This window comes from Barbus barbus, assembly GCF_936440315.1.
Source record: "Barbus barbus genome assembly, chromosome: 7".
Lineage (NCBI taxonomy): Eukaryota > Metazoa > Chordata > Actinopteri > Cypriniformes > Cyprinidae > Barbus > Barbus barbus.
Window position 1 is genome coordinate 36,805,290 of NC_136735.1, and position 60,948 is coordinate 36,866,237.

Genomic DNA, 60,948 nt, shown 5'->3' on the forward strand with positions numbered 1-60,948 from the left:
CAAATGCCTTAGACAAAATCTCAGTTTACCACATGACTGGACCCCATTATTGCTCACCCCTATTGCTCGTTTCTATTATTAATTTTTACCACCAAGAACAAGCTATGGAGCAATATTCACAGCATGAATGGGATTAATAATCTTTCAAAATATTTAGGGAAACAAGTTAATGTTTTGTCTTAGTTGTGTGTCTTGAGCAGCCTTCGCAGGCCGTATCATCTCATCATCTCCCACGCAACAGGAAAACAGCAAACAATACAAGAAAAAGCTGACATGTCAGTGGGTGAAATGAGATGCAGTTAACCACATCCCTGAGACCATCACACTCGCTAGTTAGATGTTGATTTTAGTGAGAAAACGTCACCACAGAGCACAAGAAAATGAAACGTGTTTTGCATTAAAGAAGCATGCTTTGCATTTGCATGATTCTGTGCAATTGAGTGTATTGTCAAAATGAAAGAACACATTCACACTTACTCTATTGTCTCTTTTATAGTCTAAAATATGTTCTGAGAAGACCTTAATGGGGAAGTAATGCAAACGAATGAACTGAAAACTTTGAACTGAAAAATGTTTTAAACGAATAATAGGTGCACAAACATTCAAATATATAAATGTCTTTATTTTTTTATTTTTATGGCATCATAAAACACACACACACACAAGGAACAAATTATAATTTTGTTTTGTACTTAAAGGTGCACTAAGTTAATTGTACCTCTAAAAAGCGACAACCCAAATATATTTACATCAATGTATTAATGCAGACAAACATAAGCAAAATTCTAAACGTCATGTTAATAAATAAAAAACACAATGCATTCATATCTACAGGTGTGCCAGTATAATGATCAAGATATCTTTAGATGTTAAAAGACACAAATAAGACCTGGGAGAAAGTAGGCTATTAGTGCACCTGAAGAATAATTCATCTGAAAATGAAAACTCTTAATATAGTCAAGTTCACCTCACAAACAGACTTAAATTTAAATCGTTATTCTCTGTATTCTATTATTTGGAAGCTAGACAACTCTAGAGGCTGACGTTGACTCGTAGAGTGACATTGTTTTGATCATTTGAGTTGTGCTTCGGCTGATTCTGTCATTCAGAATTACGAGAAAAACGTCAGAATCGTGAGATAAAAAGTCGCAATTTCCTTTCTTATTTTTTTTTTTTATTCAGTGGTGGAAATGGGCTTCCATAACACACAGATCAATGTAGTAACTGCTTTAGAGATTGGTATTGTTACCAACATAAACACTGTTTTGTGATCCTAGCCACTGCACAGCAAATGTGATTCTATGCAAAATATATTGATTCGTGTTTTATTACGGATACTTTAGCTTTCCCTTTTTGCTTTTTGGTTCAATATTCAGTTGTTACTTCTTCAAGCTACATTCACTTATTAATATAGTACTATTCTGACTTCTGCTTGCTTTCCTTTATTTACGAATATGACATACAGTAAACAGACACAGCATAATGAAAGGATCAAAAGTATGCAGTTTCCTTGGAAATCCGCCCCGACAACTTTAAAATAGAAATAATTATTAGAGGCGTACACTGATTTAGACTAAGGCAGAACACAGTTTGGAAGATGTACTCACTCAATATGTACGTTTTCTTGATTTCAAACAAAAAAAAGTGTATCTTTTGATTGTCAATATTTGCGGTGTTAATCATTACATAAATCGTCCTCAGAATACTTTGAGTATAGCGCACAAGTCTTAAGGACTATGTTTATGGAGCTTAAGTATAAATCATCTCTTTTCCCTCTATGGACAAGAACCACTTTGACTTTCTGCCTAAGACCTCCTTTGCTGTTTGAAGAGAATGAAGAAAACTATACAAGATGGAAAAACATGAGGGTCAGTACATGATCAAATTCATTCATTCATTCATTCATGAAAATGATTCTGTTAAGACCCCATATTTCTGTCTTTCGGTGAAAATACAAGTGTCTCATTCCATTGGTCGGTACGGCTCTTCATGTCTCTTGCGCTGTTGTTTATTCCTCGGCTGAGGTAAGGGAGGAGGATTTTCCTCGTCATCCTCAGGCGGTGGTGGAGGTCGACCGCGGATCTGGGCTTTGGGCTGAGTCTGGGTTTGAGTCTGGGTTTGTGGAGATGGGTCTTCTTGCGGGACGGGGGGCGCTGGTTGCCCCCTAGCAGTGTGCTTGGATCTGGATGTACCGTTTAGGTTTTGATCTTGTAAAACCCTCAGCCTGAGCTCATCTTCATCTGGAAAAAGATGTTCATAAAATTTTATTTTTGTAAGTAAATGTGCAATTTTATTCTATTTTTTGATGCCAGTAACTGATGACTGATATATATATATATATATATATATATATATATATATGATATCACATACTGCAATATGTATATTGACTGCATCCTGAAAAAAACAACTTTCCTCTCTCTTTCTTTAATACCTCCCTTTCATACTAATCTGAACAATGTCGAGCATCTGCTCAATAAATAAATCTAAATGTAAATATGTGTTATGTATATGCAGTAACACATACATAAATAGCACATACCGCAATTCAATTTATATTAATTTCCATAATATTTATCCACTAAATTCTAAATCATTCTAAATTCAAAATAAAAATGATTTGAAAAGGAATGTATCTGAATAAATTGATGTAATGAGGAAAAAGTAATTTTGCCAGATTTATTAAAAACAAGAAACCAAGTAAACACTGTTAGCAGCAGTGCACTTATTGATCTTTTAAGACTGTGTGCTGCAATCATATTTTCTCAAATAAAGACCAATAATGCAAACACAATTTATACAATCAGTATCAGCCTTGGTGATATATTCAGTGCTTGAAGTGGAAAAAAAGAAGTGCCAGTAACCCCCCCTCCTTATTTATTTATTTATTTAAATAAATAAATAAGTACTTTTTAATAATTCACAGTGTATGTATAGTGCCACAATCAATCAATCAATAATTAAATAAAGGTTTTCAATACAAATTAGCACAAGTCAAGCTGCAATACCAAACAAGACTAACTAAAGCGCCTGCCTTTAATAAACGGATCCATTCAGAATCACTAAATCTCAGACCACCGCATAATCAGCGTTCATTATAAAACACTCTTGCTTTTAAGCCAAATACACGCTGAAAAGAATGATTTTACTGACATCTGGACGTAAGTCACTATTCTCTCCGTAATCGCTGATGTTTTCTCTGCATTAGCGCTGTTTTGAGCTTACTGGACTTTCCAGGAGTTTACGGTTTAGAATGATGTGATTGCAAAAGTCTGCTTCTTTTGATTTTAAGATGATTTTCGTTATAAAGTACTGATTCAATTAGTAATCAATAATTCATTATTATTCTACTACTCCCCTGACATGCTCTCGCGCACCACACAATGAAGTAGACCGACTCTGCTTGTGTTCATTCACGTGATTGGTCGAGATGAGAGGTGATCCCGCCTGGGTAGTGTGATTTACATAGTTTCTACACTGTAAAAATAAAAAAATTTAAGGCAACCAGCTTCAGCAGATTTTTGAGTTCTCTAAACTTATTTTTGTAGGAGATTCTAAACTTTTTGTTGTATAAACTTAAAACAACAAGCTGGTTGCCTTAAAATTTTAAGTTGGCTCAACTTTTGTTTTTTTTACAGTGTATATAATTTCTAATCATATATGGGATCATATAGCCTAATCACCCAGACCCTGACGATTTCACTCTGAGTACCGGCAACATGTCAGAAGTGCCAGTATGCACAAAAAGTGCAGGTACTCTAAAGACTAACATATAGAAGTGTGTACCGGCCCACTTCAAGCACCGGATATATTGGATAACCACTTATAAACTATTCTACTTATTTTTGAAGGTGACTCTTATAGAACCTGTAAAGTGCTGATTGTGTGGATTCTTAGAAAACCTTTAGTGCTGATTGTTCTTTATAATGCTTCAGAAAACCACATAAAACATCTGTATACAGGATATTTAGCAGAGTTTGTTAGATCTTGTTTCTAGATCTGTCTGGTGCCACCTAAACAAAGAGATTCGGCAAATGGATTATCTAACTGTGGCTTAACATAGTCAAATAAAAAAAAAAAAAGATTTTTTTTTTATATATATATATTACAGTATATTCAGTGTATTATCATATAATAGAGCCTCTAACCTGAATCAAATGCATATGACACTACATGAATCTGCGGTAAAAGGCATTGTGTTCCTGTTTTAAACTGGTTAAGTACAATGAATAACCGTTTTTGAGAAGATATCTTCATAAATTAATTCAGTAATCTATATTTTTATTTCTATGACTATATTTACAATTTGGCATTTAAAACACTGACTAAAGCTTAACAAGAACATTTACAGCATCATAATTCGATCATTTTCAGTTATTTCCTTTTTGAGGCGATGAAGAAGTCTCTTACCTTTTTCGTGCTTCTTTTTGTTACAGCTTCGACATGCACAGATGATAAGAACACATATCAGCAGCAGCAGAAGGGCTCCTCCGCCTGCTAAAATGCTCACCATGATCCAGAAATCAAAGCCAAAGAGTGTACGAGGAACTGAGCCATCCCCTTTAGCACCTGTACCTGCAAGCAAATGTCATGAAATCAGTAACAAACAAGTGGATCATTAAAAAAACCCTCTATTTTAAGCGGTTTAAAATCCTAAGAACTGCATCATGCATAATACTGTATGGGCCAAAGTTCAATGTTCAATCACGAGACAGTCCTTAAAATGCACAGCATAAGTCAATGCTTTGGACACACTCCTAATCATCTTAATCATCTTTTGATTTAAAAGCTTCTATTTAAATGCTTGGAATTAATTTAGGCAAATATAACTGTGTAAATCATGTATACATTTAATTTTATTGACTACTGTGAATGGCATAAAATCATCAATAAGTTTGCAGCATCTGTGTTCCTCATTCAATAAATGTTTAAAATACATCCCAAGATGCTCCTCATGGAGTTGATTGAGGGCAGGAATTTACAGTATGACTCAATACAGTACCAAACAATACCCTTTTAATCTATTCTGGGATGAATCTTAATTTACTTTGCAATTTTTGTGTCCCTTGCAAAGACAAGGGAAAGTCATGCATGTTGGCAAACCCAGATACATTGACAAATACATTGATTCAAGTAAATGGACACTTGATCTTTGACATGAACAAGAAAGCGATTTCTTCTTCCTTTCGAAAGGTCTTAATTTTTTTCGTCACTAAATAACTTCCAGACAAACATTTGTGTTAGTTTTGATGGCTTTGATGTGAAATAAAGCAAAAAACACTGTTAAAAATATTGCCTCAACGTAAAGTACATTTTAATTTTATTCAACTTGAAATCTGAAGCCGTATTAAGCAACAAGTCGTATCTTTGAGTTATCTCAACAAATCCAGGTGAGTTCTAATGCAAAATTAAGTTGTGACAGCTAATAGCAATAATTATTTTATTTATATATTTTTTTTTTTACAGAGAAAAAGAGTGTACAAAGTTTTTGACTGGCAAAAATGATTGAGATATCTTCAGTAAGTACAGTTTATCAAGTATCAGCGTGTTGTTGGAAAATACTGTTGATTTTTTTTTTGGTTATTGTTTCGTGATTGTATTTCAACAGTAAAAACAGGAAACGACCAGATGAAAAAAAAACAAAAAAAAAAAAAACAAGTGTGTATTTCATACAATCATTGGATATGCCATTAATTCTGCTAGAGTAGGACCTCTTAATTTTTAACATCAGTATTTAAGTTCAGGCCTGCCTGAAAAATCATGATTTAAATATTGTCTTTAAGACAGAATAAAACACAAGCATTTAAAAATATATAATAATAATAATTAATGCGAAGCATGTGAGATAACATGAGAACTTGGTGAAATTAAAAAGACTTACATGATACTGTAACGCTGTCACTTTGCTCACTGCTGGCAGGATTGCTTACACTGCATGAGTACGGTTTACCCTCCTGTACTTGAGCAGATGTCAAGAGCAGCTTTGTTTTTTTTTCATTCTGGATGATTTTGCCTTCTTTATACCAGGATACAGTCAGATCTGTACGGTCTCCAGTGTCACAGGTGAGTGTAGCAACACCATCTTTGCAGTCGATTGTCACAGTAGGTTTAGGAGCCTTTGCTGAGACAGAAACATGGTGGTTATTTCCTGCTACTGAAACTACAAAAGAAATTTACACTCTTATTTTGTAATTATGGTGGTATGAATATTTGTGATCTTACCATAAACTTTAATTTCCCTTTCTCCATCATCAATCTGTGTTCCTTCAGCATTAAAAACAGTGTATGTATATTTGCCGGTGTTCTTCAGACTAACACTTTCAAATGTTAATGATCCATCTTCTTCCATTTTTAGACCTGGAGGGATTTTCTTCATCTTCCCATTTTTCCTGTGAATGTAGTCACCACTAGAGAGATGGACCCATTTGATCTCATTAGATTTATCAATGTTTTTTGTTTTCAGCTCCATGATGCAGGACGTTCCCTCTAGTAGCTCTGTTTTACATTTCTCTGAAACTATAACAAATAAAATCATATTAGCATTGAATAAAACTCAACAGGATTCATGCACTCCTGTGGTTTAATATGAGCAATAAACATAAACATTATAAAGAATAAATATCTTTCAGGATGGGTTTCTTTTTCAAAGTCAAGAGACACTAACCTTAGACTAATCTTAGTTCAAAATTATATTCTGCCATAATTGTCCATTTATGGGATATCGTCATTTATAAATGACACTAAGAAAATTGCATTTAAAATACAATATTAATGTTCAGCCAACAAAAAAAATATTTTAGTGATGTCAAATGACATCCCCTTCATCCAGTAAAATTTAAATTTATTTACCATGGGCTTCATATTTTTGGTAACAAAGTAGTAAAGAAGGAAATTGGGACTTGAAAACGAAAAACATGTTTCCGTTCATGCGCTCCTCTGTATTATTACCGTCCCGAAACCGGTTCCAGCTGAAAAAATAATGCTTAATACCGTTAATACCATTGTTTTTAAAAATGTATTTGCCTATAATAATAATAATAATAATAATAAAGTACAGTATTTTCATTACACAAAAAGAAAAAGAAAGAAAAAAATACAGAATGAGATGGTAGGGTATCTTAACCCGCCGCGCTAGTCAAATCTTTACATTTCTAAATGTAGGCTACTAAACAAAAGAAAAAAAAATCTATTAATTCTTTAAAGACATTAAAGTATTTTTTAAAGATATTTGAAAATGTTTGCTGCATTGTTAAAAAAACAAAAAAAACAAACAAAAAAAAAACCAAACAAAGGCTAAGCCTTTTTTATTCGGCTATTATTCAGAAATGATGAAGGCTAAAATGCCGGTAAATCAAAAATGTTAACAAACATTATAAACATAGTTATTAGTTTCTCTTCACAACAAATCCTCTAAACTTAAGGATATAGCTATACAAACGTCATTCCTAAAACAAATTAAAGGTGAAATTCACTCGGCACGAATCCCAATGTTTCCATATTCTCGACTTATACTAAAATATTATTTATTGGCTTTTACTTTCATCGACATAAAACATCATCCTTCACATCGGCTATATATCAGCACAGTGAGGCGGTGATCACGCTGAACGCATGGAGCACTGTAACGTAATGAACTGGCTGCAATGTGGCAAAAATATGTGTCTTTGTGCGCGCGAGGCGCCTGCTCCATATGGCCATACCAACGCTGGTTGGTTATACAGATGCTAGACATCATTCAAAACTGTCAAGCTATTGCAAAACAAATAAAACAGTAAAATAAAACTGTAAGGCTTTTGCAAAATAAAGAAAACTACTTTTTGAGTCTCGTTTTCCTTCCCGAGAACATTGGAATGCGTCACATTGAACCGTAGGCCCAACTCAGCATTTTTTTTGTTAATCTGTCAATGATTTACGTGAAATATATTTAGTGTATAGGCATATATATATTCATTTTGATGTAAGCCTGTAGTTTTATTGTGTTTTCTCCGTTCACAGAAGCGCTGCAGGTGCGTAAGATCTGTTGATCTACTGTCGTTGGATAAACTCTAACGCCGGTGTTCTGATGATTTGTGCACCCTGTCAGATTTTGCTACCTCCCATTAATACAGATGGTAGCAGAATGCATTGCCATTGCGACTAGAGCGCGCATCAGCATCACATTTGCATAGTCTGCACTACTTGAATTCCTGATTGGCTGACAGCAAATTTCAAATATTAAATGGAACGATAAAATAAATTCACATGTAGCCTACATCCAAATGTGTTTTCTACATTTTTTTTTTTTTTTGTAATTTTTAATGCACTTTTTTGAGCGTCATGCATAACCAACAAAGTCCTATTATGGGATGCATATTTGGTGTAACTGGCACTATTGACCAGCACTGCAGTATAATAGCCTTTATACGTGTGTTTTAGGTTAATTTTTGTAAGATTTTTGGAAGATGGTGAGACAAACCTGTACTTATTTCAGAAAGCATTGATGATAGAGATATGAGTGCATCAGAAAATCAGGTTGTAGTCATAAAAGAAGTTGTTGAGGACCGATGAGGATAGAAGCAATGAGGGTGAGGGCAGTGATGAAGAATAGGTTGTTGTGGAAGTCAGGTATTTGGGTACATTATAGTATGCCAGTTTGAAAGATGTGATCCATACAACAACCTGAGCTCAGTAAAGATGCCAATGTCTATTGGCAATACTATACTGACAGGCAGCGATGCTCCTATGATGACTGCACAAGTTAGCATCTACTTACGTGTGAGATGTGTGGAGTACACTGAAAAAGAAGAGTCTTGTTGACTTTCACTTGTGCTACGATAATTGATTCAAAATTCCAAGATGAAACATAATGTTAAATTTGTTTTAATGCTTTTAAGACATGGTTTTCAGGCAGTGAAATTGCATCTGAATTTGTGTCAAGTTATAGACATTTTCATGCACGAGTTCCAAATCAAATATAGCAGCACAAGAAAAAAAAAAGAATGTTCATAAAGATTTTCAATGTTTTTTGAAACAGTAAGACCTTTTCACTTCTTTTCAGATAGTGAAGAAGCATGTGGGAAGTTTCAAACAATTTGGCAAAAATAATTTACCCTAATGGGACAAAGTCAGTTATAAATGACGCAACCCAAAAAAAAAGGTCTAAAGTCGGATGTAAAAAAAAAAAAAAAAGGAAAATGATTTTACTCCTAAATATATGTAAAATAAAAAGTCAAATATTATTTTCAAGCTGTGAGTTCAAAATTAGTCCTATAAAATGGTTACGGTTCATTTAACACACTGATTCCTATAACAATAGGGCGCGTTATCAAACTGAATGGGGTATGTTGTCACTAATTACAGAGCATATTACAGTCTTTTCATTAGAATATAAACAGTAAGACAATTGAGGAAACGGCAAAAAGGCAACACAAAACTCAAAGCAAACTGCCCAATAGAAATTTAAAAAGTATAAAAATAAAACTGTGTAAAATTGCAAAATATATGTCCTGATTTGACATTTATATGAAAAAAGACCCTATCCTGAGAATACAGTATAGGATTAGTTCAAATCTGCCTTTGCTAGATAGTGACTCGTGTCTTATGTCAGTCTTTATGGCGTTCACCTATTTATTCAACAGATAATATGATGATAGGAATTTAATAAAAATTGTTCCATTTTAAAAAAGTTTTGAACCTGATGTTTGAAACCAACAAATTGATGCCTAATAAAATTAGCATTTGTTAAATTTTGACTCGAACCTTTTAGTAACTGAAATCTTAGTTACTCTTTAATAATTTAGCTACTCTACGCTGACCTCTCCATGAGACAAAAATAAAGGTTTCAACTAACCCCCCCCAAAAAAAGGTTTCAAAGGGGGGTCTTGCAGCGATGCAATAGACCATTTTTACATCTTCAAAGAGCCTTTCAGTCAAAAGTTCTTAAAAGAACCTCTTTTTTCCCTTAGTTTGATCTAAAGAGGCATTTTATTACTATAAAGAACCTTTTGTGGAATGCAGAAGTTCCATGGGTGGTAAATGTTCTTCATGGAGACCCAGAAACAGAAGGACCGGTCTCCCCTAGAATTTTACTACTTATCTATATATTCCACTTTCTGTAAGTGTTTCTGTTAAAGGTAGAAGCAAACAATCTTTCATTGCAGCGGTTTGCATGTAAACGTCACTAGATTTGCATTTAATAATTGCCAAAAATGACTGTTTAAGTTCAGTTGTATAATGCCCACTGCAAACGAGATATTTCTACCTGATCAGACTATTGAATAACAAGTGAATTTAGATGTTCATATATAAAGTACATTTTAAGTTAACTGAATACAAATATTTCCACATGATTTTAAGTCATTATTATGATATTAAATAGCACAATATGCACGAGACAAAAGGATAATGTGGATTACTATCCTTAATATGTTACATCATAACGTTTGATCTCAACAACAAAAATATATTCAGGTCAACAGTTACATCCTTAAAATTAAGGAAAAAAAGAGCCAATTCACTTTAGTATACTAAAACACACACATATATATATAAAATGTAATCACATCTTACCAGTGAGTGCAGCAAAGCCACAGAGGAATAAAAATAACAGACTGTATTTGCAGTTCATTGCTCTTCTGAAAACAGCAAATGTTCCAGAACCTTTTCACAATTGGAGGAAACAGAAAGAATTTCCTGTTCGCGATTAGAGTTGGCGGTTACGCAGACAGAACCATGAACTGAAGATGTCAGTAGTGTAGACGGAGGCATTTTGACATTGTGCATCACAGGTGTGGAATGTGCTGCATTATCAAGCAGGTGTTTCTGTCTAACAAATACAGAAAAATGGATCTGATATTTTGTGAACTTGGCTAGCTATTTTTATCTCAATCCTGCGGACTTGAAAGCTGGCAAGCACTGATTTAAAACGTATTTTACATGATTTAGGTAGATAGAAAAAGCATACAGAAAGGCTTGCTCTGAGTGTGATGCATATGTAATCTTATACTGGAGCAAACTAGGACAGTGTTTCTCAACTGGTGGGTCACGACCTAAAAATGGGTTTTGTTTGAACCGTGGGAGGAAACATCAGTGGCCGTGTGTCAGACAAACTCCTAACACAACCTCATGTGAATTAGGTAGAAAGGGAAAGCCTTGATTACATATCCACAGTATATTTATTATATATTTATGTGGCAAATTGCAAAAGCACAGTATTTAGCCCAATGTGTTTATTTCATATTCTGGTCTGATACATCACACTTTCTGTGTCTTGCTATTGATTTGACATATTTCTGGACATTCAAGGTAAAATAAATGAAGAAAACAGTAAATTGATAGCCTGTAAGTATAATAAAAGCCTTGCCATTTATATACCAGTGACGTTGTGATTATTTTAACATAAACAACTGCATGACAATTTAATTTTCATCCAATACTGCCATCTTCTGGACAACTTCCCATTTACTGTAAAATAACTTTATTCTATTCACATCAACCGTAAAGAGCAGGAACAATATCCTACTTTGATTGTTATGGGTGAGTGGATATTGATTATTAAATTGAATGAAAATTAACCATTGTATTTTTACTTTAATTGTTGTACTTTAAAGGTTTTATTTAGCCTCACTTGCAAAAAACTGTTCCAGAAAATTTGTGTCAGATTGTAATCTGGTGCTTTTCTGAAATTCATGCACCATGTTATTAACATAGTAATCCAAGGTACTTCCAAAAATACCACAGTGCTATCATGGTAAATGTCCAAAAACATGTCCAAACAACTTACTTTCATTTTGTTTTCACTGTGAACTGAACTTTCATAATTTTTCATTGTTTATTACAGAGCGGGTCCCCAAACCTGTGATAAAAACAAGGAAGATTAATGTTAACCCTGATACTGTGCATTTAAGATGAGTACAGTTAAAAAATAAAATAAATAAATAAATAAAATCATTCCGTTAAATGCACTGTGCAGGATATAAAGAGGTCTTCCAGATCTGTCTGGTGCCTTCTGAACAAAGAGATTTGGAAAATGCTGCATCTAACAGTGGCTTCAACAATCAAAACATATATATTATGTATTAAATGTGTTTATGTTTCAGTTTATTATCACAACCTGCCTCTAACTCAACATGCTGAATCTAATGCATATGAGACAACAGGAAACTGAAGCGTTGCACTGGTTACAACAAATGACCTGCTTTTGAGAAAATACCTTACAGGTTCATTCAATTATTTATAATTGTATTTATATGACTGTATTTATATATATATTAATGCACTTTTTCATGTATTATGCTAAATTAATACATGTATATTTAAGTTTTGCCATTTTATTACTTTGATAAGTGTAAAGGATTGTGGCGTGAACTTTTCAAGCTTCATAGTTGAATCACTTTCCTTTTGGTTGAAAATGTACAAATGTATTGCATAATTTTAGAGGCTATGAAGATGTCTCTCTTACCTTGTCTGCAATGCCACGTGAAGTTTGCATTTCCATTAAATTGGCCGTCGAATGTGACGGTAGGTTTAGGAGCCTTTACTGTGACAGAAACATGTGGTTATTTTCTACTGCTGGAACTCATTTAGAAATATACAGTCTTAATTTATTATTGACATTGTGTTGAAAGGGTACAAATATTTGTTTTCTTACCATAACAGTGCAGTTTTGCAGTGCAGTTTCTTACAGTGACTATGCAATGCTATTTTACATTTGATTATTCGGTTTCTGTACCCGGAACTTAAAGACAGGGCCTACGGCTACAGCTGCACAGGTAAACCCCAGCTATGGCCCTGTTTGTGCAGGTAAAATAACTGGAAGCGAATGAGACCAGAAGCATCGCAAACATAAAAATGGCAGCACCGCTTATACGTTAAAAATAAAATAGTTTTCAACTTCAGAGATCCATAGCAGTGTAGAAGGTCTGATTGAAAACTAATAAGATTGCTGGATCATTCTCACAGAAATTCAAATAATTCTGGGAAAGAAAGAATCACAAACCAATTTCCCGAAGGTATAAATGTTTATCACATAACATTAACATGAGGTTCTTAATAAGCAGAGATTCTTCTGAATTTGAAGCTCATTTCAGGGTCAACCCTCCTTTCTTCCACAAGAGAGCACAAACAGACACGATCCCCTAACTCAACCTACAGACTCGAGACAATAGCGCACTGTTAGAAGTGTTCAGCAAACTCACAGATGCCTCGGGAGATTATTGTAGAGAACCAAGGAGAAGAAAGCAGTAAGATGATGTTCTTCAGACAATGCCATTTTATATGGATCTTGATCATCTGCGAATCTGTTTCAGGTACTCTAAAAAAAAAAAAATCTGGAAAAATAGGGCACGATATACTGTATAATTTGAAAGAATTTTCAGTATTAATTGTTTTTACAGATGTTTTACCAGTATTTAGAATTATACACTTTATTGCATAGTGTTTTAGACTTAACAGAATTGTCCGTAAAATTAATAGATAATGTAGTGTGTAAAGATACTTTTTCTGTTATTTTACAGATTTATTTTTACAAATTAAACTGTTTGTATAAATGCATAGTTCTTTTATGCTTATATACTTGGTGCTGAATGAATATTTGGTATTTACATAAAAGCCTTCTCCAAGTGCATGGCACCACCATGCCAAGCATTGTTAGCCTAGTTAGTCGTTTTTAGTAAGAAGTCATTGTAAAAGAAACTCAAACCACTAGATTGTAATTTCACGTTTAATTTGGTGCTTTAAGGGCTTTGAGTAAAATCAAAGTGGTTCTAAAACAGATTTTGAACCATGTAACTGAATATATTAAATCATAAAATCGAGTACAAAATATAAAATCAAACTTTTAAAACGATGCAAATATATTGAACTCAGATTCCAAGTACTGTAAAGTTGTTTTGGAAATAATGTAGGCTAATAATGTAGGATACAATGAAATAAGTTTTCTGCTATAATGTCGAATCACTGTATGATGTCTTATTTACAGGACATGATGTGACTAAAGCAGTGAATAGTGAAACTACGTTTGCTCCAGTGACTGGACCGGTTGCTCCTAGTACCACCAGCATTATATGGAAACATAGAGACAATGATGGAGTTGTTGTGAAGGTCATTGAATGGGTTCGGGAGGATGACAGCACTGACATTCCCAACGCCAACTTCAAATCCCACGCAACTCTGGACAAAAGCACTGGGAATCTTAACTTAAAATATCTGCAGCTGAAACACAGCGGGATTTATACCGTGGACATTAACAGCAAAGAGCAAAGAAAACAATTCACCCTGACTGTTATAGGTGAGGTAATGCATTGATGCACATTTCATATTCATCATCGCATTACAGTATTTACATATCTGTGTCAGAAATAATTGAGACATAATTTCAACGTTTTTATTATTTTATTTCATTTTAATAATATTGATTAGTTTGTTTTCATTTCCAAGATATTTTTTTAGAAATGATAATGATAGACAAAATGTGTAGACAATTACATAAAAGTGATATTATTAATAATCGCTTAAAACAATATTATTATTACTTAATATTGAATATATATTTTGATTTTTTTTTTTTACTATTTATTGATCCTAATTCATAGAGCCTGTCAGCAAACCTTATATAGTAAAAGAATGCGTACTGGAAGATGTTAGTGGATGTTTCTTGAGCTGTGAGGGTGAAGCCTCTTCTGAAAGTACAGTCCTTTGGAAACACTGGTATGGAGAGAAGCTTCACGAACAGTATCCTAATATGAGGAAATTAACAGTGACCAACAGCAGTAACCCAGACAGCCACTACACCTGCACACTGAAGAACTCAGTGAGTGAGGAAACCAGTGATCCAGTCTATGTGAGAGATCTGTTTCATGGTAAGACAGCGGCATGAGCAGCATAACATTATTTCTTGGATAGGAAATGGCTAGTTGTGTGTGTGTGTGTGTGTGTGTTTGTGTGTGTGTTCACTATACTCACTGCTGTGTGTGTGCACTTGGATGGGTTAAATGCAGAGCACAAATTCCAAGTATGAGTATCATACTTGGCTGTCACGTCACTCACTTTTAATAGCCGTTTTTCTTTATCTTTATTAGATTCAAATACAAAATCTGTCATTGCAATCATTTCTTTGATTGTTTTGATCCTTGTGATCGCTGTGGTCATCTTTTTCATAAACAAATAAGTGGTAAGACTATCATTAAATCTTTTAAAACCTTTGAAATGTGTTTCTTTTATCTGTGCTTATCGTTTGCTTAAAATGCAACATTTTAACCACTGTCCAAAACTTGAGGTGACTTGTCATTTGCAACCTTTCTACTCCCATAATGTCATATTCAGTGTGAAATCAGGTATACAGCAACAACAAAAAAATATATTAAGTGGTAAATAAATGACCAGAATACAGCCAGACTTTAATTTTGAGTTTGCTAAAACAATGCCTAAATTGTTATTAGGCTATTGGTTAACATTATCCAGTAGCATGCTCCTGACTGATAACATCGGGAGAAAACATGCCCTCATTGAATGTGTATTAATGAAGTAAATTGGGTTGATTATGTTTACTGCAAATGACTGAGTCTGTCACTGTTGTTCTTTAAGGTCATAATACTACTCACCGTGGGAAACAAAAGATTTCCAGGGTAAGTTTATTTTCTTAATTACTTGTGGAAAATCATTACAGCAGTATCACAGACAAATTAAATCAATCTTGGTTGATGTTGTGTGCAATGATAACAGCTGATAAACATCTGTTTTAATGAGCACTGGACTGACCAAACAGCATCCAGGACCGGAACTACTGTACATGTTTTTTTTACAATGTACATAAAAAAAAAAAAAAAAAAAAAAAGAGACTGATGCTGTTACCTGTCACATCATGGACCAATTTTGTCCCTTCAGATGCAAAGCGACACATGGATCTTCTTGCCTCATTTGTCTAAATCGGCTCTAAATCCCAGCTTTACTAAAGCAACTGGAGCTCCTACCCATCTGTGCCTTCATAACTTTGACTGTTGCTTTTGGACCTCTCTGTCTCCTGGATCTTGTTGATGGTGTTGAAACTTCATAATTTGGTTCTGAATACTATGCTTCAAATGCAAATAGCCTACTTAGTTTTCAAGGAGAGACAATGAGAAACTCTTACTGGCACCAAGCAGAGAGTTTTGCAGGCATGGATGATTGTGTAGAAATAAATACCTACTAAAAATGTGTATTATATTAAGAAAAACATAAAACACATCAACATTAAATAGTATATATGACAACCAAGGCAAAGAGATTTGTGTCTTCAGGGAAATATTAACAGCAACACTTGTCTAAGCTTAAAGCTAATTTTACATCTCTGTTCTACATAACAGATTACGACTTGAATTCTGGAAATGTTGGGATGTTTTTTAAATTTGAATAAAATGAAAAATGTTGATGATGGTTTTTCCATCCCAATTCAGAGATTCAAAGGCATCACAACTCTTCATGAGAAAACTGGAGAAATCTCTATAACTAATTTAAATATGGACCATAGTGGACTTTATTCCATCGACATCAACAGTAAAAAGCAGGAACAAAGATTCAGCTTGGAAGTTATGGGTGAGGAGATATTTGTCATTATATTTATTCAGTTCACTCATATTAATACTGTAAAATCATCATTCAGTTATTTTAGTTGTTTATAGCTAATTTCAGATACAGGAATAATACCTTGGTATTGGTAATTTGAAATATGCACTTCTATGAATAACAGAGTACTACCATGGTACATGTCCTAAAACCACTGCAGCATTACACTATACATTTTTAGGTAAGTGATTTAAGTGTATTTAATATGCGAGTACATTGAAACAATCATCTGTAAGAATTCTGCTGGAGAAACACTGAAGGGCTTACAGCATCTGAAAGGAGAGGTCCTCATGGTTAGCTGTAGAAGTCCCAAGATTTACGAGAGTAAGTTTATTTAATTTCTTTGTGGAAAATCTAGACTGCATAGTGTATATGAAAATATTTTTTCCCCTCAAGAATAACTCATCCATGAATGACAGATGCTGCATCAGCCACACAGTTCTGCTCATCATGAATCCTCTAAAACTCAACTGGAGCTCTTTTGACTTTGTTTCTCTTTGGCCTCTCTGTCTGAACAACAATTCAGATTCATAAGGTGATTTATGTGTGTTTAGGGAAGTATGAACACTCAGGTTGTCAAATGTAATTAGATGTTCCTGCTGCGTTTGGATCTGTTTTGGTAGAATCTGAAGCTTGGAGATTCCTCAGTCTGAACTCTTTCTCATCTGAAAGATATCAAAGACAAGATATTCATAAAATTGACAATATTTCAATAATTTAATAACACATTCAAATGTTCATGGGTCTTTAAGACTGCAAGGGAAGCTCGGCTTCCCCTATAATGTGAAAAAATTAATGGTCAAAAATATGTACTATTGTATTAACATTTTATTGACTAAAAATGCGTTAGAACATGTTCATCTTGAAGACAAGTCGTCCAGAATCAGCTACATATAGCAGGTCGGCTGACTTGATTTCCTTCTCTTACATTCATACACTCAGACATCATACAGCTTTGACAATCAAGGTATCTTGGTCACATCACTGAATACAAATTACACTAAATATCCAAGGCTAAATATTTACAGGCGGTTGTATCTTCAATAGCAACAAATTCCTACTGCAGCCAAAAAATAAAAAATAGTCAAAAGTCAAATGCATAAAAAAAAAAAAATTCTGATTTGAGCTTAATTTTTTGATGACCATTTTGAAAGATATTCAGTAAAGGGACATTCACATCAAGGAAATGAATTTAATCAGATTTAGAAATCAGAAATAACGAGATCAGAATCAGAAATAAAGAGGTCAAGAAATAAAACTGCAGCAAGTAAAATCACCGTTATTTATATAGCACTTTTTATAATACAGATTGTGTCAAAGCAGCTTTACAGTATATTAAACAGGAAAACACTGTGTTGAAGGAACCAAAACCTCATCGTTCTTCCCTGGCCAGAGGAAACCAGCAGTTTAATTCTAGGCTGCAACAAAGTCAGATTGTGCAGAGGAGTCATCTGGTTCTTGTGGTCTTGTTCCGATGGCCGTCTGAGTGACATGGTCTTAACTGGGGATCAGTCTCTGGGGCTCATCGAGTTGTCTTGGACTCTGCTGACGTTCAGGGCTGTCATCTCTAGGTGCTGATGCACCATCTGGTTTGGATACGGACTGAATCTGGGTCGCTCCGGTTAACTTGGAACATCACGATAGCAAACTCAATATTATTGTGGTCACATGATAATATGAAACGATAGGTCTTCTGGGCAAAAAGTGTAGATTTTTTAAATATATTTATTTAAACTTCTTATTCTAACATAAAAGTTCTTTAAAATTGTGTTTTGGGCCATTATGTTTAGGCACTGTCTCTGACAAACAAACTAAAAAACCAAAAGCACAATATGGATTCATTTTTTTCTGACTTTTTCCTTTTCTTAGTTAAGAACATGGGTTGGAGTTTGTAATTTTGACCTCTCAAAGTGCATTAGATAGCAGAATTTAACTTTAAAATGTAAAAAAAATGTAAAAAAATCCAAGTCTTAATTTTTATTTTTTATTATCGCAATAAATATCTTATCAGGGATGTAATGAATGGCTCATTTTACAACTCCCCAAGAGTTAAACAGTTGAGTTTTACCGTTTTGGAATCCATTCAGCCGATCTCCGGGTCTGGCGGTAGCACTTTTAGCTTAGCTTAGCATAGATCATTGAATCGGATTAGACCATTAGCATCTCGCTCAAAAATGACCAAAGAGTTTCGATAATTTTCCTGTTTAAAGATTGACTCTTGTAGTTACATCGTGCACTAAGACCGACAGAAAATGAAAAGTTGTGATTTTCTAGGCAAATATGGCTAGGAACTATACTCTCATTCCGGCGTAATAATCAAGGAACTTTGCTGCCGTACCATGTGTGTAGCAGACGCAATGATATTACGCAGCGCCTGAAAGTAGCCCCAGCTCAGTAGCCTATGATATAGCTGGGGACCACTTTCAGGCATAGTCCCCAGCTATATTTTTATGATGCTAAAAGTCAACTTTCATCCACGCAACTAGCTTTCGTTCAACATCAAACATCAAGTATTTGGCATACACAAAGTACATACTCTTATTTTATCTACTACACGGTTAAGGCATAGATTAAAAATTCTAAATAACCACACTAAGCATACGAGAGACATTAAGCACGTCCTTCGTGGATGTATTTGTTCTAATAGCGATGGGACTAAACAAATGTCTTTTCTTAGAAGTCTTCTATGCCAGTTTGAGTTATTTTGTCTTGTCAAAGAAGAGAAAAAGGCGCGTTTCTTTGGAATGCATGGAGAACGAAGGGGGTCAGGAAGTCAGTTTGGATGTACATCTGCGGCTCTTCAATGCTCAGACGTCTTCTTGTAAAACAGTCTTCCCTTGTTGATAGCATCCTTGAATTATGCGTTACACCCTGGACCATTTCCAGATACAACGTTCTTTGTCCTGTTTTGGGTGAATTATGTTTAAGTGATAAGGAACAACAGTGAAGTTCTGTTCTTAAATACATCCAGATGTTCTCCTCAAATTCATCATTGTTTTAGGGGTCTCATGAGATGATAAGCAGATCAAGGCAGGAAGCTTAGTCAGACAATTGGGCGCGGTGCTGATCATTTATTCATTTTACGACTTGCAGATGGAGAAGAGGAGGTTTCTTAACTCCTAAGGAATGTACTGTCCTGCACTTATTTTGTGTGTCCGTTCAATAAGGTTCTAGAGGGACTTCATCTAGATATTATCGTATAGTGAAATTTTTATATCGTTACATCCCTATAATATAGTTATTATACGATAGATATGATAGAGCTTGATAGAGCTTGTGGTTTATCTGTCAATCAGATGCACTCTTGACCCGTGATGTTTTCTTTTAGAATTATCATTGGCTGATAGCAAAAAAATATAAATATAGTATTTCAGATGGAAATAAGATCAAGACGATCGATCACGTCATGATCTCTTCTGTAGTGCAGCGCTCAAAATTGTGGACAACATAAGCCAGTTCCACCGTAAGATAACCTCTGCATCGATTTTTTTTTTTTTTGTCTTTTTGTTTTTTGAACTGGTTCATTAAAACTATCTGAAAGAACCTTTTCGTGGAAACGAATCAGACTTCTAATCACTTTTAGCGAGCATGAGGTGAAGGGTAATAAAAATACAAAAATTATGATATTTTATGTCACAACTCTTGTAATTACGGCTTTTATCGAGCATGAGGGAGGCGAATTGTGCTTCTCAAACAGAAGGCAGAATCCTCAAATTCAGATCATCTCAGTACCAACTCGCTTCCTTTCAGTTTATTTTTGTGAATTTAAATGTGTGCAGCCTTTGTAGGATGCAGCCCTCTGTTTGAGAGGCACCCATAGATAAGCTTTGTTGAACTGAAAAAAGCTCTGAATGAGGAGTCGATCCCTCTTGATGGACTCTAGATTCCCAACACCTCGGAATAGATTCTTCTTGGAATCGATTCCCAGCCCTAATAAAAACAGAACACAGTCTAAATCTGAATGACACACATCTACACCACATGAAGCTGACTCTAACCGAATTTAGGTCTCCCAATCAATCTGGTCTCAGAGTAGCCTGAAGTTTTCACTCATTTAAACAGCATTTTAAGTTTCTAGACGAAGCCTACATTGAATAATTCGACGTCACATCATATGCCTATGATTAAATGGAAATAGGCGCTATAATCATTGTCTGAGGAAATTCCCTCATGTGGAAAAATGGCACTTAACGTTATTCGACAGAATGCAACTGGAACCAAAATATAGGTCAAGCAACAAACATAACTACACTAACAAACCTAAACTAAAACGAGACCTCAAATGTAAAAATCATAAACATTAGGCCTAATTGGTCCGAGTCCAAGTTTAAAAACACACAAAATCAAAATAATAACACTAAGAATGACAGTCAAAACAAAGTTACAAATGCCAGAAACCTATATTGTTCAGAAAATAGGCATTTTACCTGCTTATTTCTCAGCTTCTCCGCTGTGCGCCTAGAGGAGAGGTATCCTTCCGCCGGGCGGGATTTCCTCTAGCTCTTCATAGCCCTCAAAAATGTTCGTTTATTTTAACAAAGAATGTATGATGATATGATAACATAAGTATGTAACTCATTTGGGACCAGATATCACCGTTGACTGTTTTTATTCCTGTAGAAATACTATTTAAAAATAATAAAATTACTATAAAAGGTCACCTGTTAAATAAAAATGCATATTTCTAAGTTTTGATAAATTCGCGATTGTGTTTTATGTGAAAAAAAACCAAAAACATTATTTTAATATTCTTTTAACTTTTATGGTTATTCACAGTTACAGGTTTGCCGTGTTATTTTACATGGAACATGTACATTTACAGTCTATTTCTGTAATTTTAAATTTTTACCCCGTGCTTAAAAAATACAGAACTTACTTTTCTATTTACTTTTACATTTTTTTTTAATTTTCTCAATTTTTCTATTTACACTTTATTTATTATTTTAAAAAACTGTCACAACACATATATTGTTGCTCTTTTCTTATTTTGATCGCTTCTATTACTTAATTTGTAAGTCACTAAATTAATAAATGTAAATGGTAAAGGCAACAAATAACCAATTTTTCTGAAGATTCCTTTATAGGTTCATTCCAGTGACTTAAAATTGTATTTATACGATCATATATTTTAATACTACTCCTATAATTTAGCATTGGATAAAAGCATCTGCTAAATGAATAAATATAAGTTTATGATTTTGCATTTAAATATGCTAATGACTGTGGAGGAATGTGGTGTGAACTTTTAAAAGCTCAACAAGAACAGCGACAGCTTCATAATTTTATCAGCTTCCCTTTTGTAGAAAATGCAAATGCTTATACAGTATAATTTCAGAGGTGATGAAGACATCTCTTGCCTTTTTGGTGCTTCTTGCGTTGGTTACAGAACAAAAGAACACATATCAGCAGCAGCAGCAGCAGCAGCAGAAGGGCTCCTGAACCTGCTAAAATGATCACCATTATCCAGAAATCAAAGCCAAAGAGTTTATCAGGAACTGAGCTTTCACCTGTAGCACCTGTAAGACAAGAACAAGAAATGTCATGAAATCAGTAACAAACAAGTTGATCATTAATCTATTTGAAGCTGTTAAAAATCTTAAAAACTGAAACAAATTAATTGATGAATTAGAAGCATGTGAAATTAAAAAGACTTACATGATACTGTAACGCTGTCGCTTTGCTCACTGCTGACAGGATTGCTTACACTGCATGAGTACGGTTTATCCTCCTGTACTTGAGCAGATGTCAAGAGCAGTTTTGGGTTTTTTTCATTCTGGATGATTTTGTCTTCTTTATACCAGGATACAGTCAGATCTGTACGGTCTCCAGTGTTACAGGTGAGTGAAGCAACACCATCTTTGCAGTCGGTTGTCACAGTAGGTTTAGGAGCCTTTGCTGAGACAGAAACATGGTGGTTATTTCCTACAACTGAAACTACTGTAGAAATATACACTCTTATTTTGTAATTATGGTGGAAGGCTATTTGTCCTCTTACCATAAACTTTAATTTCCTTTTCTCCAGCACCAATCTGTATTCCTTCATTAGTAAAAACACTGTATGTATATTTGCCGGTGTTCTTCAGACTAACACTTTCAAATGTTAATGATCCATCTTCTTCCATTTTTAGACCTGGATTGATTTTCCTCATCTTCCCATATTTCCTGTGAATGTAGTCACCACTAGAGAGATGGACCCATTTGATGTCATTAGATTTATCAATGTTTCTTGTTGGCAGCTGGATGCTGCAGGACGTTCCCTCTAGTAGCTCTGTTTTACATTTCTCTGAAACTATAAGAAAATAAATATATGTTAGGATTTAATAAAACTCAATATCCTCCTGAGTACCAGGAAAAACAGTTTTGTGAATTTAGTATTTTGTCATGTCATTACAATGTTTAGAGCATAAGAAAAAAATTGAAAACTATATTTTTGAAAAATGATATTTTACTCATATGTTATGCCATGTCTCTGTAGAGGACATCGGGACGTTAAAAAGTCCTGTTTTTTTTCAAAAAAATAAAAAGACATGAATATTCACGAAAAGGCAAAAACTGTGGGATTTTTGTTTTAATCACAAATCAATTTTCATTTTTTATACCAAACTTTATATAAAGATGATTCTCAACTATGTTATGAAAGATAACATTTTTCTTTGTGCAAAATGTGTGTAAAATGGACATAAACGAGTTTTTCCATTATATACAATGTATCTATAATCTGGATCTAATTTGCATATTAATGTGTTTTTGGGGCAATATAGAATGAACAAGTGCAATAATGGGAGTAATGATATCTTCATAATAATATATAATAGGAATATTGATATATCATTTTTTTTCTCTATTCATTTGTTGTGTATCCCAAAATGTGTAATAACATGCTTTAAGTCCTGGTGTCCTCTACAGTGGACATGTATGACATCAACATCCTGTTTCATAAAAGAAGGTCATATTTTGATTTAACATTTTCCTGAGATATTGATTTATGACAAACAATTTTCCTCTGCAGGAGGACATTATATTTTAAGAGTGTAATGAAGCTAGAAAACAGAGCCTCACCTCTGAAATGTTGAGTTCAATCAGGATGAATTACTATCTAGACGTGCCCTCCTCCTCACTGCCACCACAAAACCTTATGCAAATGTCATTTCTTATGTAATATGTGTGCATTGTATGCTTCTGATTTCTGATGTATTAATCATAATTCACAATACGCTGAAGGAGACAGAAATAATTTCCGTTCAAAGAAACAGAAAAGAGAAGAGAAAGTGATCAGGGAGCTGGTGGTTCTGCAGAATCATCAACTAAAGATGTCAGTGATAATTCAGACCAATCAAATAAAGGCTGCAGACTCTTATGCATTCAGTGAGACTCACATCTGACTCTGTTCTCACAGTTTTGCACGCGGTGATTCAGTCTGTAATGATATGATATCGGCGAATCAGATTGGGCAGCTCTTCAGTGTGTGTTTGTGTTTGTGCTCTGGAGAGCGTCGAAAGTTTCTAGTTCGTGTTTTGAGCACAGTGTAGTCAATCACAGATATCTGTTGAATCTCAAACACCTCTGACTGCGATCATTTCATTGTAACAAACAGTGTATAGATATAAATGAGATTCATCGCGCAGTGTGGAGACGAAAAGAAACTTCATCACCCTTTCTTCACATCTTCGCCTTAATAATATTGTTAGTAGGCTAAACCTTCAATAACAAATGTCATCCATACACTGAAGTCATGTAAATTATCAACAATACTAGAATATAATTTCAATTGCTGCATCATCTTCAATAAAAGGTTAAATTCGTTAAAAACATTACCTGAAACAGCTTCTGTGGAGATGAACACAACGCAGATTGCAACCAACGGCAAGCATCGTAAAGACATCTTTTGTTACAAGGACACGTTAATGCACTTTTATCCAGTATTTCTCGAATGTCTTTTACGCAACCAGAAGGAGTAGAGGAGCTGGAGCAGGCAGATCTACGCCCCTGTTGTTCCTGATGCGTCCACACTATATCAGCCATCAGAACTGAATCAAATCTAGAAGCAAGACGAAAAAGAAGTTTGTTTGCCACCTCCATAAAAAGCAAGAAGAAGAAGACGAAATTTTTTTTTCTTATAAGCTCAATTGCAGTTCGGCTGCTCCCTGGCCCATGGAAGATCATCAAAACCAAGGTACAAGAATGCAATCACCAGTCTTTTTTCCAGTCCTTGTTCTGTAGTTTTATGTATGAAAAAAAAAAAAAAATTCAGAAGGTTTTTCAAATGCTTTCAAAGTTTTGTGTTTTATCTGTTAGGATGACATCCCTCAGCTCCGAAGGTGGTGGTGTCCTTTGCTCTTGAAAAACATGTCACATGTGGTACACACAACTGGTTAATAAAATGAAATGGATTCTTCTACATTCAAACTACCCAGACACACTGTAAATATTTCCTCCTTGAATGTTAAGCAATAACATAACCTTGGAGAGGCCACAGAATGTTGAATGTTTTGAATGCTTTGAGTGGTTGGAAATAGTAAAACGATGCTATACAAATAGTCCATTTACCGAACCCTTGAATCTGTCTTCAGGTTGTCCACCGTCAACAAACAGTCACCCAGTACGGAAACAGTGATGGCTGAAGATGACAATGAGGAGGTAAAAACTTTTTAGTGACACTGATGATATTAATTTCATATTCACCCCACAAACACAATGTATTTTCTATTTTTAACAGAAGCACGAAGAGGAACTGAAGAGGAAGTTTATAAGGGACATTCACAGTGCTGGGTACAGAGCCACCGTGAGCTGTTCCGTGGAGAGGTGACAGAGCCTGACTTTCTCCAGATGAACGAAGAAAGACAGTGTAATATCATCAAGACTACCTGAAAGGAGAGTCAGAGAAAGCAAGGGATGCCTGTGTGTTTGTCTTTGAGGACATGGAAGCATTCTTGTTAAAATGTGTTGATGAACAGGGGCTGAAAGTCAATGCCATGTTCTGGGAATAATTTATTTACTCTACATTTTTGTTGAATATTATCTTTTTGTGAAATAATAAATATAACAATAACCAGTGAAACAAGGGGTGTCTTTTTATTGATCTTTATGTATCTGAAGGACCTGGACACATTTTTATATCAATTTGTGTTGATGAACAAGGCCTGAAAGTCAATGCAATGTTACGTATATAATCTATCAAAGCAAGCAATGTCTTTACCTTATGTATGTGTAGCCTATATAACAGTCAATCCTATCATGCAAATGTTGTTGCACTTTTTTTTTCCATGCATGTATAAACAACATCAGCATGTAGATCATAATTGCTCTTGTATATAATTAAAAGGAAAATAAAATACTTAAAACCAAATGAACTATATACATTTGCCAAAGTCAGGGACAATTACAATAATAATTTAAAATTAAAGAAATATGAAAAATAAGAGAGGGGAGGACTCCAGTTATTGCATAACAACCGTATTCATCCTCAAAATAGTGATGTTCACACTTTATGATGTGAAACATATCTTTAGAGAATTAGATGTAAATTAAAAATGAACGAACCTAATTGTCTGCTTAACTTTGACCTTGTCTAAGGTAAAATCGATCATAATATATGTGAATGTATCTCACTACATATTAACAGGGTATGGTATACATATTTTATTAATTAGCTTAACTTTAATCAACCAATGCAGGCGTTTTACCGGATGAAATTAGTTCCATATATTAGAGATGTGGTCTAGGTTTAATTTGTACTATTTAATTTATTTAATACAAATCATTTACGCAAAATGAAAAATAACATTATTTTATTTACATCCCCGAAACAATACACTTCTGCCATTCTTGCGCATGCGCACAACGGGGCGGAAAGGGGTCACAAGATGACGTATTTCAGATGGGCGTGACTACAGTTGGGGAGGGGAGTCACACGATGACGTATATGACACGGGCGTGGATGTGGGCGGGGTTGGATGTCCAGCGCAGGCTGCAGAGCGCGAGCTTCGTCTCTCACTGATGGCAGAGTAGAGCAGATCTCGTTCTCCAGGGGGCGCTCTGTTCTGCTTCAATGAAAGTCAGTGGACAGCAACACACTGAATTAAACTTCACATTTTGACATAGAAAAAAACATTTTCTTTTAAAACATAGGCTATGCTAATAAATATTCTTGCTTGCTTTATTTACTTAAACATATTTTTTACAGTGAATGAAATAAACACTATGTTTAGTCATTTGCAATTATGCAAAATGACACATGAATTGCACCCAAAAATACCGTGGGGTTTGACACACTACTATTTTCTCATTTTTAAGTCGTGAAGTTACCATAAATAGTATCACTGAGCGATGAATCTCATTTATATCTGTACACTGTTTTTACAATTTGAAATTTGACGCCGCTGCTCAGCTGTGATACCATTGGCTGTGAATTTCCCTTGTGGTTGGACTATCTTTTAACTAAAGTATGTTTGGCTGATATTATCACGTTTGTAATATATTAAGTTAACAATAAAGTGTTGCTATGTTGAGAGAAATTACTCCTTTACCGAGATCCTAACCCTAAGCATAACTTCATTGAACTACAAACATCTTTCCCGTTCCATTGAAGAGACTGAGAGAGGCGTATGGATAATGTAGTTTAAAATCTTTTTTTATTAGTAAAATTAAGTAAATACTATAGTTAATGGGAAACTGGCTACCTAAATATGTTCATTGTACAAACCTCGTTGACATATTTGAGATGCAGGCTGAAATTTGGTATTTTACAGTGAGCAATTTTTAAAATGACTTTATGCCACCTTTCCATATATTTCTGAAAACTGTGCCCAACATTATTTAATCAACATAGCATAAGTAGTTAGCCTGCCCATTTTCTCTTTGATACGCTAATCGGACTTTGATTTACAGCCATTTGAAATGAGCATTTTTGGCTCTTCCAGGGGGCGCTACTGTGCCCCTGAGGGTAGAAGGGCAGTAAAACCTACCTGTACATATTCTCTTCATCATGGACAACAAACTGAGTTGAGTCATATTTATATCTGACAGTTTTCACATTCCACCTTTTTATATAATTACATCATGCCCCATTAGATGTTTACAGGACATTGTGAAGTCATCTGATGAAATATAGAAAAATTTGAAAGAAATGCATCAATAATAATAATAATAATAATAATAGATTGTTTCTTTGATTTTTGAGGTAAATACCAATAAATATAATGGATGAACGTGCAACAACTTGCCATTATCCATTCCCTAATTTTAAGCAGTAATCAAGGGCTACAATCTACACATTGTGATACTTCACTATTTCTCTTACACAAGGACAAATTCATGCTATACTAATCACAATATAAAACATTAGATAGTGATAAATTAGTGTCAAAATGTCCTCACCACATTATATTGCTCCTCATGTGCTGAACATGAGTAATGTGCATGCTCTTGGTCAAGATCCATGTTGATCATTCTTCCCTTTATTTCACCAAAATTGTCATATTTGTCACTAATTATATACAATAATAACATGGTGCATTGTTGTCTCAGATGTCATTAATCTGGTCACAAATGTTAATGTCTTAAATAAAATAATCATGTTAATTAATTGTATGCATTTTTCAAGCATAAAATAAACTCATTTGAGCCTGTCTGTAAAATGATGCATTTATTAAGCATTTTTAATACACAATATTCACCATATCATTCATTTTATTGGTGGATACAGTATAAAGTTGATAAAGTATAGCATCAAGACAAATGAGATTCAATAAAACATCAAAAATCCAAATTAACATCACATATTAATCAGTTCACTGGAGCTGAAGCCACAATATCCTTAGTGCCACACAATCCCATCCAGTCAACTATGGTACAGATCATATGATACAGCTAATACATTTGACACTGTTCTGGAAAATAATGATTCCTTATTGCATCTAAACTGGTTTCTTGCTCTTCCTGGTCCATTTCCCTATCATGATCTTCTTCTCCCACATCTGTAAACAGCTTGTGACTGCAGCACCCAACAGTACAACCGATGAACAAAAGACATTTGATCACTGATGCGGTGTAGCTTTTTCTCAGCCAGAGGATAAAGTCCTAACATCCCATTTTCAGACATTTCCCAGTCCTGGTCAAAGTAAAACAAAAACCACAAACAATTCAAATTAAGCTGTTTAATGGACAGTCAGCTTTGTCTTTGAAGACAATTTACAGCATCCTCTTCTTTCAGTCCTTTCAAGAGCATCACTTGGTCAAAACCCATCCTTTGCCTGATGAGATCATATGTACAAACTACAAAGTAATATTGTTAAAATATTGCAATACAAATTTCATTATGCAAGAATTAAGAAAACGAAGCACAGGACTTGCTCATGAGACCCCCATTACCATGTGTCTTTCTCAGTTTTTTTTAACCGCTATAGTATCTATTGCTGCACTAAATGTGTCTTTTTCTTCGAAAATCTTTCTCCAAAGTTAATGCCTTCTCTTGCTTCCATCTTAAAACACAAATGTGTTTTAGTCTGTGCAGTGTAAGGCCTTGCTTCAAGCCAATCAACTATCAGACAACTTCTTATTATTGCACACAATTCAAAGAACATTTCCTGCATTTACTGCAGCATTTACAAAACAATCAAATTAATCTGATTACTCAAAAGACAGAATAGATTTTATAACAAACATAAACTACTCACCCAACGTGTTTTACATGTGATGCCAAATATCGCGATGTGTGCTGAATGAGACTTCTTGAATGTGATTTCATAGCGAGAAACATCTCATGCCCTTCACGTCTGTGTATTGACGCTAAAAGTTTCCAATTGAAAGCAATGCAGGTCCGAGTTCGTTGATACAGTGACGCTAAAGGCACTTGACCATGCTTCGGTTTTGACGCCTAGGGAGTGAGAATGGGTTGAGTATACACTGAACATAATGTCAATCATTTTGGATAACACTGTCAAAAGAAAATGTGTTAAGACTTATTTAAAGCCAACAGTCAAATTCAGAAGGAGATTTAGAGCGTCTTCAGGGGAGTATGAACATAGCAAGCAGTTCATCAAGCAATTCGCTTCATACATTCAGTTTAACAGGCTACACATTTTCTCATTCATCTGACTGTGCATATGCATCTCCTCTACTGACTTCTATTGAGACACAACAGAGCGCCCTCTGGCGAGTGAGATCTACCCTGTCATCATGTTTCGTGGTAATTTTTTTCATGTATTATCTAGTGCACAGTGTAGGTCATGGTTGGTGGTAGTCTTCCTGAATGCAGATGCACACTCCGGTCAGACATCAAGCATTTGCCATTTAAGTATACAAGACAGCAGCAGCCAATAGCACCCAGTGCTGGATGTTTGTGGTTTCTGTTTTGTACTTCCTATATTTTCTGTTCTCACACTCAAAAAACAGAAGAAAAATGCATTATACAAAAATGCACTTTTGTATAACAAAAATGTCTCTACGATGCTCAATGCTGGTCACCATCTGCGTTGTGTTCATTGCCACAGAAGCGGTTTCAGGTACATTATGTTTTTAAGGTTTTATCGAAGATTGCACAACATGTTTTTTTCAAGCCTAAAGCAGTTTAATTTTAAATTGTACTGAAATATAACCTAATTCTACACAAATTATAAATGATTGTAATGAATATCAGATACTTGCTTGTTGGACGTTAACTAACTCTCATATTTTATACATTAGGTGAAGATGTGAAGAAAGCAGTGGGTGAGACAGTGTCTTTTCGTCCAGCCAAATTAGATCCTCCTGTCACCAGCATCACATGGAAACACAAAACCAATCCTGCTGTAAAGGCGATTGAATGGGATTTTGAAGATGGTTTTCTCATCCCGATGCTGAGATTCAAAGACATCACAACTCTTGATGAGAAAACTGGAGAAATCACTATAACTAAGTTAAGAATCGAGCATAGTGGAGTTTATACCATTGACATCAACAGTAAAGAGCAGGGACAAATATTCAGCTTGGAAGTTATGGGTGAGTGGATATTGATTATTATATTCATTAATATTAATACTGTAAAACCATTATATTTTATGATCTTTTTAACATTTAATACAGCTAGTAATTATGTCAGCGTTATTTATTATTTTCCTTTTACTTTTTATTAAAGTATTACTTTTATGTTGTCAATATATGTTTTTGTTAATTGTAATTTAAAATAATAATAATATTATGCTAACAAAAGTTAGCAAGGTATTATCATGTGTTTTGAAGACCACAGTGTTCAGTGGAAATATTATCATGAGATGTAACAATCATTCAGTACCACAGTATATATTGTACAGAATGATTATGTCGCTGTATTGTGGCAGTACTACAGTACAGTGATGGTATCAGACTGTGATAGCTGAAGTAAGTGTTTCGAAGAATGTCATGGTGTATGTCCCAAAAACATGATGCAATGGTTCTTTCTTAGTGTAAGTTATTATTTGTATTAAAATACAATGATATTACACTCTCAAATTCAAATTCAAATTTTATTTGTCACATACATATACATACGTAGTACGACATGTAGTGAAATGTATTGTACGACTGTCCAACAAATTGTCCAACAAAATTAGAAAAACCTCAAGTTTACAAAAATACAAATAGAAAAAGTACAGTAAACATATATACAGAATAAACTAGCAATAAAATAAAATAACAAATAGATATGAGAATAAAAAATAGAATATGATTCTATATAGATTCTATAAAAAGTAAAGTGTATGTCAGTGATAAAGTGTCCGTGTGCTGTGCTGATGCACTCTGATACCATTATTGAGATTTTTCATTGTTTCTTTCACAGAGGAGGTCCCAAAACCTAAGATAACTAAAGAGGAGAGCAGTAACCCTGATGTCGTGTATTTAACATGTGGATACAGTGGAACGATCATCTGGAAGAATTCTGCTGGAGAAACACTGAAGGGCTTGAAGAATCATAATACGCCAGGAGAGTTTATCACAGTCGAAAACACAAGAAAACCTGAAAACTACTACACCTGCACACTCAAGAACGCTATGAGTGAGGAGACCAGTGATCCGGTCTATGAGAGAGATCTGTTCAATGGTAAGACAGCAATTTACTTTAACATAATTTACTAAAGAGGAAAATCACAGTCAGATTTTTTTTTTCATGTTTAAGTGATGAAGTATCATGTTTAAGTATCTTCAGAAGTTGTAGTTGCATTCACCAAATATTTATATTCACACTTAACAATATCTGTATGTCTGAATAGAATTGGGTATTAAAATATTAATGCAAGTGTCATTTATTAGAAGACAGAACGACAGCACAAACACTGTTTAACAGTCAAATATTTCACAAAAATAAGTTTGTTAGGTGTATCCACAGTTTAGTTTGAAATTTGCAATCTTAATTTGCTCTCTTCCTTACAAGGACTTTTCTCATGATTTCTTTTGGGAGAGATACTAGTCAAGTTTAAATCGGTTTGGAGAAGGAGACTGAGAATGAGCTCTGGCCTGCATGGTATTTTGTCACACATTATTGTAAGAAAAAGTGAAGAGGACTTTGAAGATCTTGATGAAGAAGTTTATTGCAGCATAGCAGTGACAAAGTACATGTAGTACCTTGGGTTCAATGGAGTCGGAATGAACCCAGAACATCATAAGTTCAAACCTTTTATACATTTCCAGTTTACTACCCTTCATGTAAATGAAGTTGTGGGTGGGGTTGGATGTCCACCGTAGGATGCAGAGAGCCCTACTTGGTTGCGGGCGGTAATAGTCAGAAACTCAGCGGGAGCCGGCTTAAGAAAACTGTCCCGTGGAGGGCTCTAGGCTGCGCATCAACACACATGCTAAGTTTTGTTTGTTTGTTTGTTTTTTGTTTTTTTCACGCTACCCCATCTTCACCACAATCATTAGTGCTATTTCATTCGGTCTTTGACAGCACATATAGGTCAATTTTTGAAATAGCGCGCATAAAAAAAAAAAAAACATTCTAATTGAATTCAAGCGCCTTCAAGGACCTATGTTTGTCTTTTGTTGCCCATTTTTATCTCTAGGTTATTGACAGAAAAGTAACATGAACAAGCTTTGCTAATATAGGTGTGGCTAGCTAGCATATGAGATCATGGTTGCAACATCGGGGGCAATAGTAACACTCTGAATTCTTGCATTTCATTTAATATTATAGTCTTGTCCTTATTAGTAAAAACATATCAGTTGCATTATTATTAAGTGCACCTATATCGGTTTCTTGTATCAAAAGATGACTATTTCAAGTAGTCTGTGAGTTATGAAGGAAAATGTAAAAAACAAATGTTACAATTGCCCCCGGTCTCCCCTGCTTTCCAGGCCTTGAATCCATGTGTCTGAAATTCAAGTACTTTCAAGAAGCATGGCAATGCTGAAACACACTTGAGGTGCAAACAGCAAATACAGAGGAAGTTCAGAAATAGAAACCACATACATGTGGCATTGGGTTGGTCATTAAATAAGCATTCAACATGTATTGCTGCTGTCTTGTGTACGTTCATAGCAAAGGTTCAATGTCAAGGTCTGGCACAAACATGAAAGACTAAAAGCAAGACCACCATCACCACAAAGAACCACCTCTGCATAATGTAAGAATCTATAGTCTGCCTCGACCCAGCTTCCACTCCGCAATATGTTTGATCATGCTCATTTCCCAAAATGGCTTAATTATTATAGAGAATAGGGAGGTCGGCAGTTGTGTTGCTTGTAGGCCATTTAGGATGATCACATCCTGACACAGCGGGTGTGGGACACTGAGAACCACCTCAGACAAAGGGGTGTCAGAACTTAATTAACATACAGACTACAGCTGTTACAACATGAGCAACTTCATTTACATAAAGGGTAGTAAACTGGAAATGTATAAAAGGTTTGAACTTATGATGTTCTGGGTTCATTCCGACTCCATTGAACATATGCTAGCTAGCCACACCTATATTAGCAAAGGTTGTTCATGTTACTTTTCTGTCAATAACCTAGAGATAAAAATGGGCAACAAAAGACAAACATAGGTCCTTGAAGGCGCTTGAATTCAATTTGATTTTTTTTTTTTTTTTTATGCGCGCTATTTCAAAAATTGACCTATATGTGCTGTCAAAGACCGAATGAAATAGCACTAATGATTGTGGTGAAGATGGGGTAGGGTGAAAACAAACAAACAAACAAACAAAACTTAGCATGTGTGTTGATGCGCAGCCTAGAGCCCTCCATGGGACAGTTTTCTTAAGCCCGCTCCCGCTGCGTTTCTGACTATAACGGCCCGCAACCAAGTAGGGCTCGCTGCATCCTACGGTGGACATCCAACCCCGCCCACATCCAAGTGTGACATCATATTGGTAGATTTAGGGGTGGGTTTAGGGATCAGGGGGTGTAGATGGGTAGGTTTAGGGGTGGAGATGGGGTGGGTTTAGGGATCAGGGGGTGTAGATGGGTAGGTTTAGGGGTGGAGATGGGGTGGGTTTAGGGATCAGGGGGTGTAGATGGGTAGGTTTAGGGGTGGAGATGGGGTGGGTTTAGGGATCAGGGGGTGTAGATGGGTAGGTTTAGGGGTGGAGATGGGGTGGGTTTAGGGATCAGGGGGTGGAGATGGGTTGGTTTAGGGGTGGAGATGGGGTGGGTTTAGGGATCAGCGGGTGTAGATGGGTAGGTTTAGGGGTGGAGATGGGGTGGGTTTAGGGATCAGGGGGTGGAGATGGGTAGGTTTAGGGGTGGAGATGGGGTGGGTTTAGGGATCAGGGGGTGTAGATGGGTAGGTTTAGGGGTGGAGATGGGGTGGGTTTAGGGATCAGGGGGTGGAGATGGGTAGGTTTAGGGGTGGAGATGGGGTGGGTTTAGGGATCAGGGGGTGGAGATGGGTAGGTTTAGGGGTGGAGATGGGGTGGGTTTAGGGATCAGGGGGTGTAGATGGGTAGGTTTAGGGATCAGGGGGTGGAGATGGGTAGGTTTAGGGGTGGAGATGGGGTGGGTTTAGGGATCAGGGGGTGGAGATGGGGTGGGTTTAGGGATCAGGGGGTGGAGATGGGTAGGTTTAGGTAAATTTAAGGTGGGAAGAGTTGGATCTGGATCCAACCACGCCCCCTGGATCTTGTGGGCTGCAGCGAGTCGCTCCTCCCCGCAACGTGTGTGTCCCGCTCCCGCAAACATTCTAATATTGTATATAATTTTCACACTATCAATATGCAGGATATTAAAATCAAATTGGAATGAGCGCCCGCAGTTCACTTTCGATTTCGCGATCACACGCACTCTGTGTAAAGTGAGCACATTTTACAGTGTGTGCATAATTATTAGCCTAGGTACGTTGATATTCTGATCATTTTTTTTTTTTCCAAGCACATTTTACCATTACCAAACCACATCAATCTTAATGACTAGGCTACTATTAATTTTTTGTTTAATCATTTAATTATAAATGAATTTGATATATAATTGTCCATGAAGGCTGGAAGTGAAAAACTCCTTATATTCAGGTGTGCAGCATTATTAGGCAGGTTTTCTTTTACAGATGAAAGAGCCAACAAGAGATTTAACTCAGACTGAAAAGTAAAAAATGATTAAATCCCCATTAGAAATATTCAAAACTAACGCAATACAGAAATTGCAAAGTTAAGGCATGACGATTGGTCAGCGAAATGCTCACTGGGTCTGCAGGGTTAGACAATAACAGGTGGAGAAGAAAAGACACATGTTAACAGCAAAATAATTAAGAATTAGGTGTAAAACCATCGGGAACCATTTAGTCTCCAGTGTCTCCATTTTCCAGAACAGCAACCTTCCTTGAGTCTCCAGCATTACAAGGTGTCAGGTTCTCAGAGACTTTGCTTGGGTAAAATATCCTAAAAACAAACCTCACTTAAAAAGAATAACTGAAGTGTTGTGAAATGAAGACTCAGTTTTTTATAGGCTTTATAGGCAGATACGTTGAGAGTGACCAGCACCACATCCTCTTGTACCACTGTTTGAAGAATCTATCTTCCAGAATCTAGCAGTAAGTTTTAGGAGCTCATTTTTAGTCAATCTCTGCAAGACAGGCTTTTCAGGATAGGAGATGGACTAAAAATGAACTCCCAGAACTTTGAGGAGAAAATGTAGAGCTTGAAAACAGCATTTACTGTTTAAAAGCAAATATAAAGTCTTATTTTTTATTTATTTTCTTTATTTCTTTTTCTTTCTTTATTTTTTTTTGTGCAGATGTGCACATGCACGAGGTTTAAAATGTTCATGAAATATTTTCAAAATATATTGAAGTTTTGAGCAGCTGCATTCCTCTAGGTCAAAGATGAAAAAATGGGATTTACAATAATAAGTGATTTACTAAATAATTTTGACTTTTTAATTAAGAATTTTGAATGTGCAAATTCTTAATGTTAACAGGTTTTACCGTGTTATTACAACATTTAACCACTTTTTATTAATGAAAAAATGGCTAAATTCTTTCCAATTTAAATCTTGCAACTACAGCAAAAAACTGTTTGATGCACATTTTATCAATATTTTAGAAATTGTATTTGAATAATACCAGTATTGACTTTTAAATTCATTTGAACACGAATGCTCACAAAGGTCAAAATTTATGAAACCTATACATTCAAAACATTACTCTGAAATTTTTAATGTAAATGCTAAAGGTCCCATGGCATGAAAATGTCACTTTATGAGTTTTTTTAACATTAATGAGTTCCCCTAGCCTGACTATGGTCCCCCAGTGGCTAGAAATGGCGATAGGTGTAAACCGAGCCCTGGGTATCCTGCTTCTCCTTTGAGAAAATGAAAGCTCAGATGGCCTGATCTGGAATCTTCCCTTTATGTCGTCATACGGGGAAAGGTTACCTCCCCTTTCTCTGCTTTGCCCGCCCATGAGAAAATGAGCTACGACCGTGCGAGGAGAGTGAGAGACATCATGGCTTGCAAACGAGCAAAGCACTGTTTTGCGTCTGAGTAATAAACTGCGCATATTAACAGACAAATTATGTTCATATTTAAAAGTCCAAACAGTCAGTAAGCGACAAGTGCTTGTAATTGCTGTTTTGTAAATTATTTATTGATGAGTCTGCTGCTTTAAGGCAAACTGAAAGCGCTGCTTCTCTGCCGCTCGCTGCTCAGAACAGACGCCGAGAGAGGTGACACTGCGCCGGGAGAGAGGTTTTTTTTTTTTTTTTTTTTTTTTTTAAAGTCGCTAGGTTTTTTAGTATGTACCCGTTATGGGAAAAAAGCCGACTAAAGGGTCTGAAAGTTACTAAATATTGTTCTAAAGTCGCGCTCGTGTGTGTGAGACGCGGGAGCTGATGGCAGCGGGCGGTGGATATTGTCACGGTCCGCCCAGGTAAAGTCTATGTGTGGGAAACACTGACCGTATCCAGACACAATATTTTAAACTAACCATTCGGAGATTTCCTGCTGTAGCCGCTGAGTTGAAACTTCTTCATCCGGTGCTTCTCCATCCGGATCAGATTCTGGGTCAAACTAAAAAGCTTGAAGGACTGCGTGTCGACGAGCCATTGCCATACATCCACTGTCAACATTAGCACATGGTACCATGGCGCAAGCTGCAGGACACACACCCACCCTCCACCTTGCCCCGCCTCTCTCCTCCTCATTAGCATTTAAAGCTACAGGCACAGAAATGGCTCGTCCTAAGGAAAGCAATATCATAGTATTGTAAGCTAATTAAACATATATATTGTTATTTTAAATTAGCCAATACTGTATTAAATTATACAATACTGTGATATTGTTTAAAACTAAGCTGGTTTATGTTTTTTACAAACATGCTTGAGGGGCAAACAGCAAATACAGAGGAAGTTCAGAAATAGAAACCACAAACATGTGGCATTGGGTTGGTCTTTAAACAAGCATTCAACATGTATTGCTGCTGTCTTGTGTACGTTCATAGCAAAGGTTTCAATAGCAAAAGACTAAAAGCAAGACCACCATCACCACAAAGAACCGCCTCTGCATAATGTGTGATAAAAGACCATGCAGGCCAGAGCTCATTCTCAGTCTCCTTCTCCAAACCGATTTAAACTTGACTAGGATCTCTCCCAAATAATGAAAAAAAGTCCTTAGGTTTTTAAAAAACACACTGATATATATACATAAAGATATTTCTGATGAAATCCAAGGCAGCAAGGGTCCTACTATGACGTAAAATGTGACATCAGTGGTTCAACCGTAATTTTATGATGCTATGAGAATGCGTTTTGTGGGCAAAAATCCCCCTAAAATAATGACTTTATTCAACAATTCTTCTCCCCCGAGACACCGTCGGCCGTGATTATGGAGAGTACCACGACACCATGTGCTTTCCTCTGCTTGTAAACAAGGCTCAGCGCATTCCTGTTCCACATCAACAGCAGCATACGCATGCGTCATGATGCTCGCCATAATGGGGGCAGATTGACCCAGAAGAGAAATAATTGTTAAATAAAGTTGTAATTTTTGTTTTCTTTGCACACAAAAAGTATTCCCATAGCTTCATAAAATTGCCTTTGAACCACTGATGTCACATGGACTGTTTTACCGATGTCCTTGCTATGTTTCTGGACCTTGATCGTGGTAGGATCCTTGCTGTCTATGGAGGGCCAGAGAGCTCTCGGATTTCATCAAAAACATCTTAATTTGTTTTCCGAAATGAACAAAGGTTTTAGAGGTTTGGAACAACATGAGGGTGAGTAATTAATGACATAAATATCATTTTTGGGTGAACTATCCCTTTAAAAACCTACATCTAATCACTTAAACGTGTGTGGTTGTGAAATTGTTTTATTTGCTTAACTTTTTTTTCATTAGATTTATGGGGATTTGTCATTTGGATTGCCATTGTTTCAGTCAGCATGGTTTTTATCATCCTTTTCCTGTTTGTACCACCTTGTCACGGTAAGACTACTATTGTATTTTATCTTTTAAAACATTTAAAATGTATTTCTGTCATCTGTGCTTAACTCAAAACAAACATTTTAAAAACTTGAGGTGAGTTTCCATTTGCAAACTTTCATATTGTGACTTTTTTTTGAGTAAAACCATGAATTTGATTGGATTGTTAAACAGAAAATAAACCAAAGGATCCAGACCTAAATGTGATTTTGTTAAAACAATGCTTAATTTAAAATGCTTAAATTATACTATTTGTTAACATTATCCAGCAGCCTGTGCTGCCTGAGTCACATCAGCAGAAAAGGAAAGAGCATTTTGATTATGAAGATAAATTAATTTTTTTAGAATAACACGCACTCGTGAAATTGTCAAAATAAAGTTTGGAATCTGTATTAATAAAGTAAATAGGGTCAATTATTTCCTGCTGAATGACTGAGTCTGTCACTGTTGTTCTCTAATTTTATTGGGCTGCTTGCTATGGGAGACTTCCAGAGTAACGTTCTTAATTCCTTGTGAAAAGTATTAATCATGTGCTGTATCACAGACAAATCAAATAGATTTTGTCTACTAGATCAACTTCAGCTATATGTTTTACAATGTACATTAACTTATTTGCCTTTTTTTCTGTTTTTCCCTCCCACAGAAATGATAATTGACTCTAAATCTCAGCTATGAAGCAACTTGAGCTCTTAACTATCTGCACCTTCATAACTTTGACTGTTGCTTTTTGACCTCTCTGTCTGCTGATGAGCCAAGCAGATGGTGTTGGAACTTCATACTCCAGTTCTGAATCGACTGTTATGTATGCATAAATTTTATTTTCAAAGAGGGACAAGATGAGAATCTCTTCTGCTTAATTTTTCTTTTGACCAAGACAGGCGTGGAGAGTAGAGAAGTACTGAGAAGAGGAGAGCGACTGGAATAAATCTGCCATCAGCAAGATCCAACTATTGTGAACTTTGTGGATTTAAGTTATGTGACTGTGGTTGGTTTTGTGCCACTCAAAACTGTAATGTGAGCTAGATAAGATGATAATAGATAATTACCTTTATGTTGGGAGGTGGGGCAGTTTTTGAATGATGACGCTTTTCTCCTGCTTTTGGATTGAGGATATATTTACACGACAATGATTAATACTGTGTTTTTTGCAAGTTAATTCTTGTTCAGAACAGTCACTTTAGCAAAGTTTGTACTCTCTTTTCTGGTCATTTTGATGAATAATGATCATTTGTTCAATAAATCTATTGTCATTTAAATATGTTCATTTAAAAAATATTAACAAGACAAAATGTCTCAAAATATCTAATGTAATTTTATCCATTCTCATTTGCTACATTGATCTATAACATACAATTAAATTCATATTCATCCCCCTCGGCTAGGGGTGGCCGATATGGAAAAAAATCATATCACAATTTTATTTTTTTTATTTTTTTAAATATCAAGATTCTCGATTCTTTATCACGATTCTTATCATGTTGGTTTTTCTATTTTTCAAGTTGTTTGAGGATTACAAATGAACTAATTTCTCTATTATAAAGACAAAGCCTTTCAAGGTAACAAAATATAAAAATGTATTGCGGATATTTAGGCCAAAGTGGGTGAAGATAAAAATCTTTGTCATTATTGTATCTTTGTTATTAAAAAATAAGAACAAAGATACATATTACAAATACACATAATATACAAATAAAATAAACAGTGTTTTATTTTCAGGTAGGCTACGTGTATTTAGCAGGAGCATTCAAGAAATTGAATGAACAAATCTAAAAATAAAACACTATATAGATTCATATTGTCACGAATCTGGTTCATGGCCTTCCGTCCGACTGCTACAAGAGGTCACCTCTCCATCTCTTTGTATTGTTCTGTGTTTATCGCTCTCCAAGTGGTAGTTGCTTTACGGAGTCATTTCCTATCTTAGTTTCTAGTTCTTAGTTCTAGTCTTAGTCTAGTCTTGTTGTGTTTCCTGATTTCCTAGTTCCTGATTCTTGCCCATGTATTTTGGATTAATCCTTTGCTTGCTGTTTTGGACTGTGCTTGCTCCTCGCCTGGACTTTTGCTCGTTATCGGAAAAATAAAAAATAGTGTTGTTTTTATACCACCATTTACTCACTCAAAAGTAGTTTTAAACCTGAATGAGTTTCATTCTTCTGCTAAACATGAATGCTATTTTGAAGAACGTGGAAAACCAAACAGTTGCTGGTCCATTAATTCATCATTGTCATTAGGATATGTTCCCAAAACCTTCAAATTGGCTGTTATTAAGCCTCTCATTAAAAAAACACAACTTGACCCCAAAGATCTAGTTAATTACAGACCGATCTCGAATCTCCCTTTCTGTCAAAGATACTAGAAAAGGTAGTATCCTCACAATTATATTCCTTCTTAGAGAAAAATGGTATCTGTGAGGATTCATCTGTAGGAGACAAAAAAAAAACTATCCGTGGTGACGGTTTTGCAATCCGTCCCCTCAGTTTATAAACTGTACTCACAAATTCTTAAACTGTTCCCTCGGTTTAACAAATCGTGTCCACGGATTAATAAACCGTCAACAAGAAATTCCCATCCGTGCGCTCAGATTTGGTTAACCGTACCTTCGGTTTTTGAATCCATACCCACAAATTCATAATCTGTGCGCACGCTTTCGCAATCCGGGTTTGTATACTCACGGATTTGTGGCCCCACCCCCACCGGCAGATTCAACCAGGCCACCTGTCACCAAGCTACAAGATTCAGCATATGAACCTCAACAATGCTGACAGTCAACAAAATATCCAGAACAACTCTGAACATCTCAAAACAAGCTTTTTGTTGATTGTCACCATTGTTGAGGTTCATACGCTGAATCTTGATATCTGTGTGAGTCTACATGATCCTGTCCAAACAATTTCTGCATAATGACTTAAAAACATTCAAAATATTAAAGCAGGACAAAATTTCATGCAGTGGTATTCTAAGGCTACTATAAAGTCAAATTATTAAACCTAAATAATGTTCTCAGAGATCAGCCTCTGGATGAGATCAGTGAATCAGGAAAATACTTGATGACTGAATCATCAATAAGTAACGTTCACCATCTGATCAGTTTGTTTTCTCATAGCTTTTGCTACAACACATGTGCTTCAGAAACACATAGTTATAGCAGCCAGAGAATCATTAAAGGAACACTCCACTTTTTTTGAAAATAGGCTCATTTTCCAACTCCCCAAGAGTTAAACAGTTTAGTTTTACAGTTTTCGAATCCATTCAGCTGATCTCCGGGTCTGACCGTAGCACTTTTAGCGTAGCTTAGCATAGATCATTAAATCTGATTAGACTGTTTATTATTTTCAATAAAACAGAGCTAAGGCTTCCTGGAGGCTAAGTGAGGGCTGCCCGTGCAGGGCCAGTGCTAAGGGGCCAACATTTTGCCAATGAGCAAATTCTCAGGGGCACTGCGCTGGCAGCCCTAAGTGGGCCCGTAAAGGGCCAGTTCAGGCTTGTTTGCAGGGAAAGCATTCAAAAGTTCTACTATGACCGCAAGAGGGAAAGAGGTCCTCGACCTACTCTGAATCTGTGGCTAAGTTTATGCAGCTGGCCCCTGGAGATGAAGTAAGGATGCAACCATATTCTGGAAATTTCAAGTGGTCTCTTGGTGTCGTAGTGAGACAGCATTGTGCTCCAAGATCTTATGTTGTAAACTGTGGAAGTAAGGAACACGATCGCAACATTCAGCTAATGAGCTAAGCTAACGAGGCCCGTCACGGGCCTGACAATGAACGCTGGACTGAAATATCAGAGACACTGAGTGATGAAGAGCACAAACCTGTTGACCACTCTAGTTTGCCCCAATCACTGCCTAAAGAGCTTTCATCTGGCAAACAAACTGCCAGCTGGACAGTATGTCACCAGGCGGGCAGAATTGTGAGGCCTCCAAACAGGCTCTGCTTATAGTCAGGGAAAGGTGTGGTAAAGACACCTTGTGGAAGTGATATGCTGGCAACCTCTCCTTCCTAGATAGATGTGATGATGCTTGACTGTTTATTGTTATTGTTAAGCCAAGCACACCAAGCCGCCAGCCAGCCATTGGGCAGTTTTTGTTCATCGGCTGACTAAGTTTTCTCAGTGTGTTCCACACCGTCGGCTGAAGTTGGTCCTCATTAGCTTTTATTCGGCCGATTCGACATGTTGAATCAGCGTCGGAGCTCGTCAGTCAGTCGGGCCATCTGATCATTCTGATTGGCTGTTCAGCTGGCGAACCAGTGCGCGAAAAAAAAAAAAAAAACTTCTTACACAGGCGCAGAACGGATGTGCTACTTGGCCATCGGGTGTCGAGCGTCGGCTTGGTGTGTCAGGGCAACTTTGGACCCAGACGCTGCAGACGTGAGCCGACCCCGCAGTCTGCTTTCATCGTCACTGCTTTCGGTGTCGGCTTGGTGTGTTAGGTGACGAATGAAGAGGTCTAACACTTCAAAATGCAGTAACTTTACTGAACTAAACAAAAGCATGTACAAAAACAATGCAAAAGTGTGCACTAAACACAACACTATTTCCTGAATTAAAACAATTGAAAACGGGGGAAAATGTCGTTATTAAAGGAAACCTTCAGTTTCCCAAGTCCATACGCTCTCCTTATAAGCTTTTTTTAAAGGGTTCGGGTCAGGGGACTGGAATAACTATGGCAGAACCTTAATTCTGTGTTCAATGACCCCCTTTTTATGTTGATGTTTGTTTTCTCATTTTTATTTATTTGTTTACTTACTCACTTGCTTACTTATTTTGGATCATTGTCCTGATGGAAGATTCAGCCTCGGCCCATTATAAGATTTCTGACAGAGGCAGTCAGGTTTTGATTTTTTATTTTTTTTTATCTGTATTTAATAGAATACATGATGCTGTGTATATCAAGATGTCCAGGACCTCCAGCAGAAAAATAGGCCCACAACATTAAAGATACAGTAGTATATTTGATTGTGGAAATGGGGTGCTTTTTTATCCCTGTGTGCACCAAACCCATTTTCACTGTTTGCTGCTAAAATGCTCTTTTTTTTTTGTTTCATCTGACAATAAAACCCAGTCCCATTTGACGTTCCTGTAGTGTCTGACAAATGAATGTCCTGGAGTATGTTTTTGAATGTGTTAGATCATGCATTCAAATAAAATAGCCAATCCATTTTGTCTTATAACAGAACAACAAAATGGTCTAATACCAAAAACCCGGTAACAGCTGGTCTTGTCTGGTACCCATAACTCTATTAACAGTCTTCTATCAGCCAAGAAGCCAGTAAAGAGCAGAAGCAGGAGACAAAGTGATGATAAAAAGTAGCAGAGTTTATTGAATAATCTTATTTGCGTATGTTTCAATGCTCAGACTTCATCTGACCAGCATAAATCCTACAAGTGATGTTACACCAAACCTCTTCACAACAACATCCCATAAACCTTAAATCTCCATAAACATTCCCTCTTATCTCTTATTCATGAAAACATACAGTCCACGAAAAAAACACAGCCATAAGACTAAACAACAATGGAAAAATAATATAAAAAACAATAATGTATGAATGAACAATCAATAAATGAATTAATGAAATGAGTATATAAATGGCTATGATTATTATAAATGACTGTATGATTAAATGTAATAAAATGATTGAATGATAAATGATTATAAATGAAAAAAATGAAAAAGAAATTAACACACATCAGAAATGTGGTTGCTCTCTTGAAACAAAACACACAGTTTGCATTTGAGGCTCCTTAGATCCTTCAGAAGAGAGCATTTTCTTCTGGGAACCCTCCCAAACAACGTGCAGTGATAGATGTTTTATTTAATTCAATTTATATATTTGTTTGACTTTTCTGATGATTAAGGGAATTTATCCTATGAGCCAGGAAGCAATGGCTGGATCATTTCATGTTTGTAGTCCCCCTGGTGTGCTAAAATTGTAAATATGGATAGGAATATTCTACAGAGATATTTTACAATAATTCCTAGGGTAAGGATACTTGTGGGTTAAAGTGTAGTAGAGAAAAACATTTATTTTGTATGTGATTTCCCCAATCTCATTTATTTTACTTGTTAAAAGTTAGATTTTTAAAAAAAAAAGTTTTTTGAATGCAAGTGCAAAAGGATAAAAAATACAGATTTATTTTTCACAGGCTTTGATCATATTTATTAAGGGTGACAATAATTCTGACCACTGCTGTTTAATTTATGTCTGTAGGATACCAAGGCAAAGGGATTAACCCAAAAAAGTAACATCGAATCATCTGTCAAATGTAAATTGTGAATGCATCTTGTTATGACCTTTATTGAAATCAAAAATTCAAATTAATAAGGTGATTTCTGTGTGTTTAGAAAAGTATGAACACTCAGGTTGTCATCTGTAATGAGCTGTTTTGACTGCGTCTGGATCTGTTTTGGTAGAATCTGGAGCTTGAAGATTCCTCAGAACTCTGTCTTTTCTGAAAGATATCAAAGACAATATGTTCAAAATAATGGCAATTTCAGTTCTTAAAACAGAAAATTAAAAAGTTAATATTTCAATAATTTAACAACAAATTTGCATGTTCATTGTTCATTTGATGTTGGTTGGTCACATGGCAGTATTTGTTTTTTTTGTGTGTTATATTTTGCATTTATATTTTTAAGTGTTTCATTTTGTTTGCCTTTTAAAATTCTTAGGCCTGCGTGACTTGGCTAAACAAAATATTTTTTCATATATTAGTATTGCAATTTGCATGTAATATTTCAGCTCATATGAAAACTATATCAATCTAAGTGTATGCATAAATTATATCACAATTTCATTTTTATTTTGAATAATTGTTCTTCCCCATTTTAATTTGACATTCAACTTAATTGTTAGTTTTTCAGTAACTCAGAAACCCCCAAAAGTCTGTAGAGCTGATCTATTATATGTTATGGTTAATAAGCCTATTTATTTTGCTCTCAAATTTGATAATAACAACAACAACAACAAAAAACGTATAAAATTGATGTTTAACGTCTTTGTACTGCTTTAAATTTTTTTATTTATTCAAATTAAAATGTGCAGTTGTAGTAAGTGCTTACTTTTGAGTTCCCTCAAGTTCATTTGTGTAATACTGTTAATACTGCACAGTCAATGTGTTGTTGGAAAAAAAAACTATTTTATTTGTATTGTTTTATTGTCGTTGTTTCATGCAGTAAAAACAGGAAACAGCCAGTGCGTATTTCATGAAGCAAAAGTGAAATTGTGAAAAATCAAACATTTTATAGATCATTCATTCTGCCTGAACATGTTAGGGTTTTTTAACATCAGTATTTAAGGTCAGATCTATTAAAAAGCACTATTTGAAGAGCATTTTTAAAAAGATAATCATTAAATATTAAGTAAATAATTATAATATATAATACATTGAAGCATGTGAAATTAAAAAGACTTACATGATACTGTAACGCTGTCGCTTTGCTCACTGCTGACAGGATTGCTTACACTGCATGAGTACGGTTTATCCTCTTGAGCAGGTGTTAAGAGCAGTATTGTGTTTTTTTCATTCTGGATGATTTTGTCTTCTTTATACCAGGATACAGTCAGATCTGTACGGTCTCCAGTGTCACAAATGAGCACCTTCCTTGTTTCGTACATCACAGTAGGTTTAGGAGCCTTTGCTGAGACAGAAACATGGTGGTTATTTCCTACAACTGGAACTACTGTAGAAATATACACTCTTATTTTGTTATTATGGTGGTATGAATATTTGTGATCTTACCATAAACGTTAATTTCCTTTTCTCCAGCATCAATCTGTGTTCCTTCAGCATTAAAAACAGTGTATATATATTTGCTGGTGTTCTTCAGACTAACACTTTCAAATGTTAATGATCCATCTTCTTCCATTTTTACACCTGGAGTGATTTTCTTGATCTTCCCATTTTTCCTGTGAATGAAGTCACCACTAGAGAGATGGACCCATTTGATCTCATTAGATTTATCATTGTTTCTTGTTGGCAGCTGGAGGGTGCAGGACGTTCCCTCTAGTAGCTCTTTTCCACATGTCTTTACTGAGACTGTAATAAGATGACATTAGCATTTAATAAATCTCAACAGGATTCATGCACTCATATGTGGTTTACTATAAGGAATAAACAAACATTATAGAGAGATATTTAGAATAATATGAACTATTTTGAAAATACTATATTCAGTTCAAATCTGTGTTCACCATACTTGAATTTCACGCAAATATTTTAATTTAAGACACTTTTGAACGAGATGTTTAAAACCAACAAATCAGTGCTTGATTGAATAGGAATTTGTTAAATAAGACTTTTGACTCTAAACCTGCTGAGATACAGATTCTCTGTGAGACAGCTATAAAATAAATGTTTCAAAAGAAGGGTTTCATGTTGATGCCCTAGAGAAAAAGAAAAAACTAAACAAAAAAAATGTGGATCATGAAAGAATATTTCAGTCCAAACCATTTTCAGCCAGAACCATGTTTTCTTAGTGTGAAGAACATGTTAAATAATATTTTTCCTCTATGCATTTAACATGGAATTGGATGTTAAATGTTCATCTGGTCTCCTCTATTATTTGCTATACGTATACAGTATTTGACTTTCTGGAAGGGTCTTCTATTAACGGAAGATGTGCACAAACTTATTGCAGAAGATTGCAAAGCCAAAGAGTTTAAGACCTGGGCCTTTACATGACAAGAACATGAAATTAATAACAAAAAACATCTATTTTAACTGTTGGAAATTCTAAAAACGCCATCATGCATAATACATGGGCCAACATTATTTCATGAGACAATACAAGCCAAACCTTTGGACACGCTTGACTGAATTTACTCCTCATTTTAAATGTATAAATAATTATTAATATATTCTGGGTTGTATATTCATGTACTTTGCATTGTTGTGGTCCTTCCAAAAACGAGGGAATGCCAAACATGTTGACAATCTTAAATACCACTGAGTTTGAACGAATACACAACCTTTGACATCAACAAAAAGGAAGCGTGTTCTCCTTTTTTTAAAGATAATAAGCCTATTATCTCAACTTTATTAATACCAATAATAATAATTCAAAAAACTTGCACAATTGATGTTTAAAGTCTTTGTGGTGCTTTAAATATATTAGTAAATGGTGAAAAATGACTAATTATACCAGATTTTAAGGAGATTCTCATTTAACATTTGAAAAGCATATTTGAAAAACAGTCTGTGCAGTGACACCTCAACTTAGAAATGTTACATTTATATGGAGTCAACTTTCAATAGAAGCTTCAAGAGTCTTTTTGAATTCTTTGATCTTTTCTCATGTCTCTTATTGTATTACCTCCTCATGGTCGCAAGCAGGAAATCTACTCTTAGACCTTTATATACTTTGTATAAACGTGCTCTAAAAGCATTCGATAAGAAACCTTACAGGTATCATCATTGTTTGATTATTAATACGTACATTTTTTTTACTTTTAACAATTTTATTGTGTTTTATAATTGTTGTTTAATGTACAAAATTGTTAATAATCTCTCACCTTCACCCTTGAAGGAATTTGTTTTCTCTTGTACTAAAAATATTAGACAAACTAGAGCTTCGTCTAGAGGTGAATTCTAGAGATGCTGATTTTGGCCGTTCAGCTTTCTCTGTAAGGGCCGGTAATAACTGGAATAATGCACCAGTTACTATGAGACAGTGTTCTACCTTTAAGCTACAATTTAAGCTACATTTGAAAATATGGTTAAAGATGAGTCAGGTGTGTGACCAGTGAGTATTTCTGTATTTTGAATGAAACTTTTGGTGAGTTGTAAAATTTGTATAATTGTTTGTAGGATGATGCTTTGTAGTATTTATAGGGGATATTTTGTAGACATTTGGATTGTAGTTTCTATGTGGGGGATTTTACTGTAAATTGTATTATACTGATGTTTTTGTCACATCATTTTTGTATTTTCCTGCCCAGGGAAAGCAGATGAAATTGAGCTCTGTAGCTAATTCTGGGGCAGTTTTCTGACTGTCTATTGTCCCTGTCAAATGATGAATTAACTAAAATATAAATAAATATATATATATTTAATTTATTCAATGTGAAGTTGCATTAAGTGATTACTTTTGAGTTCCCTCAAGTTCATTTGTTTTTTATGTAAATAAGAGTACCTTTTGACATAGTTTTTGACTAGCAATATAAAACATGTTTTCATGTTCTGAGATATCTTAGATATCAGTACCGTTTAATACTGTTAATACTGCACAGTCAATGTGTTGTTGGACAAAAACTCTTTTATTTGTGTTTTATTGTCATTGGTTCATGCAGCAAAAACAGGAAACAGCCAGTGCGTATTTCATGAAGCAAAAGTGAAATTGTGAAAAGTCAAAGCACAAAACATCATGAGTTAGATTGTTGAAGAGATAATTGTTGAAGATCATTATTAAATATTAAGTAAATAATAGTCAATACATTGATGAATGAGAAGCATGTGAAATTAAAAAGACTTACATGATACTGTATCGCTGTCGCTTTGCTCACTGCTGACAGGATTGCTTACACTGCATGAGTACGGTTTATCCTCCTGTACTTGAGCAGATGTCAAGAGCAGTATTGTGTTTTTTTCATTCTGGATGATTTTGTCTTCTTTATACCAGGATACAGTCAGATCTGTACGGTCTCCAATGTCACAGGTGAGCACAGGGTTTCCATCAGCATCATGCTCAAGCGTCACAGTAGGTTTAGGAGCCTTTGCTGAGACAGAAACATGGTGGTTATTTCCTACAACTGGAACTACTGTAGAAATATACACTCTTATTTTGTTATTATGGTGGTATGAATATTTGTGATCTTACCATAAACATTAATTTCCTTTTCTCCAGCACCAATCTGTGTTCCGTCAGCATTAAAAACAGTGTATGAATATTTGCCGGTGTTCTTCAGACCAACACTTTCAAATGTTAATGATCCATCTTCTTCCATTTTTACACCTGGAGTGATTTTCTTCATCTTCCCATTTTTCCTGTGAATGTAGTCACCACTAGAGAGATGGACCCATTTGATCTCATTAGATTTATCATTGTTTCTTGTTGGCAGCTGGAGGGTGCAGGACGTTCCCTCTAGTAGCTCTTTTCCACATGTCTTTATTGAGACTGTAATAGAATGACATTAGCATTTAATAAAACTCATGCACTCATATGTGGTTTACTATAAGGAATAAATATAAACATTAATAAATAAAAATAAAAATGTATCAAGGACCTTGAGTCAAGGTGGTTTGATTTTAAAAGTCAAATTGAATTTAGATACTAACCTTAGACATAACTAATCCATGATTATGGCTATGGCTATCCCTGACTTAACGTTTATGAAAAAAAAAAAAAATCTGTCCTGAAAATACAGTAGTGTTTCAGTTCAAATCTTCCTTCAAATCCGTGTTCACCTATTTATCCAACATATTAAGATACTAAAATTTCATAAAAGCTATTTTAATTTAAGACAGTTTTGAATATGCTTGAAACCAACCAATCAGTGCTTGTTTAAAAAAAAAGCCCTGGTTTCCACTGTAATTTGATTACATAGCCTATCTTTATATTCAACTTTTTCTAAGTATACTCTATTGAAGGTACAGTAGATGTGCACAAATGCTCATTTTAGCAGTTTGCATGTAATTGTCACTAGCTTTGCATTTAAAACTGTCCAAAATGGTTGTAAAGTGCAGTTGTTGTCTTAAAGAGGTATTTTACCTGACCTGCCTCTTAAAAATTATAAGTACATTTTTAAGTTAACTAAAAATAAATAAATAAAAACATTTACATTTATATTTTAATCTAATTGTAGACCAGGGATCCTCAAATCTGGCCCACAAGATCCACTTTCCTGCAGAGTTTAGCTCTAACCCTAATCAAACTCCAGAATCATTAGAAAATCACAGGTGAATTTTATCAGGGTTGGAGCTAAACTCTGCAGAGCATTGGCCCTCCAGGGCAAGATTTGAGGAACCCTGATGTAGACCATCAGTAAAATCCCTAAAATGCAGGTACAAGGGGCTTTTTACTTTAGATTATTAAAACATCTACACAAAATGAAATCATAACTTACCAGTGAGTGCAGCAAAGCCACAAAGGAATAAAAATACAAGACTGTATTGGCAGCTCATTGCTCTTCTGAAAACAGCAAATCCAGAACCTTTTCACAATCAGCTGAAGGAGACAGAAATAACTTCCGATCACAGAAACAGAAAAGAGAAGAGAAAGTTTGTTTTTGCAGAATCATCAACTAAAGATGTCAGTTCCTCTTTTGAACAGTCTCTCCCATTGCATTGTAGGCTTATGGGGAATGTCCTGTTTGCTCTGATTCTGAAGCCTGATTTGTTCACGTTCGTGTAGCTGCACGAACAAATTACGCTTTAGCCTGCCAAAAGGAGTGGGGCCGACTTCTGTATGAGTTGGCTCTGAGTGCCATTGTGTCAGAATATTCTCCTTCAGCCTGAAGATAAGCTTTTCCAATTTTCCAGTGATATTGTTTCAATCCCTGCACTCTAAAAAATGCTGGGTTAAAAACAACCCAACTTGGGTTATTTGGCAAAACAGTGCTGGGTAAATATTGGACAGAACACATGCTGGGTTATTTTGACCCAGCTGGTTGGGTTTAATGTTTTTACGCTGGGTTGGGTTGTTTTAACACATGCTGGGTTGTTTTAAGTCAACTATTGTTTAAAAATTATTATATTCCTGGCTTAAAATGGACTAGAAATAAAAAAAACAGACTTACTAGAGGCAACAGCAATAATCAAAAGATGAACATTTATTATTAAGCAAGAACACATGGACAAAATACAAGACAAATTGAATTTATTTGGATGAATACAGAATAGTTTACAACATGTCCTGATGGAAGATTCAGCTTCAGCCCATTATAAGATTTCTAACAGAAGCAGTCAGGTTTAGAGTTTTTATATATTTTTTTTAATCTGTATTTAATATTATCCATGATGCTGTGTATATCAAGATGTCCAGGACCTCCAGAAGAAAAATCGGCCCACAACATTAAAGATACTGTAGTAGATTTGATTGTATACATGGGGTACTTTTTTATCCCTGTGTGCACCAAACCCATTTTCACTGTTTGCTGCTAAAATGCTTATTTTTTAGTTTCATCTGACAATAAAACCCAGTCCCATTTGACGTTCCTGTAGTGTCTGACAAATGAATGTCCTGGAGTATGTTTTTGAATGTGTTAGATCATGCATTCAAATAAAATAGCCAATCCATTTTGTCTTATAACAGAACAACAAAATGGTCTAATACCAAAAACCCGGTAACAGCTGGTCTTGTCTGGTACCCATAACTCTATTAACAGTCTTCTATCAGCCAAGAAGCCAGTAAAGAGCAGAAGCAGGAGACAAAGTGATGATAAAAAGTAGCAGAGTTTATTGAATAATCATATTTGCGTATGTTTCAATGCTCAGACTTCATCTGACCGGCATAAATCCTACAAGTGATGTTACACCAAACCTCTTCACAACAACATCCCATAAACCTTAAATCTCCATAAACATTCCCTCTTATCTCTTATTAATGAAAACATACAGCCCTTGAAACCATACTGTCATAAGACTAAACAACAATGGAAAAATAATATAAAAAATATCAATACTATAATATAAATGACCAATCAAGTAATGAATGAATGAAATGCATATATAATGGTTATTGTAAATTATTAAATGTAATAACAAAATGATTCAATGATAAATGGTTATAAATGAATGAATGAGCAAATGAAAAAAGTAAAACATAACAGAAGTGTATGGTTTGCATTTGAGGATCCTTAAATCCTTCAGAAGAATAATTTGTTTTACTTGCTAAAAGGTTAGATTGATTGTGTGTGTTTTTTTTAATGCAAGCACAAAAGGATAAACAATACAGATTTTTTTTCACACAACCTTTGATCATATTTTCCAAGGGTGCCAATAATTCTGACCACAACTGTGTCATTTATTTCTGTTTAATTTAGATACTGAGGTAAAGGGATGAACCAATAAAGAGTAACAATTAATCATCTGTCAAATGTAAATTGTGAATGCATCTTATTATGGCTTTATTGAATTCCAAAATTCAAATTAATAAGGTGATTTCTGTGTGTTTAGGGAAGTATGAACACTCAGGTTGTCATCTGTAATGAGCTGTTTTCACTGCATCTGGGTCTGTTTTGGTAGAATCTGGAGCTTGAAGATTCCTCAGACCTTTATGAGCTCTGTTTTTTCTGAAAGATATCAAAGACAAGATGTTCATAAAATAGCCATTTTCAGATGTTAAAACAGTCAAATATTTACCCTTTTAGTTAATATTCCAATGATTTAATAATACATTTCCATGTTCATCGTTCATTGATGTGTGTTAATGGTCACATGGCAGTAATTTTGTGTGTTATATTTTGTATTTTTATATTTGGAAGTCGTGGCCTAATGGTTAGAGAGTCGGACTAGTAATCGAAAGGTTGCGAGTTCGAGCCCCCGGCCGGCAGGGATTGTAGGTGGGGGGAGGGAATGTCCAGCGCTCTCTCCACCCTCAATACCACGACTGAGGTGCCCTTGAGCAAGGCACCGAACCCCCAATTGCTCCCCGGGCGCTGCAGCATGGCTGCCCACTGCTCCGGGTGTGTGTTCACGGTGTGTGTGTGTGTGTGTGTGTGTGTGTGTGTGTGTGTGGATTTGTTCACTACTCACTGCTGTGTGTGTGCACTTGGATGGGTTAAACGCAGAGCACCAATTTCGAGTATGGGTCACCATACTTGACAATACGTCACGACTTTACGACTTTTTTTTACTTTTGTATTTATTTTAAAGTGTTTCAATTGTTTTCATATTAAAATTAGGCCTGCATGACTTGGCTTAAAAAAAAATTATAGTTTTAGTAGTTATATAAACTATATTGCCAAAAGTATTGGCACCCCCTTCTAATGAACGTTTGACTACTTTAGTAATTTCTATGAGTACAAATCTTAATGTTTAAGCATATAATGATATTCTAGGGAATTGTGTGCTTCTAATTTTATAGCAACAGTTTGGACAGAACCCTTTTCTATTCTAACATGACAGTGTCTCTGTGTATAAGGCACGGTTCAGAAAGACATGATTGATTGAGTCAGTGTGGAAGAACTGGACTGGTCTGCAGAAAGCCAAGTCCTGATCCCAGCTGAACTCCTCTGGTGTGACTTTATATGCAGACCTTGAGCCAAAAACTCATCACCAAACACCTAAGTGTAACTTTGGACAAACTTTTTGACTGCCAATGTAAAATATGTTTCTATGTCCTGAGATATCTAAGATATAAGTTAACACACAGTTTAATACTATTCTGCACATTCAGTGTGTTGTTGGAAAATACTGTTATTTTATTGTCACTGTTTCAGGAAACAGCCAGACCAAAAACCAGTACATATTTCACGAAACAAAATTGAAATCATTAAAAGTCACACAGTCATTTGATAGATCAGTAATTGTGCCTGAATATGTTAGGTTTTTTAACATCAGTATTTAACGCCAGATTTATTCAAAAGCCATCATGATTTAGGTTGTTGAAGAGCATTTTTAAAAAGATAAATATTGAATAATTACAACATAAAGCTAATATATTGAAGAAATAGAAGCACATGAAATAAGATCAACTTACGTGATATTGTCATGCTGTCGCTTTGCTCACTGCTGACAGGATTGCTTACACTGCATGAGTACGGTTTATTCTGCTGTACTTGAGCAGGTGTCAAGAGCAGTATTGTGTTTTTTTCATTCTGGATGATTTTGCCTTCTACATACCAGGATACAGTCAGATCTGTACGCTTTGCAATGTCACAGGAGAGCATCGACATTACTTGAAACGTCAGATTAGGTTTAGGAGCCTTTGCTGAGACAGAAACATGGTGGTTATTTCCTACAACTGGACCTACTGTAGAAATATACACTCTTATTTTGTAATTATGGTGGTATGAATATTTGTGATCTTACCATAAACTTTAATTTCCTTTTCTCCAGCATCAATCTGTGCACCTTCAGCATTAAATATAGTGTATCTATATTTGCCGGTGTTTTTCAGACTAACACTTTCAAATGTTAATGATCCATCTTCTTCCACTGTTAGACCTGGAGTGCTTGTCTTGATCGTCCCATTGCTCCTGTGAATGTAATCACCACTAAAGAGATTGATCCATCTTATCTCATTAGGTTTTTCATTGTTTCTTGTTGGCAGCTGGATGGTGCAGGATGTTCCCTCTAGTAGCTCTTTTCCACATGTCTTTAAGACTGTAATAAGATGATATTAGATTTTAATAAAACTCTGCAGGATTCATGCACTCATATGTGGTTTACTATGAGGAATAAACATTATAGAGAACGAATATTTCTCATGGTGGGTTTCTTTTTAAAAGTCCATTTCTGTTTAGACACAAACCTTAGACTAAACTATTCTATTCTGCCATTACTGAGCTCTGTAGCACCACGCCATTAGAGGAAGCCCTCGCCTGAGTACTGACTGCAGCCTCAGTCTAGACGGTACAACCGTAAAACGATACATTTCATTTAATACACACAGGGGTTTCATCAGCATTTAAACAGGTAGGTGTCAGGGCACTGGACTCTCTGTGTGTGTGTTTTTGCTCCCTGTGACCCAGTTTCTCCCTCATGTTGATTGTCTTAATTTGGTTTCAGGTGTGTCTCGTTCTTCCCCAATTATCCTGTGTTTAAAAGCCCTAGTCCATTCAGTTCATGTTTTTTGGGTTTATTTGTTGCCACGTGTGTTTGTCTAGCTCCTGTTGTGGATGATTCTAAGTGTTTCCTTGATTAAAGACTGTTCAGCGTTTCCTCGGTTCCCTCGTGCTACTTACCACAGCGAATCGTGATAGTACGGAAGCGTATTGCATTCACTTTAGGAAAAAAAAAACTACTCTGTTTTTCTGAATTAACGACTTAATTATCTCAGAATTACGAGAGAATTTTTCATGAAAAAACGTTTTTGCTCTGTTTTTCTGAATTAACGACTTAATTATCTCAGAATTACGAGAGAATTTTTCATGAAAAAACGTTTTTGCTCTGTTTTTCTGAATTAACGACTTAATTATCTCAGAATTACAAGATAATTTTTAAAGAAAAAAAAAGTTTTGCTCTGTTTTTCTGAATTAATGACTTAATTATCTCAGAATTACGAGATAATTTTTCATTAAAAAAAGTTTTTGCTCCGTTTTTCTGAATTAATGACTTAATTTTTCATTAAAAAAAGTTTTTGCTCTGTTTTTCTGAATTAATGACTTAATTATCTCGTAATTCTGAGATAATTAAGTCGTTAATTCAGAAAAACAGAGCAAAAAAAATTTTTCCATGAAAAATTTACTCGTTAATTCAGAAAAACAGAGCAAAAACTTTTTTTTTCCATGAAAAATTAAGTCGTTAATTCAGAAAAACAGAGCAAAAACTTTTTTTTCCATGAAAAATTAAGTCGTTAATTCAGAAAAACAGAGCAAAAACTTTTTTTTCCATGAAAAATTAAGTCGTTAATTCAGAAAAACAGAGCAAAAACTTTTTTTTTTCATGAAAAATTATCTCGTAATTCTGAGATAATTAAGTCGTTAATTCAGAAAAACAGAGTAGTTTTTTTTTTTCTCAAGTGAATGCAATACGCTTCCGTATGATAGTAAGGGTAGAAAAAAAATAAAAAATTAAACCATGTTTATGGCTTAGAGAAATTAAAATTATTTTATTTTTGTAAAACATCCTTTTGCTCAGACTCTCCTCTCAGGGAAAGGTGTAAAATTTTGGAATCAATTGCCTGATTATTTAAAAACTGCTTCAAATTATAATAATGAAAAAGATACAAAATATTGGTTGATTCAGCAACAAACATGTAGTCATATTTAGTTTTTACTTTTTTTTTTTTTTGGTTAATTCTTGTTTTTTTCTTCAGTTTAATCTGTTTACTGTATCTGTCCCTAAAAAAATAAAACCTTAAAAAACGAAAAATTTAAGTAAAATTACAACATATATTCCCTGACCTAATGTTTATGTAAAAATAAACTTATGAAAATACAGTACGTTTCAGTTCAAATCTGCCTTCAAATGTGTTTATACAACACATATTAAATTTCACAAAAAAACCCACATATATATATTTTTAATTTAAGACAGTTTTGAACTAGATGCTTGAAACCAACCAATCAGTGTTCGATTAAAAAAGCATTTGCTAAATTGGATTTGTATAAGACATGACACATAAACCTAAAGAATTCAAAATAATCTTTTCCACTGGGTTTTTGTGGAACAAAATCAACAAAAAGAAAGCACTTTCTCCTTATTTTCAAGTTAATATGCCTTTTTTTTTTGTCAGCACATAGTTCCCAGACTTCCATTTGTGGTATTTTCATATTCTGAGATATCTTATACATCAGTTAGTTAGTGCACAGTTTAATATTGTTCTGCACAGTCAATGTGTTGCTGGTGTGACGGATCGGCTGCCTCTTGCTAATTATCTTCATCACCACGTCCCTTAATCGCTGCTCTTCACAAAGCTCCTGACAGGAGAGAAGGGGTCTGGTGGCGAATGAGAAGCACATGAAATAAGAACGACTTACGTGATACTTTAACGCTGTTACTTTGCTCACTGCTGACAGGATTGCTTACACTGCATGAGAACGGTTTGATTTCCTGTACTTGAGCAGATGTCAAGAGCAGCTTTGGTTTTTTTTCATTCTGGATGATTTTGCCTTCTTTATACCAGGATACAGTCAGATCTGTACGGTCTCCAATGTCACAGGTGAGAGTAACATAACCACGATCATAGCCAAACATCACAGTAGGTTTAGGAGCCTTTGCTGAGACAGAAACATGGTGGTTATTTCCTACAACTGGAACTACTGTAGAAATATACACTCTTATTTTGTAATTATGGTGGTATGAATATTTGTGATCTTACCATAAACGTTAATTTCCTTTTCTCCAGCACCAATCTGTGCACCTTCAGCATTAAAAACAGTGTATGTATATTTGCCGGTGTTCTTCAGACCAACACTTTCAAATGTTAATGATCCGTTTTCTTCCACTGTTAGACCTGGAGTGTTTTTCCTGATCTTCCCATTGCTCCTGTAAATGAAGGCACCACTAGAGAGATGGGTCCATATGATCTCAACAGATTTGCCAATGTTTCTTGTTGGCAGCTGGATGGTGCAGGACGTTCCCTCTAGTAGCTCTCTTCCACATGTCTTTATTGAGACTGTAATAAGATGATATTAGCACTTAATAAAACTCAACAAAGTTCATGCACTATTATATGGTTTAGTATGAGACATTATAGAGAATGAATATTACAATGATTCAGAATACAATATAATGATTCAGTTTAAATCTGTGTTCACCATACTTGAATTTCACACGAAAAAAAGTCTAATTTAAGACAATTTTGAACGAGATGTTTAAAACCAACAAATCAGTGCTTTACTGAATAAGCATTCGTTAAATAGGACTTTTGACTCAAAACCTACAGAGATATGGATTCTGTCAGACAGCTATAAAAAAGAAGGTTTTCATGTCGATGCCCTAAAATAAATAAATAGGTCCACCAAAGAACCTTTCAGCCCAAAACATTTTCAGTCAGAACCATTTTTTTTTCTTTAGTGTGAAGAACATTTTAATAGTTTAAACAATCTTTTTCCACTTTGTATTTGTGTAATGACAAGGTTCCTTGGATGTTAAATGTTCATCTGGTCTCCCCTATAATTTCCTATATATTTGACTTTCTGTGCGTGTCTTCTGTTAAAGGTAGATGTGCACAATTGCTCATTGAAGAAGATCTCAAAGTTAAAGAGTGTATCAAGACCTGGGCCTTTACATGACAAGACAAAACAAGAACAGATGTCATGAAATGAATAACAAATAAGTGACTCATTAGTAAACATATATTTTAAGCTGTTAAAAAAAATCCTAAAAACAACATCATGCATAATACAGTATACGGGCCAGTGTTATTTCATGAGACATCTGGCCCGATTGACTTGGGCTGTCTCCGGCAAGCCAGAATCTAACCGGAACTGGCCCGAGTGTGTTTTGCTATCTGGGACGGTCCTAAAATTGCACAATATACGTCAAACCCTTGGACACACTTGATTGAATTTACTTCGCATTTCAAATGTACAAATAATTTTTTTATGTATTCTGGGTTGAATCTGTTGGTTTACTTTGCATAGTTTTGTTCCTTCCAAACATGCTGACAGACTCAGAGTTTGAAAGAATACACAAACTTTGAATTTTGAATTGTTTTAGCTTAATGGTGCAGGATGTTCCCGCTAGTAGCTCTTTTCCACGTGTTGTTGTTGAGACTATAATAAATTATATGACATTAACATTTAACAAAACTCAACAGGGTTCATGCGCTCAAATGTGGTATACTATGAGGAATAAACATAAACATTATAGAGAATGAATATTTCTCAAGATGGGTTTCTTTTTAAAAGATTTAAATTTCTGTTTAGACACTAAACTTAAAAACTAACATTTCCCTTATAATTCGACTACATGTGACTTGACATAAGTGTCTTCTTTTAAAGGTAGATTGCACAAACTCTCATTGTAGCAGTTTGCATGTAAATGTCACTAGATTTGTATTTAAAAGTGTCCAAAAATGACAGGAAAAATGCAGTTTTTGCCTTAAGGAGGTATTGTTGACCTGCACCTTGTTCAGTACATTTTCAAGTTAACTTAGACAATATGATTTACAGTGATGTTTAAATATGTACTTGATATAAATAACACAATACAACAACCTATATTTAGGCCAACAGTAGAACCCCTAAAATAAAGGTATTTTTTTTTTTAAAACAGTTTATTAAAATATCTACATAAAAGGAAATAATACCTACCAGTACGTGCAGCAAAGCCACAGAGGAATACAAATAAGAGAATGTATTGGCAGCTCATTGCTCTTCTGAAAACAGCAAATGTCCCAGAACCTTTTCACAATCAACTCGACAAGACAGAAATAACTTCCGATCGGGGAGTTGGCGGTTTTGTAGAATGATCAGCTGAGGATGTTGGTTATGCAGACCAATCAAATCAAGGCAGCAAACTCGACTAATTTCTTGAGCACCCCTGACTGGTCATTGTGATGGCTATATATAAATGAGAGATTCATTGACAGTGTCAAAAATTGTCAGGGGGCGTATGCTCCCCAACCCCTAAACCTATTCCTTCAGAGCAGTTTCACTGTCAAAAAACAACAGTGAGTTGAAACAATCAATAATACAAAAAAGGAAGAAAACGACAAACAATAGAGCAAATACAATAGAAAAATAGGCTAACTGACTGAGCTTTATTGAAAACTCACCAAGACAGACATTTTGACGTATTTTTGTGCAAAGTGCAAAAGTATCCTATATTTCTCTCTGTCTCGAATTGTGTGCACGAAAAACATTTGGGAAAGTGTCTTTTCCACAGTTCAGTACGCTTTTAACATTTCTTTTAGTATTGGTACACGAGAAAGAGATACAGGCAGATGATGGAATTATATTTTATGAAAATGTAAAAATATAAAAAATTAAAAGGAAAGAGGATTCAATATCCAGACTGAATTCTGCAAAAATTCTAAGAGAATAGACTAAAATCTGAGTATAGTAATCTTCAAGAGCTAAAGAGATGAAGATCTTCAAAGCATGCATAAAACAGTAATAGTAAAATAACGTAATAAAACCAATAAAGAATAATTCATCATGTGTGAATGCATATGAAAAAAACAAAAACAAAAAACATAACCATATTGGACATTCTGATACACCAAGTATTGAGCAAGGCCGGCAGGAGACTGTATATGACAGTCATGTTACATGATTTGACTGATTTGGATGTTATGTAGAAAGGGCGACAGCACACTGCATTAAAGGGGACCTATTATGCAAAAATCACTTTTATAAGGTGTTTGAACACAGTTGTTTGGCCACAGTGTGTGAAAACATCCAGCCTTTAATGTTGAAAATCCACCTACTCAATCTCTCCAAACGAGCTGTTTCAGATTCTCCCTCTGTTCATGTCACCAAGGGGAAAAAGTCCCACCCATTTGTAACGCTCTCTGCCTTATTAGCATAGACACAGCCCTGAGTGAGAAGCTGCGGTCCACCATTACTGTTCTCTTGCAGTACGTTAGCTGCTGGAGATACAATGTCTGCACCAAAGAGGCATTGATTGTGTTTTGGGATGCACCAATAAACATAGGAGTCTCCATAGACTCCCTCCATCTGAGCCGCTGAGGACACTGTGGTTAAGTTTAATTTTTGAAGGGAAAAGAATCGGTATAAAGCCCCCTATATATTTAGGAATCAATACCAACGCTTCGGGCGAGAACGTCAGCTCCAGACAAACTAAGTATCACGAGTTTGTTTTCCAAATTGCCTTTGTGAAAGAGTTTCTTGGCACTCTGTAAGGCTAATTGCTTAAGCTATCATTGTCTCTGCCTGTTTTCACTGGTGCTGCCTTCGCGTGCTACCAGAAAGATTGTAAATAGGAATGTGGTAGTTAAAA

At 35.2% G+C, this 60,948-nt stretch overlaps 4 protein-coding genes across 7 annotated transcripts; 2 read left to right on the forward strand and 2 right to left on the reverse strand.

Moving 5' to 3' along the window:
• Window positions 1–603: 603 nt before the first annotated feature.
• On the reverse strand, window positions 604–11,014 carry LOC306872059 (uncharacterized protein). Of its 2 annotated transcripts, XM_079420403.1 has the most exons (6): window positions 10,549–11,010; window positions 6,223–6,516; window positions 5,882–6,121; window positions 4,411–4,575; window positions 1,956–2,240; window positions 637–1,843 (listed from the first exon to the last, which is right to left on the reverse strand). In XM_079420403.1, the coding sequence occupies exons 1-5, from the start codon at window positions 10,604–10,606 to the stop codon at window positions 1,963–1,965; spliced, it is 1,035 nt and encodes a 344-aa protein (XP_079276529.1). In that variant the 5' UTR covers window positions 10,607–11,010; the 3' UTR covers window positions 637–1,843; window positions 1,956–1,962. The 2 variants fall into 2 exon arrangements, with proteins under 2 accessions (XP_079276528.1, XP_079276529.1); XM_079420402.1 differs by having other exon boundaries at window positions 604–2,240; window positions 10,549–11,014.
• Window positions 11,015–13,177: 2,163 nt separating this feature from the next.
• Window positions 13,178–17,646, forward strand: LOC306872743 (CD48 antigen; the record flags this gene model as incomplete). Its single annotated transcript, XM_079421503.1, has 6 exons — window positions 13,178–13,286; window positions 13,958–14,266; window positions 14,571–14,837; window positions 15,057–15,148; window positions 15,562–15,602; window positions 16,410–17,646. The coding sequence occupies 4 exons, from the start codon at window positions 13,178–13,180 to the stop codon at window positions 15,143–15,145; spliced, it is 774 nt and encodes a 257-aa protein (XP_079277629.1). The 3' UTR covers window positions 15,146–15,148; window positions 15,562–15,602; window positions 16,410–17,646.
• On the reverse strand, window positions 16,547–59,548 carry LOC306872060 (cell adhesion molecule CEACAM5-like). 2 transcript variants are annotated; one of them, XM_079420404.1, is made up of 11 exons: window positions 59,298–59,548; window positions 57,359–57,655; window positions 57,018–57,257; window positions 54,406–54,699; window positions 54,074–54,304; window positions 49,253–49,549; window positions 48,909–49,151; window positions 46,177–46,473; window positions 22,234–22,473; window positions 21,936–22,094; window positions 16,547–17,243 (listed from the first exon to the last, which is right to left on the reverse strand). In XM_079420404.1, exons 1-11 carry the CDS (start codon window positions 59,353–59,355, stop codon window positions 17,155–17,157), a joined length of 2,445 nt encoding a protein of 814 aa, XP_079276530.1. In that variant the 5' UTR covers window positions 59,356–59,548; the 3' UTR covers window positions 16,547–17,154. The 2 variants fall into 2 exon arrangements, with proteins under 2 accessions (XP_079276530.1, XP_079276531.1); XM_079420405.1 differs by lacking the exons at window positions 16,547–17,243; window positions 21,936–22,094; window positions 22,234–22,473 and adding exons at window positions 43,729–44,886; window positions 45,851–46,075.
• On the forward strand, window positions 29,956–40,542 carry LOC306872062 (CD48 antigen-like). 2 transcript variants are annotated; one of them, XM_079420409.1, is made up of 5 exons: window positions 29,956–30,080; window positions 30,262–30,285; window positions 31,373–31,633; window positions 38,353–38,439; window positions 39,080–40,535. In XM_079420409.1, exons 1-5 carry the CDS (start codon window positions 29,978–29,980, stop codon window positions 39,109–39,111), a joined length of 507 nt encoding a protein of 168 aa, XP_079276535.1. In that variant the 5' UTR covers window positions 29,956–29,977; the 3' UTR covers window positions 39,112–40,535. The 2 variants fall into 2 exon arrangements, with proteins under 2 accessions (XP_079276535.1, XP_079276534.1); XM_079420408.1 differs by having other exon boundaries at window positions 29,975–30,080; window positions 30,262–30,555; window positions 39,080–40,542.
• Window positions 59,549–60,948: the final 1,400 nt, after the last annotated feature.

What these genes read in the sequence shown, in the direction of transcription:
- LOC306872059 (XM_079420402.1), bottom strand. Translation starts at nt 10,606, where the DNA reads ATGAACTGCAAATACAGTCTGTTATTTTTATTCCTCTGTGGCTTTGCT. An exon ending in TGGCTTTGCTGCACTCACTG is followed by an intron (nt 6,517 to 10,548) that starts GTAAGATGTGAT and finishes TATTTGTTATAG; the next exon opens with TTTCAGAGAAATGTAAAACA. An exon ending in CAAAAAGAAGCACGAAAAAG is followed by an intron (nt 2,241 to 4,410) that starts GTAAGAGACTTC and finishes ATCTTTTTCCAG; the next exon opens with ATGAAGATGAGCTCAGGCTG.
- LOC306872062 (XM_079420408.1), top strand. Translation starts at nt 29,978, where the DNA reads ATGCATTATACAAAAATGCACTTTTGTATAACAAAAATGTCTCTACGA. An exon ending in TGCCACAGAAGCGGTTTCAG is followed by an intron (nt 30,081 to 30,261) that starts GTACATTATGTT and finishes TTTATACATTAG; the next exon opens with GTGAAGATGTGAAGAAAGCA. An exon ending in TGAGAGAGATCTGTTCAATG is followed by an intron (nt 31,634 to 38,352) that starts GTAAGACAGCAA and finishes TTTTTTCATTAG; the next exon opens with ATTTATGGGGATTTGTCATT.
- LOC306872060 (XM_079420404.1), bottom strand. Translation starts at nt 59,355, where the DNA reads ATGAGCTGCCAATACATTCTCTTATTTGTATTCCTCTGTGGCTTTGCT. An exon ending in TGGCTTTGCTGCACGTACTG is followed by an intron (nt 57,656 to 59,297) that starts GTAGGTATTATT and finishes ATCTTATTACAG; the next exon opens with TCTCAATAAAGACATGTGGA. An exon ending in CGACAGCGATACAGTATCAT is followed by an intron (nt 46,474 to 48,908) that starts GTAAGTCTTTTT and finishes ATCTTATTACAG; the next exon opens with TCTCAGTAAAGACATGTGGA.